The sequence below is a fragment of the Eriocheir sinensis genome, chromosome 22, assembly GCF_024679095.1.
Source record: "Eriocheir sinensis breed Jianghai 21 chromosome 22, ASM2467909v1, whole genome shotgun sequence".
Taxonomy (NCBI): Eukaryota; Metazoa; Arthropoda; class Malacostraca; order Decapoda; family Varunidae; genus Eriocheir; species Eriocheir sinensis.
In genome coordinates, this window is record NC_066530.1 from 10352668 (window position 1) to 10424532 (window position 71865).

A 71865-nucleotide genomic window follows, 5' to 3' on the forward strand; every position below is an offset into this window, starting at 1 on the left:
ACCATTAGTCTGTGGAGTCCGAGTCCTGACCTGCCCCTCCGCCGTCTCAGAACGATCAATGATGAAAGAAGAAGGAAAAGTTTTAGTCTCACGTCATGACTCACCTTCTGGCGTGAGGCTCCCCGCTCCTGTGCCGCCTCCGTCACCTCCACCACCGCTGCTGCTGCCTCCATCACCACCACCGTCACCCCCGCCAGTGCCGCCGTCAGTGCCGCCTCCCTCGCCCGTCCCTCCACCGGCGCCACATCCACTACCACTACTACTGCCGTCACCCCCACCACTACTACTGCCACTACCATCACCGCCACTACTGCTACCATCACCACCACTACTACTACCACTACTACTACCACTACCATCACCGCCACTACCACTACCATCACCACCACTACCATCACCACCACTACTACCGTCACCGCCACTACCACTACCGTCACCACCACTACCACTACCATCACCACCATTACCACTACCGTCACCGCCACTACCACTACCGTCACCGCCACTACCGCTACCACCACTACCACTACCATCACCGCCACTACTACCGTCACCGCCACCACTACCGTCACTACCACTGCTACTGCCACTACCATCACCACCACTACTACCGTCACCGCTACCACTACCGTCACTACCACTGTTACTGCCACTACCGTCACCACCACTGCTACTACCACTACCACTACCGTCACCACCACTGCTACTACCACTCCCACTACCGTCACCACCACTGCTACTACCACTACTACCGCCATCGCCACCACTACTACTGCCGTCACCGCCACTACCACTGCCGGTACCATTACCACCACCATCACTACCACTACCACTACCGTCACCACCACTACCACTGCCACTTCCATCACCACCACCACTACTACTACCATCACCACCACTACCATCACCACCACTACCATCACCACCACTACCAGTACCTTCACCACCACTACCACTACTGCCGTCACCACCACCACCACTACTGCTGCCATCACCGCCACTACCACTACCAGTACTACCATTACCACTACTACTACCACTACTGCCGTCACCACCACTGCCACCGTCACTCCCGTTGCTCCCCGCGCCGCCCGTCCCGTCACCACTGAAATGATAATGGAGGTTTATAAAAGGGTGAAGAGCTTTAATATCAGGATAAACGGGGCGTGGCTCGCGACAATGGGTTAAAAAGTTACATAAATTCTCATTCCATTAAGACATGAGCAAGAATTGGTTTACTAATGGGACAGGCTTGGGAGACAGATGGTGAGTGGTCAGCGTGCGGGTGTAGTGTCTTGGAAGCCCCGAGTTTGTGTCCCGCCCTCCGCTACAAGGTGACAGTTTTCAGTCAACGCCGAGTGGACCAAGACTACCCACATGCTGCCCTGAAGACCACCTGTCAACCCGGACTCGTGCGAAACTCTCTCAAGAGAATGAAGTGGAGCTCTGGGGGGCAGCATTTGCCAAGCAAGAATGGGGCCAACCAGCAGACGCCATTATGAAATCTTACCAGCGCCGGAGGCCGAACTTAAGAATTTTGAAAAGCGTGGACATGAACGAAACAGGCCTGGCAGTCATGAGGTGGGAGCCAATGCTATCAGTGCGGGGCATGAATGGGATCGGTTTGCATGAATTCCTAAACACTAACTCTTCGGTAGCTCTTGAGAACAGCAACCTTCGCGTACGACGAGAGCTTTCTGTACTAAGGCGAACGGCAAGTCCCTGTTTGTCCTCCGCGGAGATAGCGCTCACAACACACCTACAACGTGAGCCTGTGTAAAAGAGGAACACTTGCCTCTGCCCCACCGCCAGCGTGGCCTCGGCAGTGTTGCCACCCGAAGCAAGGCTCACAGAGGCGACGTCCGTGCCGTTGGAGAGCTGAATGATGAGGTTCTGGTAGGAGTGGACCTGCGGACGAAGCGGACCAAGGCAGAGCTAAGATGTGTCCTATGAAAGCTAAAATACCGACCGTCTCTACTCGGGAACGATTCAAGACACTCTGAACCCTAACATTATTTTGCCGTCCTGTACTTCAAAAAGGTAAAGGCGTTTGGTACTCCAGCAGGACTTTAAAAAGGTACATGTGTCTGGCACTCTTAGTAAGACACTGTAGTCGAGCAAGACTACTCTAGCAAGACTATTCCAGGAAGACTGTATCCTAAGAAAGTACAGACGTTTGGTGCTCTTAGTTAGACAATTCCAGTGAAGCTCTACTCTAATGAGACTACTCTAGCAAGACTGATTTATGTACTTCTAACAACAACAATACCACTCTAAGACACAGAATTTTCTAGGCGTCTTTGAACATGCCCGCTGAGCCTCTCCCTCCTCACCTCGTTCACCACGGACTGACTCTGGTTCTGCAGCTGGAAATGAGGCGCGCCGAACAGAGGATACAACAGCTCCATGTAGCTCGAGAGGGTGTCGCCGCCGCCACTGCTCCCCTCCACCGCCAAGGGAAGGAAGCTCGTGGCTGGGGTGACGAAGGACTGGTTGGCCAAGGCGTCACTCTGAGGCAGCACCAGGTACGCCAACTGTCCCTGGGGAGCGGAAAAAACACTCGAGGGTCAATATTCTTAAACGTCTCGGGCTCCCATTACGACCATTTCCCAAACCCACAGAGAAGATTAGCCAGGTTTTCATGGGTGATTTTCACGCTCAAGACGCAAAGGTAGTGTAAAACTATCACTAGGATCACAAAACTGACCAAGAAAATCCCAGCGACTTGAACGAGAGACTTTTCAAACAGGCGAACTGAAGTGCCGAGAGGTTCAAGAATGCCGGCTTAGATTCCCTTCTCTACACATGTGGTTAAGGAGGCGCTGAAGGGCAAAGAAGCACGTCGAAAGATTACTAAACAAGCTTGAGTTTTTGATGGTAGAAGAGACTGGTTAAGGACAAGACATGATAAACAAAAACACGTCGAGAGATTACTACAGAAGCTGAAGTTTTTGACGGTAGAAGAGACTGGTTAAGGACAGGACAAGATAAACAAAAACACGTCGAGAGATTACTAAAGAATCTTGCGTGTTTGATGGTAGAAGAGACTGGTTAAGGACAAGACAAGATAAACAAAAACACGTCGAGAGATTACTCAAAAAGCTTGAGTGTTTGATGGTAGAAGAGACTGGTCAAGGACAAGACAAGATAAACAAAAACACGTCGAGAGATTACTAAAGAAGCTTAAGTGTTTGATGGTAGAAGAGACTGGTCAAGGACAAGACATGATAAACAAAAACACGTCGAGAGATTACTAAAAAAGCTTGAGTGTTTGATGGTAGAAGAGACTGGTCAAGGACAAGACAAGATAAACAAAAACACGTCGAGAGATTACTAAAGAAGCTTAAGTGTTTGATGGTAGAAGAGACTGGTCAAGGACAAGACATGATAAACAAAAACACGTCGATAAATTACTCAAGAAGCTGAAGTTTTTGATGGTAGAGAAGTTCGTCTTGGTTCCCTCTTTTGTATATGTGGTTAAGGAGACTTTGACGCATAAGAAACTTGTTGAAAGGTAACGAACGGAGTTTTTATTTTTTTTATGGTAGAGGAGACCGGACAAGGGGAAAACAAGATAAACAAAACAGATCCTTGCCAACCGCTTCGTATTCAAGTAAACAGAGGAAAAGGCAGAAAAGCACATTCAAAGCCAGTTGGTGAGACGTTTTTTTACGGCCCAGGAGCCAGGGCGACCAAAGGCAGCAGAACAGTCATAAATTAATTTGAAAATTGTTTTAGTACAAAAAATCTCACGAATACGACGCTCATTTTAGATTTTATATAAAGTGTAACGCACGAAGAGGCGGCGAAGGGCGTGTGTGGCCGAGCTGCGTCCCGAGCAGCCAGCGTGCCGTGGGCGGGGTCGCGGGAGGGTGTCAGCCTCTGGGTGAGGATATAGTTGGCCGCGCACTCCTCACTCATCGAGCTTTGAGCGTAATCGAGTAGAGCGTGTTCAGCCTTGCTCTGTGTTGCCTCGTGGAGGGTAGGGACGGACGCCGCGCACCGCCAAGACAACAGTTCGGGGAAGCCTGCCTCTCCCCATCCAGGCGACGCAGGCCAGGCGAGGATGTGGATATGGATTAATTTTCGCGGCACACTCGGGTTTATGGTCACCGTTCAGTACTGTTGTGATGATCGATTTTATCATGATCATCATCAGCGGCAGCAACTATTATACGTCCGATGAAGTGCAAAGGACTTTTCCAACTTTTCTGAATGCTATACTTTATCCCTCCAGCCTCACACCCGCAGCTGGTCAGTGTCCGTGCGTGGGCTGCAGTGCCTCGGGAGTATCACTCAGCTCACCGCGAACCCGTCACAGGGCGCTGCGTCGCCTCAGGCTTGCCAGGCAGCCCAGACGAGGGATTCTTAGTCAAGGAAAGGTTATGATCATTCTCAGCGGAAAATAATGTTCTGTGGCCTTAATATTATTTTCTGCAACGGTTCACAGTCACCAGCGGGCCAGTCAGCGGCGCCCTGATGGACTCGCTGGATGCCGAGGCTTTGAGAGATCGAGTTAAAGTGAAAGGAATGTAGTAGTACTATTATCACCATCCCCATCATCATTAAATCATTATCATTATATTATTATTATTATTATTATTATTATTATTATTATTATTATTATTATTATTATTATTATTATTATTATTATTATTATTATTATTGTTATTATTATTATTATTATTGTAAGTAGTAGTAGTAGTAGTAGTAGTAGTAGCAATAACCGCAAATGTTCCGGTTTATTAATAAAAGAACATAACAGTTTGCAATGCAACATTTCCTATCAACACTAGCAGACTGGCTAGCGGAATGGTTTCCATCCAGCTGTCCGCCAGACAGCCGCCACTCTGCAACGTCTGCAGGACACACAGCGTGTTACTGGCGGGGCGATTCCCGGGCAGAGATGCGGAAAACTCTACGGACCCGGCCGGCCGCGTTTACCTTACTCCGCGACTTCCGGGACGGCCGGGCGACGCCCGGGGCTCCCCGTCAACACGCGCTGTAGCCCTTGCTCGTGTCTTACCTTTGCTGCTGAGTCTCTATTGATCAGCGGCTTCCATGGTGGACAAGGCGAGGTTCGGGGCGTCAGAACGTGTTGTGACCCATGCTCGTGTCTCACCATCGCTGCTGAGTCTCTCCCTCAAAGACCATAAAGATAACGCGTCCATCATGTGCCATGACTAAAGCGCGTGTTTACAACTGATCCTTTCTTTTGTTGGACCCACCAAGGATGTGTTCTCCATCACCACTGTGTCAGCAGGAGTAGCAATGTGCACACCACGCCACTCTTTAATAATAATAAGCTTTGTCTTTACCGACTTCTTGGTTACTAACACAGTGCGCGGATATTAAAGAAACCACGCGAGGAACAATGAATGAGAGAGCTGATACAAGCAAGCGTTTGTTTTGGGGAGTCACGAAAGCAGGAATGTGTAACGAGATACTCACGCCGCCCTGGCAGCCAGCGGCCAGGCGCGCTCGGATCCCAAGTACCAGGCGACAGGTTCATATAAATCAAAAGCATGCTGTCTACAACACAACGGAGGCACATAGCATAGATGTCTTTTTCTAGACTCGTAACAAGCTCCATGAAAGTCCCTATACCTTGCTCGTGAACCTATACTAATGGGCGGGTGTTTTCCCAGAGTCCCTAAACCCTCGGCCAGCACTATCTTAATACATCAGGGAAGCTACTGATGGAAGGAAGGAAGGTGTGTGTGTGTGTGTGTGTGTGTGTGTGTGTGTGTGTGTGTGAAACAGGCAGACAGACAGAGACAGAGAGAGAGAGAGAGAGAGAGAGAGAGAGAGAGAGAGAGAGAGAGAGAGAGAGAGAGAGAGAGAGAGAGAGAGAGAGAGAGAGAGAGAGAGAGAGAGAACACAGACAGACAGAAAGAGACAGCTACAGAGACAGAGTGAGAGGAAGCATACGAGAGGTCCATTCAGGCCTGCACACTCACCCCAAGGTTGGTGTAGTAGGACGGGTCGTTGAGGAGGGACTGGGCGGCGTCTTCCAGGGGTCCCAGGTCTTCCCTCGCCGCGGCCACGTCCTCGCTCTAGCTGAGAACAGAAAACTAAGAACACCTTGGGATCGTAAAGAGACAGAGGACAGTATTCTTACTCGCTTTTGGCTTATAAATAAATAAATAAAATAAATAAATAAATAAATAAAATAAATAAATAAATAAATAAAATAAAATAAATAATATAAAAGTGGCATGCAGTATGAAGAGGCTAAGTAATGAGGAAATAAACTGGCACGCTGTCTAAAGAGGCTGACTAAAGAGGAAAGATAAGTGGCACGCTGTCTAAAGAGGCTGACTAAAGAGGAAAGATAAGTGGCACGCTGTCTAAAGAGGCTGACTAAAGAGGAAAGATAAGTGGCACGCTGTCTAAAGAGGCTGACTAAAGAGGAAAGATAAGTGGCACGCTGTCTAAAGAGGCTGACTAAAGAGGAAAGATAAGTGGCACGCTGTCTAAAGAGGCTGACTAAAGAGGAAAGATAAGTGGCACGCTGTCTAAAGAGGCTGACTAAAGAGGAAAGATAAGTGGCACGCTGTCTAAAGAGGCTGACTAAAGAGGAAAGATAAGTGGCACGCTGTCTAACGAGGCTGACTAAAGAGGAAACATAAGTGTCACGCTGTTTAAAGAGGATGACTAAAGAGGAAACATAAGTGTCACGCTGTTTAAAGAGGATGACTAAAGAGGAAAGATAAGTGGCACGCTGTCTAAAGAGGCTGACTAAAGAGGAAAGATAAGTGTCACGCTGTCTAAAGAGGCTGACTAAAGAGGAAAGATAAGTGGCACGCTGTCTAAAGAGGCTGACTAAAGAGGAAAGATAAGTGGCACGCTGTCTAAAGAGGCTGACTAAAGAGGAAAGATAAGTGGCACGCTGTCTAAAGAGGCTGACTAAAGAGGAAAGATAAGTGGCACGCTGTCTAAAGAGGCTGTCTAAATAGGAAAGATAAGTGACACGCTGTCTAAAGAGGCTGACTAAAGAGGAAACATAAGTGGCACGCTGTCTAAAGAGGCTGACTAAAGAGGAAAGATAAGTGGCACACTGTCTAAAGAGGCTGACTAAAGAGGAAAGATAAGTGGCACACTGTCTAAAGAGGCTGACTAAAGAGGAAAGATAAGTGGCACGCTGTCTAAAGAGGCTGACTAAAGAGGAAAGATAAGTGGCACGCTGTCTAAAGAGGCTGACTAAAGAGGAAAGATAAGTGGCACGCTGTCTAAAGAGGAAAGATAAGTGTCACGCTGTCTAAAGAGGCTGACTAAAGAGGAAAGATAAGTGGCACGCTGTCTAAAGAGGCTGACTAAAGAGGAAAGATAAGTGTCACGCTGTCTAAAGAGGCTGACTAAAGAGGAAAGATAAGTGGCACGCTGTCTAAAGAGGCTGACTAAAGAGGAAAGATAAGTGGCACGCTGTCTAAAGAGGCTGACTAAAGAGGAAACATAAGTGTCACGCTGTTTAAAGAGGATGACTAAAGAGTACGTGGTGTATGCATGTAAAAGATTGCATGGTAGAGAGAATGCATGGCGGTAAACTTGCGTGTATAAAAGTGTATATAAGAGACTGTGTAACAGAGTGCATGGTATAAAAAAAAGAGTGCGTGGTGAAAGAGTGCGTAGTGATGAAGAGAGTGCGTTCAGATGAAACAGAGTGCGTGGTATGAAAAAGTGCGTGGGTAAAAGTGTATGTTAAGTGATTGCCTGATAAAAAGAGTGCATGGAATAAAAAAAAGAGTGCATAGTGATGAAGAGAGTGCGTTCAGATGAAATAGAGTGCGTGATAAGAAAAAGTGCGTGGGTAAAAGTGTATGTTAATGATTGCTTGATAAAAAAAAGTGCATGGTATAAAAAAAAAGAGTCCGTGGTGAAAGAGTGCGTATTGATGAAGAGAGTGCGTTCAGATGAAACAGAGTGCGTGATAAGAAAAAGTGCGGGGGTAAAAGTGTATGTTAATGATTGCTTGATAAAAAGAGTGCGTAGTGATGAAGAGAGTGCGTTCAGATGAAACAGAGTGCGTGGGTAAAAGTGTATGTTAATGATTGCTTGATAAAAAGGGTGCATGGTATAAAAAAAGAGTGCGTGGTAAAGAAAAAAGGTGAGTGTTAAAATGAGAGCGTGAAGAAAAGAGTGCGTGATATAAAAAGAGTATTTAGAAAAAAAACATCACTATATCCCGTTTCAGCGAGTCTTAATTTAATAAGTTCATGATGAAAAAAAAAAGGTTCGTATTGAAATGAGAGTGTGGAATAAAGAGTGCGTGATCTAAAAAGAGTGCGTGTTAGAAAAAGACAGCAACACCATACCCCGTTTCAGCGAGTCTTAATTTAATAAGTTCATGATAAAAAAAAAGTGCGTATTGAAGTGAGAGCGTGGAATAGAGTGCGTGATACAAAAAGAGTGCGTGTTAGAAAAAGACAGCATCACCATACCCCGATTCAGCAACTCTTAAGTTAATATTGAGAATTTTAATCATATTCTCCTTTTTCTTTTTAATTAAAGACTCGCTGGGACAGGGTACAGTACAGCTCCGGGCGTGGCAACAGATACTGACGGCGACGGGTTCCGCTAGTCTGTCCTGCTGGTGCTGTAGGTGGAAGGCGTGCGCTAGGGCCTGCTGGATCATGCTGAGGTACTCGTGTGGGCTGTGCGGCGCTGGCTGGCTGCCCTGGTGGTGGCGGCGGCGCTGGTGGTGCTGGTGGTGGTGGTGGTTGTCGGGCAAGGGAGCAAAGTCTGTCCGCCCATCGCTCTCCGCCGTCAGCTGTCCGTGAGCATCTGTGAGAACGTTGAGTGTGGGAAGAACGTTAGGAGAAAGAGGAAAGGCATACCTGATAGAGAGCAATTGATAATGGAAGTGATAATTATGTTTTTGGGGCTTTGCTATTTTCCAGAGCAGAATGTTTTGTGTTCTTTCGCTTTTTTACACTTTAGTTTCTTCGTTTTTTGGTTTTGTCGTCTCTACTGTCCAAAAAAATGCAGGGGAGAGTTTCAAGGTTGGCAAGTCATATCTTTTGGTGTAGTTAATTTTTACAGAGCGGTAGTTGGAGGACATTATTTCTTTGTTACTTTTGCTTGGGTGTCTCTTGGCTCCCTCGCCTCTACGATGAACATAAGGAAAAGAAAAGCTCAAGGTCCGCATGTTTGTGTCTGCCTGTCTGTCTGTCTATCTGTCTGTGTCTGTCATTCCATCTGCTGTGTCTGTCTGCCTGTGTGTTTGTCTGTTTATCTATATATCTTTGTCTGTCTGTCTGTCTGTGTCCGTTTATATATACATTTGTCTTTGTTTGTCTGTGTCTGTCTCTATTTATAGGTCTGTCTGTCAATCTTTTATCTACACTGCTGTCTTTGTTTCTGTCTGTCTGTCTGTCTGTCTGTCTGTCTATCTATTTGTTTGTCTGTCTGTCTGTTTATGTTTGTCTCTATCTATAGGTATGTCTCTGTCAATCTATTATCTATACTGTCTTTGTGTCTGTCTGTTTGTCTGTCTATCTATCTATCTGTTTGTCTGTCTGTCTGCCTGTTTGTCGGTCTGTGTATCCGTCTCACAACCTTACCTTTCGATGCAGCGACGGGCCCTCTTGTGCTATGCTGCGGAGGGACCTTCGTGCGGGAGGTCTGTAGGTGTCCCGGCATCGGTCTGCGTGTGTCGGGACCAACGATGAGGCGTAGGGGGGAGGAAGAAGACCAATGGTGATTGACAAATGACGGTAAAGACTCCCTTGGTTCGTTCCTGAGCCCTTGGATTCCCGGCGTTGGTAGGACTGAAGACACTGTGTTGGGAGTTCGAAGTGGCGGTGTAGTGCTCGAAGTTGGACGGAAGTGGGAGGAGGAAGACCCATGGCGATACACAGAGGGCATTGAAGACCCCCCTAGTATGTTCCTGAGGCCTTGTAGTACTGGCTTTGGTGGAACTGAAGACACTACGTTGGGAGTTCGATGTGGCGGTGTAGTGCTGGAAATGGGACGCAGGGGGGAGGTGGAAGGCTCGTGGCGATTCACAGAGGGCATTGCAGACTCCTTCGGTGGGTTTCTCAGGCCTTGCATTGCCGGTATAGGGGCCAAAAAAGACGTATTGATAGTTCGATGTAGCGGTGAGGTCTTCGAAGTTGGATGCAAAGGGGAGGCGGAAGGCTCGTGGCGATTCACAGAGGGCGCTGAAGACTCTCTCGGTGGGATTCTCAGGTTTTGCATAGCCGGTGATGGAGGCAAAGAAGACGTATTGATAGTTCCATGCATCGCCGAGTTGTACCAGGGAAGAAAAGGACCCAACCCGCTTAGTTTAGTTCTTATGTGGTCGCTTAGATTCTGTTGACGGGTTGCCTCTGTCTCCGCTATCTGTTGAAGCTTGTGGAGGAGTTGCTCGGTTAATCGTGATACTGGAAACTGGACTTGTGTATGTGGGACTTGAGGCTGAGACTGACTTACGTTGAGCCCGTTGGAGTTACCCTGCGATGCGCTGGTAAGTTCTCTTTGATTAACTGTTTCTGGTTCCATATTCTGTTGAGGTTTCTGGAGGAGTGGAAACTGGACTCGTATGTGAAGGGCTTGAGGCTGAGACTGACTTCCCCTGAGCCTGTTAGAGCTAGCCTGTGATGTGTTGATAAGTTCTCTTTGATTAACTGTTTCTTGTTCCATATTCTGTTGAGGTTTCTGGAGGAGTGGAAATTGAACTCGTGTGTGAAGGGCTTGAGGCTGAGACTGACTTCCCTTGAGCCTGTTAGAGCTAGCCTGTGATGCGTCGGTAAGTTCTCTTTGATTAACTGTTTCTTGTTCCATATTCTGTTGAGGTTTCTGGAGGAGTGGAAACTGAACTCGTGTGTGAAGGGCTTGAGGCTGAGACTGACTTCCCTTGAGCCTGTGAGAGCTAGCCTGTGATGCGTCGGTAAGTTCTCTTTGATTAACTGTTTCTTGTTCCATATTCTGTGGAGGTTTCTGGAGGAGTGGAAACTGAACTCTTGTGTGAAGGGCTTGAGGCTGAGACTGACTTCCCCTGAGCCTGTGAGAGCTAGCCTGTGATGCGTTGATAAGTTCTCTTTGATTAACTGTTTCTGGTTCCATATTCTGTTGAAGTTTCTGGAGGAGTTGCTCGGTGAAACGTGTTATTGGAAACTGGACTTGTGTGTGAAGGACTTGAGGCTGAGATTGACTTTCCTTGAGCCTGTGGAAGTTAGTATGTGATGCGTCTGTGACTGTCTGTGTATCCGTGTTCTGAGAGACCTTACCGAACAGCCTCTCGTCCCATCTTAAAGGAATCTGATCTTGTTTAGGAAGGACTTGACGCTGAGACTGACTTTCCTTGAGCCTGTGGAAGTTAGTCTGTAATGCATCTGTGACTGTCTGTGTGTCCGTGTTCTGAGGGACTTTACCGAACAGCCTCTCGTCCCATCTTAAAGGAAACTGGCCTTGGGTGTGAAGGACTGGAGACTGATTTCCCTTGGGCCTGTGAAAGTTAGCTTGTGATACGTTGCTAAGTTCTTCATCCTCATACACTGTCTTTGGCTCCGTTATCTGAGGGGCCTTGTTGACCAGCCTCTCGTCCCATCTTATAGGAAATTGAACTGGAGACTGAGACTGACTTCCCTTGAGCCTGTACGAGCTAGACTGTGATTCGTGGCTAAGTCCTTCACCCTGGTACACCGTCTTTGGTTCTGTCTTTTGAGGGTCGATGCGTGAGAGTTGGCCGTTCCATCCCGGTACTGAACTTTGGACTTGGCTGTGAGCGAGGGGTGACTGTAACTGACTTCCTCGATCCGTGTAAGAGATAATGTGTGATTTGCTGCCTAGCCATCCAACTTGAGAGTCCAGGAAAGTGGGTTGAAGTGTCGTGGATATCGTCGCTTCATCTTCCTCAAAGGGATAACCGTGTAGGGTGTTCGGGGGCTTACTCTCCATGAACCAGATAGAGTTAGCTGTTGAGGCGTCGCTAACCCCTTCATCTTGGGGGTTCATAGCTGCCGAGGTTGATATGAGCGTGGCTTTGTCTTCCGCAGAACCATGAACGTGCATCGTGTTCGGGGTCTTATTATCCTTGAGCCTGAACGAGTTAGCTGTTGAGGCGTAGCTAACCCCTTTATCTTGAGGGTATAAGGTTACAAGAGGTGATATGAGCGTGGTTTTGTCCTCCTCATATCCAAAAACGTGCATCGTGTTCTGGCCTTCCCTCACACTTGCCAAGGGGACAGACGGGGGCGCGGGTATGGCATCAGGAGCAGCCGTTGTCGTGGGGTTTGTTGACCGAGACGGCTGCTGCGTGTTGGCCTGAACCCTCGTGCGTGGTGTTTGGGGTGTTCCTGGGCCTGGCGTCACAATACCAGGGATATGATGAAGTAAGGACGGTCTTGTGGTTTGGGGTAGCGGCGGTGGCGACGTCTGCGTGTCTGTGTGTGTCTGTGTGTTTGTAGTCGGTCTGGTCGTGGCCTCCGTGCTGAGTTGCTTCTCGCCTTGGAAGTGTTGGGTGGTGGATCGCCGCGCGCCACCCCACGCCACTCCTGAGTTAGGCGGTATTAGAGAACTGTCAAAATTTCAACGTTGCCAGATTGTCGTACTCTGCCTCTTATGTTTGCCGATTTCCGACCCAAAAACTGCTTTCATCACCCAAATAACTGCCTTCATATATGGTTATCGTTTAAATGGTTATTTGTTGGTGCTTCTTGGCAACAGTAATGGTCCAGAAAACGGTAAATACGTGGCTCTGAGTACGATAATCTAGTAACTGTGCTGTCAGTGTTTCCTGTCTCAGCTTTCACTAGTACAAGATGAAACACCTTTTCTTTGTCTAACTCTAAAGGCCGTATTCCTAAACGTATCGGCACCTCAGGACGACCCTGTTTGAAAAGCCTCTCGTGGAAGTTGCTGGGATTTTAGTGAACCGTTTTGTGATCCTAGTGATGGTGATAGTTTTGTTATCTTAGTGATAATTTTATCCGACTTGTGCATCTTGAACGGGAAAAATCACCCATTACAACCCGGTAAATCTTTCCTGTGGCCTTGGGAACTAGTTGTTAGGGGAGCCTGATACGTTTAAGAATATGGTCGTGTTTCTTTGTCTAACCGTTCACTCACTAGAACAAGAAGATGTCATCCATTCCTTGTCTAAATCTAAGCATCCAAGTCTTTGTCTAGCCGTTTAAGTCTTCGTCTAAGCGTGCGCTAACTAGTAGAAAAAGAAGTCCAACATTGTTTATCTTAATCTGAGCGTCCAAGTCTTTGTCTATGCGAGCGTTAACTGTAAAAAAAAATAGCAAATAGTAGATAGCTGACTTATGAGAAAGAAAGCGACGTATTGGTGATGCGGCAGAGCTGTGAAGAGGCTCGACCCCTCAAACTGACTTCATATTTCTGTCTTGCTATAGTACAAGAAGAAGCCCGCCATTCCCCTGAACGCGAAGTCACTAACTCGCAGCATGCAGCGTTGGTAACAGTGCGCTCGCTGCCTGGACAACACCACAGTCTAAGAATACACGGTCGTTCCACGCGCAGAATAATGACGCCACACGGTTCCTATCTCTGGTGCTAGACATTTACTTCTGGAGTCGACGCTAGGAGAACAGTTATGAGTAGTTTTAAGTCCCATACATAGGGCAGAAAACGTCTCCGTATGACACCCTCAATTTATTATATATACGACCCCTGAAGTCCGGGCTTGGAGAAAAGTTAGGAGTAGTTTTATGGGAGCAGTGCGTAGGACAGAAAACGTCTTCTCCGTATCACACCTATAACTTCCTATAAATACGGCCCTTGGAGTCTGGGCCGCGTATTTCCCTTCTCTGTACGGATATGTGACACCCATTCTTGAACAGGTTAGGTTTAGGTTAGGTTAAGTTAGGTTAAGTTAAGCAGGAGTCCTCTTGGGTAGTTTTGAGTGTGAATCACAATGAAAGTATTTTCCAGAACGTCCCGTGGTTAGTTTCCAAACTACAGCCGAGCGGCTTCACTCAGGGACCACACACCCGTAGAGAGACTGGGAAAATAAGTCCAGGGTTCCCATAGAAAAAAAACCCTATAATTTAAGAGATACGATCAGTGCGTAGTTCAAGTCGTGGTCAGTGTCACAGACTTGATCTACTGTAACGAGCTCATTATTGTAGTTCAAGTCGTGGTCAGTGTCACAGACTTGATCTACTGTAACGAGCTCATTATTGTAGTTCAAGTCGTGGTCATTGTCATTGACTTGATCTACTGTAACGAGCTCATTATTGCAGTTCAAGTCGTGGTCAGTGTCATTGACTTGATCTACTGGAATGAGAATGTCTTCGTAGTTTAATTCGTGATCAGTGTCATTGACTAGCTCGTTATTGTAGTTTAAGGAACGTGTCCTGCATACTGGTCTGGCCCAGTAAGTCTGTCCAAACAAATACCAAAGACTTCGACAATTCCTTGTGTAGTGTTTTTTGTTCATACTTATGTTAAGAAAGTTGTAGAAGCCATTCGGGAAATCTTTTGTTGTGTATCTGATGTTACAACGAAAACATAACCATCATGGAGTGTTGAAGACAAGAGTTTGGCTCGAGCGACTACAAAGTCATTGTATTGGACTGTGAAATTGGGGCTTAGACTCTGGGTGACGCAAAATAGTAGCCTGGCAAAGACACGTGAAAGACTTACCAAGGATGGGCTGATTATGTGTTCTTAGACTCTGGGTGACACAAAACAGCTCCCTGACACAGAGTTATCACGGCGAGGACTTACCGAGGGTGGGGTGTGCCTGGCCGCGATATATCGCCATCTGCTGCCGGAGCCACAGCCGAGCCTCGTCAGAAGCAGCAGCGCCCCCGAAGCCTCGCCCTGTAGACAGATTACCCCCGGTTAGCAGCCCTGATAATACTTGATTGTGATACAGGGGAAGGCGAAGGGGAAGACAAAATTGTGATAAAAATGCCCTTAGCGCGCTACACACACATGCGCACGCACTCACAACACACACACACACACACACACACACACACACACACACACACACACACACACACACACACACACACACACACACACACACACACACACACACACACACATTTCCTCCTGCCTACGACTTGAACTCTTTCAAGAGGAGGGTATCAGGACACCTCTCCTCCCGAAATTGACCTCTCGTTTTGGACACTCCTTTGAACTCTGTTCGGGAGCAGTGAGTAGCGGGCTTTTTTTTATTTTTTTCATTTACGCCCTTGAACTGTCTCCTTAGCTGTAGAAAAAAAAAATGCTCCTAGATACGTGAATAGGGTGGCCAGGAGAGTGTTCAGTCACAGATGGGGAAGCGTCTTGATACTCCCCGTGGTCTGCCTTGCCTCCTTGACCGTCATAATAAACCTGATAAACACGGTGAGAGGTTAAAATGCTCCCGCCCTCTGACTATCATGCATATGTAAGGTAAGATAAATTTGGCGGCATTCACTACAGCTGCGCGTGGCCTCGGTGCTCGTCTCCGTCGCATTGACCCTTGAGTTAGTGGTGGGAAGAACTGTCCAAGTCCAGCATTTTTAATTGTATCGGCCCTTCAGTTCACCTGTCTGAAAAGCCTCTCGAAGAAGTTACTGGGATTCACATTGGCTGTTTTGTGATGCTGGTGATAGTTGTACACGGCCTCTACACCTTGAAAAGTCACCCATGTAAACTTGGTCAGTCTTCCCCGTGACCTTGGGAAATAGTCATAAAAGGAGTTGCTGGGATTCTCATGGGATGTTTTGCGATCCCAGTGATAGTTCTACACGGCCTCTACACCTTGAAAAGTCACCCATGAAAACCCGGTCAGTCTCCTCTGTAGCCTTGGGAAATAGTCATAAATGGAGCTCGGTACGTTTTATAATACCGTTTACCGTTTACCGTTTACCGTTGATGAGGTTTAAGGCCCCGCCCCACTGTCAGCGCAGCGCTCCGCAGGGCCGTCAGCAATAATGATGTTAGCCTCGATATTAATCCTCGATATACACTTATTCACAACGTCGTAGTGAGTGAGTGAGTCTTGATTGCTTACATGGATAACCTCCTGATGTCCTTATAATAAATAAATAATAATATGGACCAAAGAGTTCAGTCAATACCGCCAGACATTGTAACGAGAGGAGGAAGGCATGGGTGAGTCGTCGTAGTGAGTGAGTGAGTCTTAATTCCTTTCATGGATAACCTCCTGATGTCCTTTTAATAAATAAATAATAATATGGACCAAAGAGTTCAGTCAATACCGCCAGACATTGTAACGGGAGGAGGAAGGTGTGGGTGAGTCGTCGTAGTGAGTGAGTCTTAATTACTTTCATGGATAACCTCCTGATGTCCTTTTAATAAATAATAATATGGACCAAAGAGTTCAGTCAATACCGCCAGACATTGTAACGGCAGGAGGAAGGTGTGGGTGAGTCGTCGTAGTGAGTGAGTCTTTATTACTTTCATGGATAACCTTCTGATGTCCTTTTAATAAATAATAATATGGACCAAAGAGTTCAGTCAATACCGCCAGACATTGTAACGGCAGGAGGAAGGCGTGGGTGGTTACACGAGCGTTCTGCCGCCTGGTCGACGCTGTTCATCTCCGGGAGGCTGTGAACGCATCCGGGCGCGTTCAAACTACCGGCGGAAAAAATGCGTGGAGGTGGGGGATGACATTCCGCCACAACGACGCTGTTAGAAAATACAAATAAAAGGGAAAGAAGCGAAGAAAAGAGCACGCCAAGGTCACATATTTGATGCTAACTTTGGCCATATTGACAAACTACTATAGTCTGTTCACTTAAGTCCGACCCAAGCTGACAACATAAACCTAAGCGTGTATGCAAGCCGAGTGCTGATTGGCTACTGCTATGGCTTCCAAGCTTTCTTTAACCTGTTTGTGTTTATCTCACGCAACACTTTCTACTAATCTGCACTGTGCTTACGAACACGCTTAGGTTTATGTTGTCAGCTTGGGTCGGACTTAAGTGAACAGACTACAGTAGGGGAGGCGGAGGCTGGGTGGGGAGACCGTGCACCTAGACCAGCTTAACATCACCACCACCACGACTTTTCATCACCACCACTCATCACCACTTCACATCACCACACCCCCAGAAACTATCCTAAGCCCACTTAACATCACCACCACCACCACCACTTTTCATCACCACTTCACATCACCACACCCCCAGAAACTATCCTAAGCCCACTTAACATCACCACCACCACCACTTTTCATCACCACTTAATCACCACATTACCCCAGAAACTATCCTAAACCCACTTAACATCACCACCACCACCACCACTTTTCATCACCACTTAATCACCACATTACCCCAGAAACTATCCTAAACCCACTTAACATCACCACCACCACCACCACTTTTCATCACCACTTAATCACCACATTACCCCAGAAACTATCCTAAACCCACTTAACATCATCACCACCACCACCACCTTTCATCACCACTTCACATCACCACATTACCCCAGAAACTATCCTAAGCCCACTCACTTAACATCACCACCACCACCACCACCCCTTTTCATCAACACTTAATCACCACATTACCATAAAACTATCCCAAGCACACCCACTTAACATCATCACCACCACCACCACCACTTTTCATCACCACTTAATCACCACAGTACCACAGAAACTATCCTAAACCCACTTAACATCATCACTAGGTTCGAGTCCCACCGATACACGCTGTCAATTTTCAACCATCGCGGAGTGGCGGAAGATTACTCACATGCTGCCCAGACATTTAGGTTGGTATTATAAGACACACTCGCTTCTCACCGCCTATTTCTAAAGGTCAAAGAGGGGGTCAGTCGTGTTCTAATGAGTGCTTCTTCAGGTTCATGGTACAGAAGAAGACTCACACTACTACCAGGGTCATAAAACTACCCCTGGAAATGCCCACAACTCCTACGAAAACCTGGTCAAATATGTGTTCTTGGGTGGCGAAGTGTCTTGTAATTCGACCCTTAATCAACCCTAACTTCGGCGACTTCGTTCAATTGGAGCACTGGGGGCAGCATGGGCCAGGCAAGTTACACACCACGGCAGTCACTATAAATATAATTCGTCTGCGGTACTATCGACACACACAAGACACCTCTCCACACGTTATTGACCTTTCTTTTGGCTACTTTTTACTTATGTCTTTTATGGGAGCGGCGAATAGCTGGCTTTTCTTTTTTTTCTTTCCTTTTTTTTTTTTTTTCTCTCTCTCTTTGTCGCCCTCAACCGCCTCCTTTGATGTAAAAAATAAGCAAGTTACACACCACGGCAGCCACTATAAAAATAAATTCATCTGCGGTATTATCGGGCTGGGGTCGTCCAAGAGAGCCTTCCAGCGCTATAGGCAGCACTTAAAGAAAAAAAAGTTTCATCACATAAGTTGGGGGCAGACGATGTAGCTGCGCATGGCCTCGGTGTTCATCTCTGTATAGAGCGATGGAGTGGCCACAACGACACTTGGTAAAATAGAAAATAAAAGCAAGAAGAGTCGTCCATGGCTTGAAAACACTGAACCACGCCAAGGCCACACATCTGATGCTAACTTTATTTATTTATTTATTTTTTGCAGTAAAGGAGTTAGCTGAAGGGCAAGAGTAAATACATAAAAAACAATAAAAACAAAGAAACGGATAGATATAAAAATAGATAAATGAATAAGTAAATAAATAAATAAAATAAAATAATAATAGCTGGATAAAAAGATAGATAAATTACAATAAAAAAATCCTGCCATGCGCTGCTCCTGTAAAAGAATGGGAAGCTGACTGGCGGAAAGCGAGATCAATTTCGAACACGCGGCTTAGTGGGTCACATTCTGAAACACTTCGGCGCCCAAGCACACATATTTCACAAGGCTTTCCTAGGTGTTTTGGGCATATCCAGGGGTAGTTTTATGACCCTGGTGGTAGTTTGCTCCCTCTTCTGTACCGTGAATCTTAGGAAACACTCATTAGTACCTGACTGATTTCCACATATTTGACAAGGCTTTCCTAGGAGTTGTAGGCATATCCAGGGGTAGTTTTATGACCCTGGTGGTAGTTTGCCCCCTCTTCTGTACCGTGAATCTTAGGAAACACTCATTAGTACCCAACTGATCTCCACATATTTGACAAGGCTTTCCTAGGAGTTGTAGGCATATCCAGGGGTAGTTTTATGACCCTGGTGGTAGTTTGTCCCCTCTTCTGTACCGTGAACCTTAGGAAACACTCATTTGTACCCAACTGATCTCCACATATTTGACCAGGCTTTCCTAGGAGTTGTAGGCATATCCAGGGGTAGTTTTATAACCCTGGTGGTAGTTTGCCCCCTCTTCTGTACCGTGAACCTTAGGAAACACTCATTTGTACCTACCCGATTAATCTCCCTATATTTGACTAGGCCTTGGTATGAGTTTTGGGCATTTCCAGGGGTAGTTTTATGACCCTGGTGGTAGTTCGTCCCCTTTTCTGTACCGTGAACCTTAGGAAACACTCATTAGAACCCGATTGACCTCCTTTTCGGTGAGAGAGGGAAGCGTCTGAGAATATCGACCATAATGTCTGCACTCCTCCATCTGTATCTCATTCATCTTTCAGTAATAATAAATAAATGATGAATGAACGGCCCGCTCTCAGTAGCTGCCATGTGTAGGCCGTCTTTAGTGTTTGCAAATCATCCCAGTCGGTGCTTAAAGTGTCGATATTCTACCATCTCTACCTCATTCGTCTCATAGAATAATAATAAATAAATAATGAATGAATGGCCCACTGTCAGGCACTATCATCTGAGCTTTTGCAGTCTCCTCAAACCCTTATTTCCTCGCCTCAGGGACCGTGTCGGCGTGGGAAAGGGTCCTCTCCGTTGTTATGTTGCCCTGCGCCCCTTTTGTGATCTACCAAACACATCTACACAACCACGGACCGTTCACGCCAAGCCAGAAGTCAGAGGTGAGTAGAATTTAGAGGAGGGGGAGGAAGAGGTAGAACTAGAGAATGTTACCATGTTGCCCTGCGCCTGTTGTGTGATCTACCAAACACATCTACACAACCACGGATCGTTCACATCAAGCCAGAAGTCAGAGGTGAGTAGAAATTAACGGAGGGGGAGGAGGAGATAGAAATAGCGAATGTTACCATGTTGTCCCGCTCCGTTTTTGTGATCTACTCAGCACTGTTCACGTTAAGCCACGGATCTTTCACACACGCTAAGCCAGAAGTCAGAAGTGAGTAGAATTTAAAGGAGGGGGAGGAAGAGGTAGAACTAGAGAACGTTACCATGTTTCCCTGCGCCGTTTTATTGTGATCTACTCAGCACTGGTCAGGATCTTTCACACACGCCAAGCCAGAAGTCAGAGGTGAATAGAATTTAGAGGAGGAGGAGGTAGATAAAAGAAGGAAAAGATTTAAAGAAGGGGAAGGAAGAGACAGAACTATAGAGAATGGGGGTATGGAGGAGAGGGAGAGGGAGTGCATGGGTAATGAAGAAGGGAAAAAATAGGTAAAAGAAGTGGGAGGTGAATAGGAACCAAAGAATGGGGTAAGAGGGAGAACTATAGAGAATGGGGGTATGGAGGAAAGGGAGAGAGAGTGAGTTGGTAACGAAGAAGGGAAAAAAATAGGGATGAGAAGTGGGAGGTGAATAGGAACCAAAGAATGGGGTAAGAGGGAGAACTATAGAGAATGGAGGTATGGAGGAAAGGGAGGAAGAGTGAGTGGGTAACGAAGAGGGGGAAAAGGAGGGTGGAGAGAGAACTAGGAGGTGAACAGGAACCAAAAGAATGGGGTAAGAGGTAGAACCGTAGAGAATGGGGGTATGGAGGAAAGGGAGAGGGAGAGAGTGGGTAATGAAGAAGGGGAAAAGGAGGGAAGAAGAGAAGTGGGAGATGAATAGGAACCAAAGAATGGGGTAAGAGGTAGAACTATAGAGAATGGGGGTATGGAGGAAAGGGAGAGAGAGAGAGTGGGTAACGAAGAGGGGGAAAAGGAAGGTGGGAAGAGAACTGGGGGGTGAATGGGACCAAAAGAAACTGGGTAAGATGTGTAAACAGGGCCTCTAAAGTGCTTAATTCAAAAGAAAAATTCCCTTAGCTGCGCATGCTCGGTACGTTCGTCCACCCCCACTCATGAACCGGTGATGGCGTCTACCCCCCCACCAAAAAAAAAAATCTTCCAAAATTCCGGGCCGCATATTCCCGAAGTCTCTGTGGGTGTGTGGTCCCTGAGTGAAGACGCTCGACTGTACCTTCCAAACTAACCACCGGCCGTTCTGGAAAATACTCTCATAATAGTCTCATTGTGATTCCCACTCAAAATTACTAAGGGTCCTAACCAAACCTTACCAAACCTTGCCTAACCTAACCTAACCTAACCTAACCTAACCTAACCTAACCTAACCTAACCTAACCTATCCTGCACTGTTGAAGAGTAGGCGGCACATACCCTTACAAACTTGTGAATATGGTTCCGGGCCCGCTGCCAGCACCTTAAGGTAAAATTCATCAAAGAAGAACTTCAGTGGGTTATATAGAGAGTCTCATTAGTAAGGAAGCATATATGATTTTTTCTGATGACTGGACGAATGGTATTTGTTCCGTGTTTTGTTGGAATAGGTTACGTTTAGGGCATTTTCAGACACATGATAGGCGACAGCTTAAAGCATAAAATAACAAAGAATGACCTCACTCAGTCAGATAATATTAAGTCTCACTCGCAAGGAAGCGTATATGATTTTTGGGAGTAATGACGTATGGTAACTGTTTGTGGTTTTGTTAGGCTAGGTTAGGGTATCTTCAAACACATGATAGCCAGCAACGTTAGGTAAAAGTCAACAAGGAAAGACTTCAGTGTGTTATAGAAAGCATAACAACTTTTCTGAGTCAAGACGTATATATGGTGACTGTTCGGTGTATTGTTAGGTTAGGTTACGTTAGGTTAAGTTTAGGGTATCTTCAGACACATGATAGCCAACACCTTTTGGTATAAATCAGCAAAGAATGATCTCACTTTGTTGTATAGAAAGTCTCATTGGTAAGGAAGCAAATATGAATTTTCTGAGTCAAGACCAATAGTAACTGTTTGAGGTTTTATTCGGTTAGGTTAGGTTAAGTTTAGGTATCTTCAAACACATGATAGCCAGCATCTTTTGGTATAAATCAACAAAGAATGACCTCACTCGGTTGTATAGAGTCTCATTATTAAGGAAGCATATATGAATTTTCTGAGTCAAGACCTATAGTGACTGTTTGGGGTTTCATTCTTCAAACACTTAATAGACGGGAACTTATGGCACAAATCAACAAAGGAAGAGCTCACTGTTTCAGATGATAAGTCTGATTATTAAGGAAGCATTTATGAATTTACTGAGTGCATATATATATATAGATATATATCTATATATATATATCTATAGATATATATATATATATATATATATATATACATCAATAATAAAAAAGAATATATATATATATATATATATATATATATATATATATATATATATATATATATATATATATATATATATATATATATATATATATATATATATATATATATATATATATATATATATATATATATATATATATATATATATATATATATATATATATATATATATATATATATATATATATATATATATATATATATATATATATATATATATATATATATATATATATATATATATATATATATATATATATATATATATATATATATATATATATATATATATATATATATTTTGGCTTGGTTATAGTTAGGTAAGGTTAAGGGTCACTTGAAGCACACGACAGTCTACTCATGGCATAAATCAACAAAGAATAAGGCCACTTTGTTGTTATAGAAAGTCTCATTAGGAGGAAGCATATATGAATTTTCTGAGTCAAGACGTGAGCATAATGTACGTAAAAGATTATGAAATACATTACTAAAAAACATAACATATAAATAAAACAATAAGTATATAAATAAGTATATCTACTAGAGCGGCGACTGCAAATCTGGGTCACCATATAACGGAGTCGCGCCTCACCACAGCGCCATCTGGTCCCCTTAATGGTAATGGCATCGCTTACTTGAATGTTGTTACACGTATTTTCACGCGCCGGTGGGAGATTCGCGTCACTCTTGTCCTTCCCGCGAGGCCTGCGTGCGAAAGTTCTCACGGCGGGACGGTCGCGCGCCACCGCCAGTTCTAGGGTCATTATTTTAAACACTTTGGCGCCCAAGCACACACATTTATCAAAGCTTTCGTAGGATTTGGGGTCCTTTCCAGGGGTAGTTTTATGACCCTGGTGTTAGTTCGATCCTTTTTCCGTACCATAAACCTAAAAAAGCACTCATTAGAGCACGATTGATCTGCTTTTCGGCCGTTGGAAACAGTTGATGTGAGAGGCGGAAGCGTCTGAGAATATTAACCTTATGCTCCCACATTTGATAAGGCTGTGCTAGAGTTTGTGTTAGTGTTTCCATGGGTAGTTTATGAGTCTAGTGATAGTTTAGCAAGGCTTGTGCTGCACCATGAACATGAAAACACAACACTCATGACAACCCAGTTAATCTCCTTTGCGTCCTTTGGGTATAGTTGTTGTGAGAGTCGAGCGTCTGAGAATACGGGTGTAAGGGACATATACTCAAACATATATGGGCCTTCACACCACATTTGTTAAGACTTTCGTAGAGGTTGCTGTGTTAGTATTTTCATGGGTAGCCTTATTAACCTAGTGATAATCTAACAAGGCTTCTGTAATACGAATGTAAAAATAAACACTCAGTGCCTGCAACATAACTCCAGCTTGGCGGCGTGAACACGGAGCAACGATGAAACACGACGAAGTGAGGCTCCCCGCGGCCACGCGCACCGCCGGCACACAAATTCTCGGAAGGACAAGAAATAGTTACCCGCGCGGCCCACCACAACGTCCAGGAAATAACAGACTAATCTCATTGTTCGCGTGAGTCTTTGAGGGGCGCGGCGCGGGGCGCGGGACGAGAATGACCTGTAGCGGGCCATCAGCGGCGGAAGGCCAGATCACTGGGGGCCGCGGAGGCTGCCCGCCAGCCTGTCAGGTCTCGCTCGCTCTTCCTTAGGATGTGCGGGGAAGCAAGAAGCTCCGGCCCCCGCAGCTGTTATTTCGGGATGTCCGCTTCTTGGTACTCAGCTCCGGGCACTCCCCTGTAAACTTGGCATTTACCGCCGCCCGCCACGCTACAAGTACTGACACGTGTGTGTTAGCGATGTATCGGATATCCACCTCCGCCTCCACCTCGGCGGAGCCTCCTCAGTGAAAAAAATATCCGCATTACAATTCACCTCCGCGTGTTCAGACAACAAACACTCCGCATCATTATCCGCCTCCGCGTTCTCAGATAATATATATATATATATATATATATATATATATATATATATATATATATATATATATATATATATATATATATATATATATATATATATATATATATATATATATATATATATATATATATATATATATATATATATATATATATATATATATATATATATATATATATATATATATATATATATATATATATATATATATATATATATATATATATATATATATATGTCGTCGCTGGTTGTACTTCATTCACGGCTCCATGGTTCAGTGGTTAGCGTTCCTAGCCCGGGTTCGAATCCCGGCCTGGGTAGTCGGCTTGCAACTCACCCAGCTGTTCATCCTCCCTTTCGGCTGGTCGATAAATGGGTACCTGGGGAAACCTGGGGAAGACACACTGTGGCAACATGGATGTCACGCTTGGTGCCTCGGGTGATGGGATATCACCCGCCACCGGCTAAATGGTCGACGCGACGGAGATGAGCACCGAGGCCACGCGCAGCCATGGTGTGTGCCCCAACTTTACCTTACCTTGCCACGGTTTAGAAGTCATTCAACGGGAAAAAGAAAATCATATAGAAAAACAACACACACACACACACACACACACACACACACACACACACACACACACACACACACACAGTCAACTCACCCTGGTCATGTCCTTCGGGGGGTGGCGCTGCTGCCGTCATCTCGTGGCGAAGGAAGGGCGTGTCCGTGGCCCACATGAGAAGCAGAACCCACACCTTGAAGGCCGCCATGCTGGGGGCTGTATGGACCAGGCGGGGGCGGGGAGGGAAGGAGAGGGACCTGTGTATGCAGCAGAGCACCCTACATAGTCCTTTAGTTCACTTCAGTAAGGTCACCAAACGCACCTCGCCCAAGCCTACCAGTGTCTCAAGGTCTAGTTCGGTGTCCTCTGCGTGAGACAACCACCGGCCTCTCGCTCCCTGCCACTGCCGCCGGTCATGGTGGAGTAGGCGCGGCGCGGCGGCCTGGGGGCATGCACAGACACACCCGCCGAAGCATTAGTGGTCGGCCCGTCGCTGCCTACAAAGCACTCCCGACGGCCAGGGGCGGAGGCGTGGAGGCGTGGGGAGGTGGGGAGGTTCGGCCCGGCTGGGAAGTGTGTCGCGTGTCCTGCTGTGATCACCTCAACCACTTAATAAACACGATAACAGCCTCTTATTAACGGTCTATTCAACGTAAACACTTGTATAGTCAAACAGTCTGAAGATGCTGACCCGGCGTGCGAGAATGCCTGGCTGGGATGTGCGTCGCGTGACCTGCTAACGATAACCTGAACCGCTTCATAAGTACGATAAACAGTCTCTTATTAGCGGTCTCTATAGCGGTTTTTCTTAGCACTGTAGACACTCTGTTAAGCGATCCTCTGGCTGGTGGAATGGGGATACGCTGAATACATGTAAAGAAATATATATACCTGACAAACTCATAGTGAGAGAGAGAGAGAGAGAGAGAGAGAGAGAGAGAGAGAGAGAGAGAGAGAGAGAGAGAGAGAGAGAGAGAGAGAGAGATACAGCTAGACAGGCAGACAGACAGACACACAGACAGATAGAGAGATAGACAGACAGACAGACAGACACAGACAGACAGACAGACAGACAGACACAGACAGACACAGACAGACAGACACAGACAGACAGACACACAGACACACACACACACACACACACACACACACACACACACACACACACACACACACACACAGACAGACACAGACAGACTGACAGACACAGACAAATTATCACACAACTGTCAACGAATTTTAGCTCTCTTTTTTTTTTTTTTCTCGTTAAAGAAGTATATTAACGAAGAGTTTTGCTGCTTGTTCCTTGAAGCGGGTTGTCACTCGTTAAACTCGCGCACTCTCAGTCCCGTTCCTCACTCGTTTATTACTCATTAATCCCATTCATCACTTCCTCATCACTCGTTTATCATTCGTTTATCATTCATTAATCCCATTCATCACCCCTGTATCACTCGTTTATCACTCGTTTACTACTCGTATATTTCATTCATCACCCCTATATCACTCGTTTATCACTCGTTTACTACTCGTATATCCCATTCATTACCCCTGTATCACTCGTTTATCACTCGTTTACTACTCGTATATTTCATTCATCACCCCTGTATCACTCGTTTATCACTCGTTCATCACTCGTTCATCACTCGTTTATTACTCGTTTATTACTCGTTTATCACTCGTTTATCACTCGTTTTATCACTCGTTTATCACTCGTTTATCACTCGTTTATCACTCGTTCATCACTCGTTTATTACTCGTTTATCACTCGTTTATCACTCGTTCATCACTCGTTCATCACTCGTTTATCACTCGTTCGTCACTCGTTTATCACTCGTTTATTACTCGTTTATCACTCGTTTATTACTCGTTTATTACTCGTTTATCACTTGTTTATCACTCGTTTATCATTCGTTTATCTTTTTTTTCATCGCTCGCTAAACTGTACCTCTTTATTTTCTATCAGTTTTCAAAGTACAAAATCGTGGCTGAAGATTGTTAACAAGACTTCACAAAGCCCAATTTTCAAGGCTGGACTACTCACAACACCCACAAAGCCCAATTTTCAAGGCTAGACTACTCACAACTCCCACAAAGCCCAATTTTCCAGGCTGGACTACTCACAACACCCACAAAGACCAATTTTCCAGGTTGGACTACTCACAACACCCACAAAGACCAATTTTCAAGGTTGGACTACTCACAACACCCACAAAGACCAATTTTCCAGGTTGGACTACTCACAACACCCACAAAGCCCGATTATTAAGGCTTACCCAGTCACAACGTCTCATCAAGGCAGTTCTCCAAGCCTGTTCTGGGGTAGGTTACTCACAACACACACACACACACACACACACACACACACACACACACACACACACACACACACAAACACACACACACACACACACAAAGCCTTTTTCCGAGGTTAGAATACTTACAAAGCCTGATAACCTCGGATAGTTCACACCACCCAGCCTGTTCGCCAAGCCTATTTCAACACAAAGCTTCGTTTCTGATTTTGGCTTCTTACAAAGTGTCGTCCCAAAGCCTGGTATCAAGGTTGGGATAGTTATAAAGCCTGGTCCCCTCAGCCTGATTAATCGTAGCACACCACCCAGCCTGTTTTCAAAGCCGTATCCACAATAAGCCTGTTTTTGGGAGGTTTAGCTTTTCACAAAATTACCCCCCACCCCATAAAGCCTGATCCCTTTGGCTTCACTAATCACAGCACACATAGCCTGTTTTTTTTTGGTTTAGCTATTCACAAAACGACCCTCAATAAAGCCTGGTCCCTTTGGCTTCACTGATCACAACACACAAAGCCTGTTCTCCAAGCCTGTTTTCTGGGATAGGCTAATCATAACACACCAAGCCTGTATCCACAAAAGCCTGTTTCCTGGGCTGGACTACTCACAAAATTTCCCCCACAAAACCTGCTACGCTAATCAAAACACCCATCAAGCCTTTTCACCAAGCCTGTTTCCACACAAAGCCTGTTCCTGGGCTGGGATACTCACAAAACGCCCCCCGCAAAGCCTGTTCACCAATCCTGTTTCCATACAAAGCCTGTTCCTGGGCTGGAATACTCACAAAACGCCCCCCACAAAGCCTGTTCACCAATCCTGTTTCCATACAAAAGCCTGTTCCTGGGCTGGAATACTCCCAAAACGCCCCCCACAAAGCCTGTTCACCAAGCCTGTTTCCATACAAAGCCTGTTCCTTTCCTTGGTGACTCACAAAACGCCCCCCACAAAGCCTATTTCCTGGGTTTATCACTCACACAACGCCCCCACACGGCCTGGTGTCCTCGGTTGACTAATCGGCCAGCCTGTTCTCTCCGCTTGGTCTCCGCGCTGCCCCGGACAGCTGCCGCGTGGGGCCTGGCGGCGCCCACACACCCCACAGGACGGTCCTCTGAGTCTCGCGGTTATGCAAATGCGCTTTAAATAATTGTGACGGTCTGGGCCCTGTTTTCCAACGGACCATTAAACGACCGCAACTGTCTGGCCGCCGGTCCCCGAGCCTCCAGCCCGCACTTATCCCCTCGGCCGACAGCTCCTCGCCAGGCTGGTGATGGATGGCTGGGGACGTTACCTCTGGACCTTCTCTCCCCCTACCATGGGCGTCTCACCCTCGATCTAGCCTCCCCCCCCTCCTTTTTAGTCTCTCACGCGAAGCTGAATGATGAGCGAGGGAGGACGTCACCCTCTGGTTCTTCCCTCTCCCTCGTGGGTATCCACCCCTCGATTTCCCCCCCAGACATCTCGGCTTGTTCTTCCTCTATAGTCACTTATCAAGGTTTCCCAGGTGATGTAACCTAACTGGGCAGAGCCTCCGCCGTGTTAGTGCCAGGCCTGCCAGAGTGGCCGGTACCTGCGGAGTGCACGTGTGCCACCGACCACTGTAAGGCATCTCTTCCCTGCCCCGGGTGGAACAACCGACTGCCGAACCTGTGACGCTACGTCTTTCCACATCACTCTTCGGGGCACAGACGGCGCAAGTCAAATGGTTCAGCATCGCCCGACGCAATACAAAGATATAAACCGTAAACTAAGCTAAGATTATAAACCCTAAACTAAACTAAGTGGCCAGCGCTGTTCATGATTTCTCGCACGCCCCACCCCGCTGTTCTGGCTTTCCCAAGCAGGCGAGGGCACCGAGACAGCCGCCTACAGGAAATACTTGGAGTCTATCGAGCACTCATTATGTTGAATCACTGTATACGGGACGCTACCGCAGAGTTTTCAGTCGGGGTCGCCTACCGCGGCCTGTCCAGACACGGTGACTCACGGCGGTGGTGCGGGGCGGTGTGACGCACGGCAGGAACACACGCCGGGCTGCTTTGATCTTCGCCTCTTAGGGTTCCATGCTGCTCCGAGGTCCCTGTTAGCTTCGTCTGCCTCCGTAAGACACTCATCAGTTACCTTGTGTGCTTCCCCCCTCACACACACACACACACACACACACACACGGCCCGGTAGCTCAGTGGTAGAGCGTCTGGCTCACAACCAGAAGGACCGGGGTTCAGTTCCCCGGCCGGGTGAAGATAAGTTGGGTTTATCTTCTTTCACGTGTAGCCCCTGTTCACCTAGCAGTGAGTAGGTACGCGACGTAAGGCAAGGAGTTGTGACCTCGTTGTCGCGGTGTGTTGTGTGTAAGTGGTCTCAGTCATACCCAAAGATCGGTACTACGAGCTCTGTTCTTCCGTAAGGGAACGGCTGGCTGTCTCGAGAGAGACCCGCAGCAGACCAAGAGGTGAATTACACACAGGGATTAGTCAAGCTTCTTCGTGTGTAGGTGAAGCATGCTTGGTTGGTGCACTGGCGGCCTCGAGGTGTGGCTGGGTCAGTGTGTCGCGCGGCACGGAGCGAGGATTTGATAAATGTTTTGGTCACCGCCCTGGCGTGCACTGTTCGCCACGACACATTGAACGAACAGTGAAGGCCTGCGGTGCTTGAGATATATTTCCCTATACACTTGCCGCTACTTTATACTTGAGAAGTGCATGCAACGATGAGGAGAGCTGGGCCGTGCATGCGCTGTTGTTTAGTGATGTCCGCTACACGCCAGCCCTGAATGAGACGCTTCTTCTTCGCCTTCGTGTGTATACGGGGTCGCTGTTCTTGAGGACTCGCCTCGACCGGCATCTGTCGCCTGCCGTGTTAGTATTCAAGTTGGTATTCGTAGACGCTTTCACCTCTAATGTCACCAATTTCCAAAGGCCAAAAAGGAGATCAATCGGGCTGTAATGTGTGTTGTTTGAGGTTCAGGGTACAGAAGAAGGGGCAAACTACCACCAGGGTCATAAAATTGCCCCTGGAAATGCCCAAAACTCCTACGAAAGACTAGTCGGATATGCGTACTCGGGCGCCGAAATGTTTATGAATAAGGCCCTCGGACCCTTCTCCCTCATATCTGCTGCCAGTATGAGACAGTTTGGGAAATAGATTCTGCTGTGATAGTAAGGGTTTGTTTTCATGCATGAGGTCGCTGTTCTTAATGACCGTCTCCACCTGCCTCTATCGCCCACCGTGTTAATATTCAGACCCTTCTTGTAGCTTCTGCCAGTATGAGACACCCTGGGAAATAGATTACATTGTGTTATCGAGGGTATACTTTCATGAACGGGGTCGCTGTTCTTAAATGAGCCGCTTCCACCTGCCTCTATCGCCTGCCGTGTTAGTATTCAAATCCTTCTCTCTCATATCCGCTGCCAGTATGAGACAAATTGGGAAATAGGCTCTAGTGTGTTATTGAGAGTTGCTTTTCATGTAAGATCGTTGTAATGAGCCCAGCGCGTGAACACCGCCTCGGGTCTTGACAGACAAAACACGGGAGCATTCTTAAACACATCGGCCCTCAAGCTCACATATTTGACAAGGCTTTCGTAGGAGTTTTGAGCATTTCCAGGGGTAGCTTGGATGACCCCAGTAGTAGTCTGACCCTTCCTCTGTACCATGAATCTAAGAAAACACTCATTAGAACTCGACTGGTCTTCTTTTTGGCCTTTGGAAGTAGTTGATGTGAGAGGTGGAAGCGTCTGAGTATACCGACTATGGTCCTCTGCGTCACTGTTATGCGCTGGCCGTGTGGCGCCGTAGAGAAACCCGCTGCGCCCCGTTACTGTTGACCACGCAGATTTCTCACTGTCGCCGGGTTCCCAGAGGTGCCAGGCGTGACCACAGGAACAAAGTGTCAAGCGTGTGTACCTGTGTGCGCTGACAACACCCGATTTGTCATGTGTGTGTGTATGTGTGTGTGTGTGTGTGTGTGTGTGTGTGTGTGTGTGTGTGTGTGTGTGTGTGTGTGTGTGTCGCCGCGTCTCTCACGAAGGCGAGGCGTCAAGAGGCAAAGAATGGACGGGTTTACATGTCATGTGTGTGTGTGTGTGTGTGTGTGTGTGTGTGTGTGTGTGTCGCCACGGCTGCCTCACGGTGGCAGGGCGGCACGATGACAGGTTAAGGAATTGAGACAGCAAACTTCAACAAACATCGTCTCCCTGTATTTCTTTTTTTTCAGCAGAGGAAGCAGATTAAGCGAGAAAAAGCCAGCTAAGCGGGAAGTCGGAGTGGCCCAAAGAGGGTCAAATATGGTTTCCCTCCCCGCCCAACACTGGCTACTCTTCACACGCTTCACTTCATTCTTGTCACGAAGCGGCGTGCTGCGGGATGTTTGCTATGATCATATGGTGGTGTCCTTGGCCTTTCAATCTCGATGAACGTAAAAACAAAACCAGCGGTTGATTGGTGCGCCGGTCGACCCTGCCCGCAACATGTGAATTTATTGCACGCAGCCACTCCTTGCGGCGGGCCGGCCGGGGCGCAGACCGTGGCACTGGACAGATCCTACATACGGGTTACCACAGTGTACCTCCTCCAGGTTTCCCCAGTTGCCCATTTAGGGCCGCTTTCACAGTCCCTTTGTATGTTTTGATCGTTACCAATGGCGGCGATCGCCGCTTAGTATTTCCACGTGAAACTGGCCGATGGGGTAGTGACGGCTGCAGGCGGAGCGAGAGGTGTTGAGAGTGTGTGGTAAGGTGCGGGGCTAGGTTAACCCCACAGCCGCCACTACCCCATCGGCCAGTTTCACGTGGAAATACTATAGCGGCGATCGCCGCCATTGGTAACGATCAAAACAAACAAAAGTGGCTGTGAAAGCGGCCCTTACTGACAGCCCCAAAAAGTAGGATAAACAGCTGGGTGCGCTGCGCGCCGACTGCCTAGGCCGAGATTTGAACCTAGGCCTACGGAATCGTAGCTAGGCGTGCTTTTAATCCTTGTGCTAACCACTCTCCCAAGGACGTGTGTGTGTAATTCACCACGGCCTGATCACGAGTTGGACTCGCTTTTGCCAGCAGGTACCCTCCCGACACGAGCAAGTGCATGCTCATTATCGTCGATCTCTGGGTACTGCCAGGACCTCACACACCACACACCCCATCCCCCTTGCTCAAGGGGGGACAGTAACCACTCCTGGTAAACGGAAATAATCCGGCCTGAGCGAGGCTCGAACCGCCGCCTGTTTGGCCGTGAAGCATTGCAGCGCGGCGCTCTAGCCGTGTGTGTGTGTGTGTGTGTGTGTGTGTGTGTGTGTGCAGCCCCGCAGTGCCACAAGCAGGTGTCGAGGAGCTCTGGGGTCAGCCAGGCTGCGGTGGCGCGTTTCTTTTATTTCATGCATAGTTAATCGTTCTTAATGGTCTACTTTTTTTATTCATGAGCTGGTCCCTGCAGCCCCGGGCAGCGCTGCACCGGCCATGATCAGAGCGAGAGTCGCTGGATAACCAGTGAACGGCAGCCGTACCCTGTCAGGCGTCGGCTTTGGTGTGGCCCTGGACATAGTTTTCAGCACGCCCGTCCGCCCACCCTGTGTAAATACAATATATGCACATTAATTACTCAAAGTTCAGTGCGTGTCATCGAGAACGCTGCGTCAGGCGTGTGCTCTCGCCATTTTCCCTCATGAACACTCAGCGTCTCCCCGCGGCGCCTCGCCGGAGGAACCCTGGCGTGACGCGGCCCGCGGGGGACGGCACGAGCTGCCGCGACGCCCGCCCCGCCGCGGCCCAGGCCACGAGCACCACGCGGCCCCGGCCCGTGGTGGGGGTAGGGAGTTGACACACCGGTGGTGCGTGTGGAGGGGGGGTGACTCGGTGGTGGTATGTGTGACACACACACACACACACACACACACACACACACACACACACACACACACACACACACACGTTCTCCTCGTCTGCGTCGGAAATACAAATATATTTACGATTTTTTCCTAAGTGGCATTCAGTTGTTTTTATATATTTATTTTTCACTAGGACAGCCTTGAGTCTGGTCCGCGGCCAGCGGGTCAGCAGGACCGCCAGACAGCCCCGGCCACCGCCACACAATGGCTGGGCCGCTGATTGGTGTGTGTGTGTGTGTGTGTGTGTGCGCGTGTGTGTGTGTGTGTGTGTCCGGCCACGCGTGTGCCGTGCCACCCACACACGATTGGCAGAGTGTGGGCCGAGGCGCGCCGCTGAAAGGCGTGTGTCATCAGGGGAATGGTTGCCGCGGTGCCTCGCCCGATGAACTGTCGACTCAGGACGAGCCACCGCCAGGCACTTTGCATGTGTTGTGTGACGACCACGCACGACCCTGTCAGACGTGTTCACGCACGGACTTTGTTAGTTCTGACGTTAACTTTGCTGTTTACTGTTGCTAATGCTATATGTTCTGATTAATCTGTTGGCAGGACAATAAATGATGATCAAGAACGAAACATTCAAGAGAGTAGAGAAATACACACATCCAGGACAAACCCAGACCACGAAAAGTGTACCAGAATGAGAACAGAGATGGGACGGCGCACCGCTGGTAAACAGGGTAATGTCTTGAACAGCAGTAGCCTGGCACTCTCACTGGGGAGGAAGGCGTACAATCAGTGTGTCCTGCCACTCCTGACACACGGCGCCTCACGAACTATTTAGAGAGAAAACTTAAAAGCACACAAATAGGAATAGAGTAATAAAAGATGAATAAAACATGAAAAAATAGGACACGAGCATATTAAGGGTTAGAGAACAGTCAAAGCTAAATATATTGTAATGACTATTCAGAATAAGAAAAGAGCTTGGGCTGGTCATATCATGCTTAAAACGGAAATGAAGTCAGGGCAGACAGAGGACCAGGTGGGGAGGTGAAATTAGAACCTTTACCGGGGCAGGATGGAGTGCACTAACACCAGACAGAACCAGGTGGAGAGGTGGAATTAGAACCTTTGCTGAGGTAGGATGGAGCACACTAACACCAGACAGCGAACCAGGTAAGGAGGTGAAATTAGAACCTTTACCGGGGCGGAATGGAGTACACTAACACCAGACAGAGAACCAGGTGGAGGAGGATAAAAAGGTCATTATCCTGTAGTGAACTAAAAAGGACTAAAGATGATAATGAAGATGATGAGGATGATGATGATTGAAATTGATAAACTTAGCAGATAAGAATGAAATATACCTGCTTAAGAACAACCTGCATCTTCGTCTCACTTCTTTCTATCTATCTATCTATCTATCTATAAAGGGGGGATACACAATAGCTACGCATGCCCTCGGAGCTCATCCCCGACACTTTTTTTTTTATAGTAAAGGAAGCGGCTCGAAGGCAAAAAAAACAGTTATAATGAAAAAAATGAAAAATGAATTACTCCTTGCAACATTTTTTTGGGGGGGGAGGGAGCTGAAACATTTTTTGGGGGGGGGGGCTGAAACATTTTCCTCCCGTTAAATTTCAGTCTTTTTATTGATTCCAGTGATTAGCATCTTCCAATTGTATTTGTTCGTGTCAGCCTGTCTCAGTCTGTTTCATTAGCCCCAAAACGTATATCAAACAGCTACGAGTACCCAGTCTGTTTTATTATACTTAGAAACTTATGTAAAGCAATTAAAAGTACCCAGTCTGTTTTATTATACTTAGAAACTTATGTAAAGCAATTAAAAGTACCCAGTCTGTTTTATTATACTTAGAAACTTATGTAAAGCAATTAAAAGTACCCAGTCTGTTTTATTATACTTAGAAACTTATGTAAAGCAATTAAAAGTACCCAGTCTGTTTTATTATACTTAGAAACTTATGTAAAGCAATTAAAAGTACCCAGTCTGCTACATTAGTCCCCAAAACGCATTTCAGACAGCCACGAGTACCCAGTTTGTTTCATAAGTTCCCGGAAAGTATTATAAACAGCCACGGGTACCCAGTCTATTTTATTACACTCAAAAACGTATTTATAACAGCAAAAGTACCCAGTCTGCTTCATCAGTCCTCAAAGTATTTAAAACACCACGAGTACCCAGTCTCATTACTGTCATAAACGTATTTTAAACAGCAAAAGTACCAAGTCTTCTGTATCAGTGTCCAAAACGTCAGCCTGCTAGTGATGGAATGTGTCAGGCTCAGCGTCAGTGTCAGCCAGCGGTGCTCCCAATACTGTTACTTCCGACCGCCCGGCACACACCGCTCAAGGAAATCAAGTCAGCGAGTCATTGCCTCGCCACAACTATGCGGTCGCGGCCGCCGCCCGGGGCCAGCAGCACTCTCCCCCGGCCCAGCATCTCCACGTACGCCGCTTCCTTGTAGAGTCACCTGGGCCCATACTCTCAAACCTTTCGGGACTTACACACCCACATTAATAAGGACATTGTAGAGATTGTGGGTATTTCCATGAATAGTTTTGTGAGCCTACTGCAGTTTGACAAGGCTTCTGCACCATGAAACAAAGCCATCGCAGAGGTTTGGGGCACTTCCACGGGTAGTCTTTCGAGCCTACTGATAGTTTGACAAGGCCGCTGATCCATGAATGTGAATGACACTCGCATGAGAACCCGATTAATCTTCTTTGTGGCCTTGGGAAACACACACACACACACACACACACACACACACATTTGGTAAGGCTTTCGTAGAGGTTGTGTCGGTAAATCCATGGGTATATTTTTTTTGAGCCTAGCAATAGTGTGACAAGGCCTCTGCACCATGGTCATACAAAACAGTCATGCGAACCCGATTCACTCCTGTACGGCCCCTGGGAATAGTTGTCTTGAGAGCCAAAAGCGTGTGGGAATATGCGCCGTGCCCTCGTTGTCTTGAGTGCCAAAAGCGTGTGGGAATATGCGCCGTGCCCTCGTTGTCTTGAGTGCCAAAAGCGTGTGGGAATATGCGCCGTGCCCTCGTTGTCTTGAGTGCCAAAAGCGTGTGGGAATATGCGCCGTGCCCTCGTTGTCTTGAGAGCCGAAAACGTGTGAGAATATGCGCCGTGCCCTCGTTGTCTTGAGAGCCGAAAGCGTGTGAGAATATGCGCCGTGCCGTCGTTGTCTTGAGTGCCGAAAGCGTGTGAGAATATGCGCCGTGCCGTCGTTGTCTTGAGTGCCAAAAGCGTGTGGGAATATGCGCCGTGCCCTCGTTGTCTTGAGAGCCGAAAACGTGTGAGAATATGCGCCGTGCCCTCGTTGTCTTGAGAGCCGAAAACGTGTGGGAATATGCGCCGTGCCGTCGTTGTCTTGAGAGCCAAAAGCGTGTGGGAATATGCGCCGTGCCGTCGTTGTCTTGAGAGCCAAAAGCGTGTGGGAATATGCGCCGTGCCGTCGTTGTCTTGAGAGCCGAAAACGTGTGAGAATATGCGCCGTGCCCTCGTTGTCTTGAGAGCCAAAAGCGTGTGAGAATATGCGCCGTGCCGTCGTTGTCTTGAGAGCCAAAAACGTGTGAGAATATGCGCCGTGCCCTCGTTGTCTTGAGAGCCGAAAACGTGTGGGAATATGCGCCGTGCCGTCGTTGTCTTGAGAGCCAAAAGCGTGTGGGAATATGCGCCGTGCCGTCGTTGTCTTGAGTGCCAAAAGCGTGTGGGAATATGCGCCGTGCCCTCGTTGTCTTGAGAGCCGAAAACGTGTGAGAATATGCGCCGTGCCCTCGTTGTCTTGAGAGCCGAAAACGTGTGAGAATATGCGCCGTGCCCTCGTTGTCTTGAGAGCCGAAAACGTGTGGGAATATGCGCCGTGCCGTCGTTGTCTTGAGTGCCAAAAGCGTGTGGGAATATGCGCCGTGCCGTCGTTGTCTTGAGTGCCAAAAGCGTGTGGGAATATGCGCCGTGCCGTCGTTGTCTTGAGTGCCAAAAGCGTGTGAGAATATGCGCCGTGCCGTCGTTGTCTTGAGTGCCAAAAGCGTGTGAGAATATGCGCCGTGCCCTCGTTGTCTTGAGAGCCGAAAACGTGTGGGAATATGCGCCGTGCCGTCGTTGTCTTGAGTGCCAAAAGCGTGTGAGAATATGCGCCGTGCCCTCTTTGTCTAGAGAGACTAAAACGTTTGCGAAAATGCGCCGTGCCGTCGTTGTCTTGAGTGCCAAAGCGTGTGGAATATGCGCCGTGCCCTCGTTGTCTTGAGAGCCAAAGCGTGGGAATATGCGCCGTGCCGTCGTTGTCTTGAGTGCCAAAATCGTGTGTGAATATGCGCCGTGCCCTCGTTGTCTTGAGAGCCGAAAACGTGTGTGAATATGCGCCGTGCCGTCGTTGTCTTGAGAGCCGAAAACGTGTGAGAATATGCGCCGTGCCCTCGTTGTCTTGAGAGCCGAAAACGTGTGGGAATATGCGCCGTGCCCTCGTTGTCTTGAGAGCCGAAAACGTGTGGGAATATGCGCCGTGCCCTCGTTGTCTTGAGAGCCGAAAACGTGTGGGAATATGCGCCGTGCCCTCGTTGTCTTGAGAGCCGAAAACGTGTGAGAATATGCGCCGTGCCCTCGTTGTCTTGAGAGCCGAAAACGTGTGAGAATATGCGCCGTGCCCTCGTTGTCTTGAGAGCCGAAAACGTGTGGGAATATGCGCCGTGCCGTCGACTAAATCAGCGGGAAGTGGCCCCAACATTGCAGAGTCGCCTTTCCTTGCCTGAATGTTTGTCGACGGCAGCAACCCGACCACTCAGGCAAACTAACCAACCCGGTTCATCGTGATTACGCCCGGCCACTCCAACACCTGACCCCAACACTCGCGGAAAGAAAGTTTTGGTGGCGGTGATGGTGGTGGTGGTGGGGGTGATGGTGATGGTGGTGGTGGTGGGGGTGATGGTAATGGTGGTGGCATTTTAGCTATCCCATCCCCCCTCGAAGCTACAGAGAGAGAGAGAGAGAGAGAGAGAGAGAGAGAGAGAGAGAGAGAGAGAGAGAGAGAGAGAGAGAGAGAGAGAGAGAGAGAGAGAGAGAGAGAGAGAGAGAGAGAGAGAGAGAGATTTTTTTTGTGTGTGTGTGTGTCAGGGTGAGTGATGGCCGCATCCCTACAGTGTTACATAAACATATCAGGTGATGGGAGGTGTCTGGGCGGGCGGCGGCGTTACGTGAACCTCTAACATTGATGTCACCCCGCCCGGTTCATGGGTATGTGTGTGTGTGTGTGGGGAGTGGGGGGCATCGCGGCGACCCACAGGCACAATGACAGCCCAGGGACGTGACAAGTGAGATATTTGTTCAGGGCAGCCGTCGCACGTGTACATTCAAACAAATGTTTCATGACTTTGTACATACCTACCAAAGTGCTTTCATCTGGTGCTCGGTGGGCGTGAAGTGGCTGCCGGGCGTGAAGGGACTGTCCAGGAGTGTATTATCAAGCGTGTCGGGCTGCTGTGAGGACACTGGTCGGTATTCTCAGACGCTTCCGCCTCTCACAGCAACTATTTCCAAAGGTTGAAAAGGAGATGTGTGCGCCTGGGCTCCGAACTGTTTAATAATATGGCCGGTTTTCTTTTCTTTATGTGTGTGTGTGTGTGTGTGTGTGTGTGTGTGTGTGTGTGTGTGTGTGTGTTTACCTAGTTGTATTTTCCTAATTGTAGTTTTGCAGGGCCTGGGCATTATGCTCGTGTGGTCCCGTCTCCGTATCTGCATTTATCCAACTTATCTTTAAAGCTTTGCAGATTCCTCGCTGATACTATATCCTCGCTCAGACTGTTCCAAACCTCTACATTTCTTTGCGGGAAGCTATACTTCTTTGTGTCTCTCAAGCATCTCCCCTTTCTCAATTTTTTACTGTGTCCTCTTGTATTTCTGCTTATGTTTCCTTCTGTTAGTAGCAGTTCTTCATTATCTACTTCATCTATTTTATTTAATAATTTATAAATTTGGATTAGGTCTCCCCTTTCTCTTCTTTGTTCCAGTGTTGTTAAGTTCATTTCCTTCAATCTTTCCTCGTATATTAATCCCTCCAACTCTGGGACCATTTTTGATGCCATCCTCTGTATTCTTTCTAGTTTCTTTATATGCTTCTTCTTATGGGGGGACCACACTACCTCTGCATATTCTAATTTTGGTCTAATCATGGTAGTGATTAGCCTTCTCATCATGTCCTTGTCCATGTAGTTAAATGCTACTCCAATATTTCTCACCAAGTTATATGTGTCTCTAAAGATCCGATTTATATGACTGGTTGATTATCATCCCTCATCACTACTCCCAGATCTCTCTCTTCATGCACTTTTTTTAATGTTTCACCATTTCCCATTTTGTATATCCAGATTGGTCTTGTTTCACTTTTACCCATTTCCATAACATGACATTTTTTCACATTAAATTCCATCTCCCAATCCATACTCCATTTCCAAATTTTGTATAGGTCTTCTTGCAATATTTCACAATCTTCTTTGTTTCTTATATGTTTTTGTAATTTAGCGTCGTCAGCAAATAGGTTTATGTAGCTATTAACTCCTTCAGCCATGTCATTTACATATACCAGGAAGATTATCGGTGCTAATACTGAACCCTGTGGTACTCCGCTTTCGACATTTCTCCATTCTGATTTTATGTCCTTCACCACAGTTCTCATCTCCCTTCCCATTAGGTAGCTTGCCATCCATATTTTCATATTTCCTTTCAATCCTCCTTTATTTTCCAGTTTCCATAATAGTCTTGTATGTGGAACTTTGTCGAAGACCATTTTTAAATCTAGATAAATACAATCAACCCATCCATCCCTTTCCTGTGTTCTGTCTGTCACTCTTGAGTAAAAACTGAGTAAGTTTGTAACACATGATCGGCCCTTTTGAAATCCATATTGTTTGCTGGTAATTAACTTATGCTCTTCTAGAAATTTAGTCCACTGCTTCTTTATTATTTTCTCACATATTTTGCACAAAACACTTGTCAGGGATATGGGTCTGTAGTTTGAAGGTTCATCTTTCCTTCCACTGTTATATATGGGGACCACTTCAGCCCTTCTCCACTCATTGGGCACCGTACCTGTTGCTACTGAGCATCTTATGATGTCGTATATTGGAACAATTAATTCATCTCTACATTTTTTTGAAATATACCCAGTGACTCCATCCGGTCCTACTGCTTTTCCCTCTTCTAGTTCTCCCAGTAATTTTTAGATCTCTTCTTTGTTTACCATAATCTCTTCCATATGAACTTCTATTTTATTCTCTTGCGGCTCAATAAAGATTGTTTCTTTGGTAAAGACTTGCTGGAATTTTCTATTTAATAACTCTGCCATACCTTTAGGGTCATTGACTTCCACATTCCCGTCTCTCAGTCTTTCTATTGTTTCTTTCGGTTTAGTCTTCCCATTTATAAATCTGTAAAACAACTTAGGCTGTTCTTTGCATTTTTCCACAATATCCTTCTCATATCCCTTTTCTTCTTCTTTCCTTATTTTCACATATTCATTTCTCGCCATTCTGAAGTCTTCTTTGTTTCTTTGATTCTTCCTTCTTTTTAGTCTTTTCCATGCTTTGTCCCTTTTTTCTTTTGCGTTTGCACATTTGGCATTAAACCAGTCCTTCCTACCCTTAACTTTGGGTCTGTATACGGGTACATATTTTTTGACACCGGTGTTATAGGCTTCCATAAAGATATCATACTTTTCTTGTACTTTATTTTTTCTCAGTAACTCATCCCATTCCACTTTCTCGTAAAACTTCCGAAGATTTTCCATGTCTGTCTTAATATAGTTTAGCCTGTTTGATTTGTAAGATTCATCCTCTTTAGTAACCTCCACTTCTGTATCAATCTCTATGGTTACATGATCACTCTTGCCCAGTGGACATCCATACCTTAGTTCATCCTTGATGTATATTCCTTTTGTTAGTACTAGGTCCAGTCTTGCCGGTTCATCGTCACTTCTATATCTTGTATGTTCATTCACTCTTTGTATCATAAGATTCTCCATCATCAATCTTAGGAATCTATCTCCCCATGCGTTATCTCCACTATTACTCTCGAATATCTCCCAGTCAATCTCTTTACAATTGAAGTCACCAACTAGCATAACTTTTTTGTTTTCCTTAAGCATTTTGCTTAAACTCCGTATAGTGTCATTGATCATAGTGTCGTGCTCTTCCTTACACCATGAGTTTGTTCTAGGTGGTACATATGCGGTTATAATTGTCAACCTTTCCTTGTTTTTGGTTTCCACATTTACTTTCGCAATTTCAGCTTTACCTTCACCGTATTCTACCACTTTCACTGCTAACTCCTTTTTTGTCATTATCATCACTCCACCTCCCCCTTTGCCCATTCTATCTTTCCTCCATATATCATAGTTTTTATTTATCTCTAATTTAATAGCTTCGTTCAGTTTGGTTTCCTTTAAGCATACGATCATTGGTTCTTTCTCCTTTATGAAATCTTGCAGTTCAAATTTACTAGTTATTAATCCATCTACATTTGTATACATCATTCTTAAACATTTACTCTTATCTATGTTTTCTAACTTTCGTTCTTCTTTATCCTCTCTCTTGTGTACCACTTTCTGACTCGGTCCCCTACTATTCTCCAAAAAAATATCTCCTTTTCTTCCACAGATCTTTCATTATTCTTCTCCTTCGCCTCTGCTAGTAGTTCGTTCCATTTCCTTCTTTCTTCTTCATTTCTATTTTTCTTTATGTATATATCCTTGCAATCTTCCGTTTCCCTTAATTTAGTTGTTCTGTACAAAATATCCTCAGCCGCCTTCTGTGATCTTAACTTTATTTTTATTGGCCTGGTTTTTCCTTCTGTGTATGGACCCATCCTGTGGATTTCCTCCACCTCTTCCTCAATACTTTGTCGCTCGTCATCATTTAAATTTTTTAGTAGGTCCTTAATTGATTTCAATTCCTCTTTATCTCTTTTAGGCTTATATGTGATCGTCTTTTCCTTCAAACCAAATACTATCACACTCTTCTTCTTGTCTGCAACTTCCCTGACTAGTTCTTCATTTTTCTTTATTACCTTAACCACTTCCTTTTCTACATCTTCCTTATCTTCTTTCATTTGTTGCTCAATTACCTCTCTAAGATTCACGTTTGCTTTCTCACTCTCCACTTTCCAGGTCTTCATTTCACCCAATACCTCCTCCCTGACTCTTTTCTCCTCCTGGGTGACTAATTTCTTTAAACTTTCATTTTCCTTTATAACCTCCCCCAGTCCATCTTTCATCGACTTTTCATATTCTGCCACTTTTCCCTTCAACTCTTCATTCTCTTTGATCAGTTGCTTCTCCCGTTCCTCCAAGCCACGAACCCTAGCTTTAAGGTCTCTATGGAATTCCCTATTTTGGGACTCCTCCATCTCTCTGCTCTTTATCATATCAATCCACTTATCCAGTTTTCTTTCCAGCATCAACATTCGTTTATAAATAGTTGTCTCTCGGCTGGCGAAGCCAGAGAATGCCCTATTTTGTTCAATTTCTTCATCACTGCTACCGTACCTTCCTTCTGCACCTCGTGTGTGTGTGTGTGTGTGTGTGTGTGCGCTGCCTGTAAGGCGGAAGGCTATCCTGAGGGGCCTCATGGACGGCCCCAGCCCGTTAGTGGCGCAGGCTGATTTTATTTATAGTGTCTGCCGTGTTGTATGACTCTTGCCTGGCCCATGCTGCCCCCCGGTGCTCCTCCTGACCGAGGTCGCTAAATTTAAGGTTGATTGAAGATCCGGACGGTGGGTAATCTTCCGCCACGCGGCGATAACTTGAAAAATCAGCGAGTATCGCTGGGGACTTAAACCTAGTCCACGTTAGGTCCTCGGACTCACCACGCCCGCACGCTGACCACTCGGCCACGCCTCCCCGGACAGGCGCTACATCGGGTTGTCATGAATGTTTTTTCTTGTTCGTGGCGCGGAAGCCTTACAAAACTACCGCCAGGGTAAAAAAAAAAAAAAAAAAAAAAAAAAAAACACGATTTGAAACCCCTTCAACAACTACGAGCCTTTTGAAATACATGTGCCAAGGCTTCGAAGGATTTAATAACAAGGATCAAAATCACTATAAATAGTGCGGACAACCTCGTAGTGAACCTATAGGCTTTCCGTTGCCTGTATTTCCATGTTTCCGTGTTTTTCCCGTTCATGGCGCAGGTCGCCTACTCCTCAGGGTCCGTACTCTCAGACATTTCGGGGCTCACACACCCACACTAGACAAGGCTTTCCTAGAGGTTGTGTTAGGCTGGCCGCACACGATCAACTTTTAATTGCCAGTTGTCACAACAAAATATTGTCACAATAAAAAATTGTCGCAACGAAAAGTTGTCGGTAAGGTACACCCGCACACGGGCAGCAATTTCTATTTGGTGTCATCATGGATACCGTGGAAGTAGCAGTTACTTGTGCGCTCTTGCTCAGAAGGAAGCGCAAAAAGAGCCCAAGAAAGTGCTGGATACACCCCGCAGGCAGTCAAAGATTACTGCGTGGAGCATTACACACATTATTTGATGATTTAAAAGGCCACCCTGAGAAATGTTTTAATTATTTCAGGATGACACAGGAAAGTTTTGGTCATCTAATGACAATAATTGGGCCACTTATTGCACACCAGGACACCAACATGAGGAAGTGTGTGCCATTAGAAGGAAGTCTTTTATAGCCATGGCGTAGTAAGGTCCTCTCCCCTCTGCAGCACGCGGCTGGGGGGCGGCACCGAAGTGTTGCTCGTGTGCGGCTCCCATTAAAGTAACGGTTTCTATCACGGCCACATTTGCCGACAATAATAATTGTGTTGTCGGAGAAACTGACCAGGCGCCAATTACCTCACAACTTTTTGTTGTCGCCTCAAGAAAAACTGCCCGTGTGCGGCACCCATGCAGATGTGTGTGTTCTATTTTTGACATTTTTTTCGTTGTGACAACTAGTAATTAACCGAGTATCAGCGACGGGCCAAATTTTTGTCGACATAAATACCCAAAATAGAGGATGCACCAATTGATTACAAATGCGTTGACATCTATTATATAATGATTTGCGTGAGTGATGATTTTTTCTCATTAATTCGCTTAGGGGAGCCTTTAAGAAACATGATCCCCGCAGCTCCCGCTGGTTAAAAATTGCTCGTGTGCAGGCGGCCTAATTAGTGTTTCCATGGGTAGTGTCATGAGCAGATAGACATATATAGGATATATATATATATATATATATATATATATATATAGATATATATATATATATATATATATATATATATATAGGCGGTGGTGAGTCGACAGAGTAACAGCACCGCGTTCAGGAGGACGCGAGTTCAATCCGCCTGGCCACCAAGCTGGGATTTTTCAGCCGCCGAGTGGCTTAAAACTACCCACATGCTGTTCAGAAGACCACCCATCAACCCGGACTCTAGATTCTAGGATTAAAGATGAGGTCCGGGAGGGCAGCATGAGCCAATGCAAGATGGCGCCACTATAAACACTCGCCTGCGCCAGAACGGGCTGGGCCAACCATCAGGCCCCACCGGGAAGAAGCCTTGGGCCAACCATCAGGCCCCACCGGAAAGAAGCCTACCGGCGCAATAGGCCGCGACGTAAAAAAATATATATATATATATATATATATATATATATATATATATATATATATATATATATATATATATATATATATATATATATACACCCACATTTGATAAGGCTTTCGTAGAGGTTGCGTTAGTGTTCCAATGGGTAATATCATGAGCAGACAGATATTACCAGACGTCAGCCCACTCGAGGGGAAAGGTGAAGTGAAGTGAAAGGAAAAGTGAAGAGAAAAGGCATCAAGAGCTCATATTTAAACCATAGAGAGAGACTGAGAGACGTAATGGAGAATGCAGAGAGACCAATAGAAAAGAGCGAAGTGTAAACAAGAAATGAAGATAGAAAAAGAGATAAGGCTTCAGCAACTCACAAATAGACTGCAAATAGACGAATAGACAAATAGAAGGAAGAGAAATAGAAGCGAGAATGGATATATAAGAAGAGAAAGATTGACATAGCGAGGAGACAGAGAAGAATACAAGAACGATACAGGAACAAAGGAAGGAAAGAATAGAAAGAAAAAGAAGAAGAGAAGAAAAAACAGACCCAAACCAACCTCAGGAAACACACTAAAGGTCAACACAGGCCCAGAGACACGGAAAGAAAGAAAGAAAGAAGAAGAAGAAGAAGAAGAAGAAGAAGAAGAAGAAGAAGAAGAAGAAGAAGAAGAAGAATAGAGAAAGACATACCAAAAACCAACCTCAGGAAACACACTAGAGGTCAACACAGGCCCACAGACACAGCGAGGATAATACACGAACAATACACGAACAATACAAGAACAAAACGAAAGAAGAAGAAGAAGAAGAAGAAGAGAAGAGAAAGCCAGAACAAAAACCAGCCTCAGGAAACACACTAGAGGTCAACACAGGCCCATAGACGCGGCGTGGAGGCAGAGAACAACACAAGGACAGGTCGAAAACAAGATAATAACTTGTACTTTTAATCCAGTAAGAACCGAGACACTAGACTTGGGAATGCAATAGGAAGACCTCGCACCCAATTACACACTTACACACCCTTACACCCCTATACACCCCTTACATATCCCCTACTCACCCCTACACATCTTCTATTCTCCCTCCTCTGTCTCCTATAACCAAGAATACACACCCTTCTCAGCCCATCTCATTCCCTGCAGCTCATTATCACTTCTCCCTTCTTTTGCATATCTCCCCTTTTTTGTCACTCACCCTTACACATCCCCCACACATCTCTATCTTTCTTCCTCTGTCCCCCATAGCCAAGAATGCACACCCTTCTCAGCCCATCTCATTCTCTGCACCTCCTTATCACATCCCCTTCTTTTGCATATCTCCCCTTTTTGTCACACGCTCATACACATACCCCACACATCTCTATTCTCCCTCCTCTGTCTCCTACAGCCAAAAATGCACACCCTTCTCAGCCCATCTCATTCCCTGCAGCTCCGTTTCACATCTCCCTTCTTTTGCATATCTCCCCTTTTTTGTCACACACCCTGACACATCCCCCACACATCTCTATCCTTCTTCCTCTGTCCCTTATAACCAAGAATACACACCCTTCTCAGCCCATCTCATTCCCTACAGCTCCTAATCACATCCCCTTCTTTTGCATATCTCCCCTTTTTTGGCACACACCCTTACACATCCCCCACACATCCCCTACACCTTCTATCTTTCTTCCTCTGACCCCTATAGCCAAGAATACACACCCTTCTCAGCCCATCTCATTCCCTACAGCTCCTAATCACATCCCCTTCTTTTGCATATCTCCCCTTTCTGTCTCACACCCTTACACATCCCCTACACATCTCTATTCTCCCTCCTCTGTTCTCTGTAGACAAGAATACACACCCTTCTCAGCCCATCTCATTCCCTACAGCTCCTAATCACATCCCCTTTTGCATATCTCCCCTTTCTGTCTCACTCCCTTACACATCGCCCACACATCTCTATCTTTCTTCCTCTGTCTCCTATAGCCAAGAATACACACCCTTCTCAGCCCATCTCATTCCCTACAGCTCCTAATCACATCCCCTTTTGCATATCTCCCCTTTCTGTCTCACTCCCTTACACATCGCCCACACATCTCTATCTTTCTTCCTCTGTCTCCCTTCTCAGCCCATCTCATTCCCTGCACTCTCTCTCTCTCTCGCTCTATCTCTCTCTCTCTCTCCCCCCACCCTGTCTCCTCCTCCTCCTCCCCTCCCTCCTCTCCCTGCTGTGTTCCTATTTGACCAGTGTGATTATTTTATTGTCTGTATTTCCTCCTATAAGTCACCCAATCTGTCTTTTTATCTACCTCTGTCTGTATTTGTCTCCCAGTCTGGTTTCACTGTATCTATCTATCTGTCTATTACCTATCTTCTTGTAATGACGGAGTTTTTACGTCAAAAATTTTAAATACATCATTAACTAATATTATTTTAGGACTAGTGCTTGCTGTACGCCGTAGCTGAATTGACTGTTCCTATACTCTGAAACTCACCCGGGCTCTGAGCACATCCATCCAGTCTGCAGTTTACGTTTTCGTTCAGATTTTATAGCTATCGCCCAAAGCCTCGTACTTTGCGTTTACAAAATTCTTAACAAATCGTGGCGGGGTGCGTGAACTCGGTCTTTACCTTGGACTCGGTCACGGCCTGGTCGGCGGTGGGCGGCCTGAATAGTTTGGGAACCATTGCTCTAGTGAGGCGAAGGGTGCGAGGAGACTTGGCCGAGGTTTATAAATGGGTGAAGGGCTGTAATAAAGGTGATGTTAATGAGGTTTTGGTGGTAAGAGAGCAGGGCAGGACACGTAGCAATGTGTTTAAGTTTATATATGGGTGAAGGGCTGTAGTAAGGATGCTGATAAGGTTCTGGTGGTCAGATGCAAGAATTAACCAGCATCTTCACTCTTTCTTCCCTCACGCTGGTAAACTCCGGAGCAATCTTCCTTCATCAGTATGTCGTCCTGGGTATGACTTGAAATCTTTCTAGAGGAGAGTATCAGGACACCTCTCCTCCCGAAATTGACCTCTCTTTTGGCCACTCCTCTGAACCCTTTTTTCATACCTCCATGGGAGCAGTGATTTGCGGAATTTTTCATTGTTGTTTTCTTTCTTTCTTTTTTTTTTTTTTTTTTGCCCTTGAGCTGTTTCCTTTGCTGTAAAAAAAAATAGCCGGCCAAGACACGTAGCAATGGTTTAAGTTTACAAATGTGTGAAGGGGTGGTGTTAGTAAGGCGTTGGTGGTAAGAGAGCCGGCAGGACACACTACGTAACAGTGGTATTGGCTTACCTCATATTATTATAAAAAAAACGATACAAAAGTCGCGATTCCCTCGGCAGCCAGAGAACTGTTAAAAGGTGTCGGTGTATAAATAAGTCAACGCTTCCTGACCTGGTTTCGTTTTAACACCCGACTGCTGGCAGCCTCGTGTTGACAGGAAGCCAGTCTTACTATGCAGCACCTACTCATAAGCGGGCTTTTTTCTTGTTTCTTGTTAATTGTCTATGCCCTTGAGTTGCATTTTTTGCTGTAGAAAATAAGTCATACCTGTCACTGTCCTGTATTAGACATTATCAGGGAACCTACGGCGGCTGAGGCTGAGCGGTCAGCGTGTGGGCGCGGTGTCCTGCATGGAGAACCCGGTGTGGCGTGAGTCTCGTCCCCCTGATTTGGTTTGTCCCACCTTGGTTTGTCCCATCCTGATCTGCGCATCGCGGAACCCAATCTTTACTATCACAGAGTAACTAAGTGAAGCATCTAAGTGTAAAGAAGTACCAAGGAGGACCTAAAAACCGATTCAAAGCGGAACAGGTCAAAAGAATAATAGGAAGAAGAGTGTTTATATCCTAGTTATATACATACACACGTCATCATTTACTTCTATAAAGATATAAATAAACTTGGGTGGGACAGATTCCGACAAGCAATTGACAAAAGACACGGCACCGTGTCGAAATTCATCCATCCTGTGTATGTAAACAGCCCGGACACACCAAATCAGGGAGATGAGACTTACCGCCGCACCGGGTTCAAATCCCGCCCGCCGCTACCAGCTGACAATGTTCAGTCACCCACATGCTGTCCCAAGCAAAACGGCGCCTCTATAAACACTTGCCTGCACCACTAGTGGACTGTGGCTGACCATCAGGCCCCATCAAGAAAGCCTACTAGTGCTACAGGCTGAATACACACAAAAAAAAATAGTACTTGTTGGAGGATCCGTCAGCACTGCAGGGTTTTCCGGAGTACTGAGTTCTGTGCATGCGATGACAGGCTTATTGCAACACTCGAGCTTCATGTTAGGTCAAGAAGATTCTCAACAATACATCACGAGAGGCGCGACACTATCTCAGTCGCTACAACACACCACCACAAGCGGCACAGAGCAAGGCGTCCGGTACGAGTCAGCACATAGGCAAGGCAGTACTGGAGCTTGTGTGTCCTCCGCAGGGCCTCGGCGGGTGGCTGTGCCGGGCTGGGAACTCCATAGCCACCGTGAAACTGACCGCATGGTAATCACCCACCCACCCACCCACCCACCGCTATGGTCTGACGCTCACCAACTCACCATACATCACCATCATCATCATCAGGTATTGTAAGGCTAGTATAGGGTAAAGGTCTTTTGTGATGTTTTCCTAAAGGTCTTTCTCAATGTTTGCCACCCTACGTAAGATTCTAATTTCACCTCTCTACCTGGTTCTCTGTCTGGTGTTAGTGTGCTCCATCCTGCCCCGACAAAGGTTCTAATTTCATCTCTCCACCTGGTTGTCTGTCTGGTGTTAGTGTGCTCCATCCTGCCCCGACAAAGGTTCTAATTTCATCTCTCCACCTGGTTGTCTGTCTGGTGTTAGTGTGCTCCATCCCACCCCGGCAAAGGTTCTAATCTCACCTCTCCACCTGGTTCTCTGTCTGGTGTTAGTGTGCTCCATCCTGCCCCGGCAAAGGTTCTAATCTCACCTCTCCACCTGGTTCTCAGTCTGGTGTTAGTGTACTCCATCCTGCCCCGGCAAAGGTTCTAATTCCATCTCTCCACCTGGTTCTCAGTCTGGTGTTAGTGTGCTCCATCCCGCCCCGGCAAAGGTTCTAATTTCACCTCTCCACTTGGTTATTGTCTGGTGCTAGTGTGCTCCATCCTGCCCCGGCAAAGGTTCTAACATCACCTCTCCACCTGGTTCTCCGTCTGGTGTTAGTGTGCTCCATCCCGCCCCGGCAAAGGTTCTAATTTCACCTCTCCACCTGGTTCTCTGTCTGGTGTTAGTGTGCTCCATCCCGCCCCGGCAAAGGTTCTAATTTCACCTCTCCACTTGGTTATTGTCTGGTGCTAGTGTGCTCCATCCTGCCCCGGCAAAGGTTCTAACATCACCTCTCCACCTGGTTCTCTGTCTGGTGTTAGTGTGCTCCATCCCGCCCCGGCAAAGGTTCTAATTTCACCTCTCCACCTGGTTCTCTGTCTGGTGTTAGGGTACTCCATCCTGCTCCAGTAAAGGTTCTAATTCCACCTCTCCTCCTGGTTCTCTGTCTTGTGTTAGTGTGCTCCATCCTGCCCCGGTAAAGGTTCTAATTTCACCTCTCCACCTGGTTCTCAGTCTGGTGTTAGTGTGCTCCATCCTGCCCCAATGAAGGTTCTAATGTCATCTCCCCACCTGGTTCTAAGTCTGGTGTTAGTGTGCTCCATCTTGCCCCGGTAAAGGTTCTAATTTCACCTCTCCACTTGGTTCTCAGTCTGGTGTTAGTGTGCTCCATCCTGCCCCGGTAAACGTTCTAATGTCATGTCTCTTTGGGACGATGAATGGTGTGACGTATTGCCAAGTTCATGAATAAGATTGAAAGTATACATCTATGCTACTAATGGCGGGTGCTGAAACCCTTCAAAGACCCTTCCCATGTCCTCACTAACCATTTCCCTTTTGTCTCCTCAACACCAGAGAGCAGTTCAGCATGCTCTCTAAAGACAGTTCCTCTCCCTTTCTACACCACACTACATTCACACAACACACACACCTTTTCCCAAAATTCAAAATTCAAAATGGCGAAAAATAACACTGCCTCGGAGTCCCCGCCTGAGGGGGGGGACCATAAATTCCCCCAGGGAGGACTCCCCTTCAGGGTGCCGACTTGAGAGGTGTCCTGATAAATCCTCGAACCTCCTCCTTATCAATTTCTGCAACATTCGCGGTCTTCGTTCTAATTTTCATTCTGTGGAACACCATCTCTCCTCCTCTAAACCCCACCTTCTCTTCCTCACCGAAACACAGGTTTCTGAGGCTACTGACAGCAACCTCTACTCTGTTCCCTCCTACTATCCCTATCCTAAATTTCAATCCAAAGCTGGGTGTTGCGTCTACGTGCGCAACGACATCACTTGATCTCGTGCCCACGACCTTGACTCTTCTGAATTTTCCACCATCTGGCTAAGACTTCATTGTCATTCTATTACTAAATACATCTGTGCTGTTTATCTCTCACCTAACTCTACTAACTATGTAAAACTCTTTGACTATTTGAACTCTAAAGTGGAGCACATCTTGACTCACTCTCCCTTTGCTGAAATCTCCATCTTGGGAGATTTCAATGTTCACCACCAGCTTTGGCTTTCATCCTCTTTCACTGACCAGCCTGGTGAACAAGCCTTTCAACTTTGCTCTCCTCAACGACCTAGAGCAGTTGGTTCAGCACCCTACTCGTATTCCCGACCGTCTTGGAGACAGGCCCAACATTCTAGACCTCTTCCTTACCTCTAATCCTAATGCTTACTCTGTCAAACCGTTCTCTCCGTTGGGCTCCTCCGATCATAACCTTATTTCTGTATCCTGTCCTATCGCTCCTGTACACCCTCTGGACCCACCGAAGAGGCGATGCTTCTGGCATTTTGCTTCATCTCGGTGGGACGACCTGAGGATGTACTTTTCCGATTTCCCGTGGAATGATTACTGCTTCCAGGAGAGAGACCCCTCTGTGTGTGCTCAGCGCATCACAGAGGTGATTGTCTCTGGAATGGAGGCATACATTCCACGTTCTTTCTCTACTCCTCATGCTAAAAAGCCTTGGTTTAATCAAGCTTGTTCTCGTGCTATTAAAGATAGAGAGGCAGCTCACAAAAGGTTCCAGAGCCTTCGAACTCCCGCTAACTTTGACCTTTACATTTCAGCCCGGAATCGTGCCAAATCTATTCTCAGACTTACCAAAACTTCTTTCATTAATAGAAAATGTCAACACCTTGCTTCTTCTAATTCTTCCCGTGACTTCTGGCATCTAGCCAAAAATATCTCCTCCAATTTCACTTCTTCCTCTTTCCCTCCTCTCCTTAACCCTGACGGCAGCACTGCCGTCTCATCTGTCTCTAAGGCTGAACTCTTCGCTCAAACTTTCTGTAAGAACTCCACCCTGGACGATTCTGGGCATATTCCTCCTACTCATCCCCCCTCTGACTCCTTTATGCCTGTTATTAAGATTCTTCTTAATGATGTTTTCTATGCCCTCTCTGACCTCAACTCTCAGAAGGCTTATGGACCTGATGGAGCGCCTCCTTTTGTCCTTAAAAACTGTGCTTCCGTGCTGACACCCTGCCTGGTCAAACTCTTTCGTCTCTGCCTATCAACATCAACCTTTCCTTCCTGTTGGAAGTATGCCTTTGTACAGCCTGTGCCTAAGAAGGGTGACCGTTCCAATCCCTCAAACTACCGCCCTATAGCTTTACTTTCCTGTCTATCTAAAGCTTTTGAATCAATCCTTAATCGGAAGATTCAAAAGCACCTTTCCACTTCTAACCTTCTATCTGATAGCCAGTATGGGCTCCGCAAGGGGCATTCTACTGGCGATCTTCTTGCTCTCTTAACTGACTCTTGGTCATCCTCTCTTAGCCGTTTCGGTGAAAATTTCTCTGTTGCGCTAGACATATCGAAAGCCTTCGATAGAGTCTGGCACAAGTTTTTGCTTTCTAAACTGCCCTCTTTCGGATTCTATCCCTCTCTCTGTTCCTTTATCTCCAGTTTCCTTTCCGGCCGTTCTATCTCTGCGGTGGTAGACGGTCACTGTTCTTCTCCTAAACCTATCAACAGTGGTGTTCCACAGGGCTCTGTCCTATCACCCACTCTCTTCCTGTTATTCATCAATGATCTTCTTTCCATAACAAACTCTCCTGTCCACTCATACGCCGACGACTCCACTCTGCATTATTCAACTTCTTTCAATAGAAGGCCATCCCAGCAGGAAGTACACGACTCAAGACTGGAGGCTGCAGAACGCTTAACCTCAGACCTTGCTATCATTTCCGATTGGCGCAAAAGGAACCTTGTGTCCTTCAATGCCTCAAAAACTCAATTTCTCCACCTATCAACTCGACACAATCTTCCAAACACCTATCCCCTATTCTTCGACAACACTCAGCTGTCACCATCTTCAACACTAAACATCCTCGGTCTATCCTTAACTCAAAATCTCAACTGGAAACTTCACACTCGCCTGCACCAGAACGGGCTGGACCGACCATCAGGACCCACCGGAAAGAAGTCTTGGACCGACCAACAGGATCCACCTGGAAGAAGCCTACCGGCGCAATAGGCCGCAATGTAAAAAAAAAAAAAACACCAAAACTCCCTAAATCAGCTTCCTCGAGGTTGGGCGTTCTGTATCGTCTCCGCCAGTTCTTCTCCCCCGCGCAGTTGCTATCCATATACAGGGGCCTTGTCCGCCCTCGTATGAAGTATGCATCTCACGTGTGGGGGGGCTCCACTCACACAGCTCTTCTGGACAGAGTGGAGTCTAAAGCTCTTCGTCTTATCAGCTCTCCTCCTCCTACTGATAGTCTTCTACCTCTTAAATTCCGCCGCAATGTTGCCTCTCTTTCTATCTTCTATCGATATTTCCACGCTGGCTGCTCTTCTGAACTTGCTAACTGCATGCCTCCCCCTCTCCCGCGGCCCCGCTGCACACGACTTTCTACTCATGCTCATCCCTATACTGTACAAACCCCTTATGCAAGAGTTAACCAGCATCTTCACTCTTTCATCCCTCACGCTGGTAAACTCTGAAACAATCTTCCTTCATCTGTATTTCTTCCTGCCTACGACTTGAACTCTTTCAAGAAGAGGGTATCAGGACACCTCTCCTCCCGAAAATGACGTTTCTTTCGGCCACCTCTTTTGATTTTTGGGGGGGAGCAGCGAGTAGCGGGCATTTTTTATTACTGCTTCCTTTTTTTGTCCCCTTGAGCTGTCTCCTTTGTTGTAAAAAAAAAAAAGTCAGCACTTTTGAAACTGATTTTTTTTCTTTTAATTCGCCTATGCAAAGATATCTTAAGACCAGTGATTTGGAACTGAGAGAAATGGGGCGTAGCGAATTTCAATTAGCCTTAGAAAGTTATCTAAAACCAGGGATTTAGAACCGAAGGGGGGGGGGGAGGCAGGGGAGACTTTTAAGGCCTATGTTAGTTATTCTTTCTTTTCTTTCTTTTTCCTTCTTTCTTTTTTTCTTTCTTTCCTACTTACGTTCTTTCTTTCTTTTTCTTTCGTTTTCTTTGCCTGCTTGCTTTCTTACTTACGTTCTTACTTTCCTTCTTTTTGTCTTTCTTTCTTTCTTTCTTTCTTTCTTTCTTTCTTTCTTTCTTTCTTTCTTTCTTTCTTTGTCTTTCTTTCTTACTTACGTTCTTTCTCTCTTTCTTTTTCTTTCTTTCTTTCTTTCTTTCTTTCCTTTTTTTCTTTCTTTCCTACTTACGTTCTTTCTCTCTTTCTTTTTCTTTCTTTCTTCTTTGCCTGCTTGCTAACTTACGTTCTTTCTTTTTGTTTTTCTTTCTTTCTTTCTTTCCTTTTTTTCTTTCTTTCTTACTTACGTTCTTTCTCTCTTTCTTTTTCTTTCTTCTTTGCCTGCTTGCTTTCTTACTTACGTTCTTTCTCTCTTTCTTTCTTTCTTTCTTTCTTTCTTTCTTTCTTTCTTTGTCTTTCTTTCCTACTTACGTTCTTTCTTTCTTTTCCTTTCTTTTTCTTTCTTCTTTGCCTGCTTGCTTTCTTACTTACGTTCTTTCTCTCTTTCTTTCTTTTTGTCTTTTTTTCTTTCTTTCTTTTTTTCTTTCTTTCCTACTTACGTTCTTTCTTTTCCTTTCTTTTTCTTTCTTCTTTGCCTGCTTGCTTACTTACGTTCTTTCTTTCTTTTTTTCTTTCTTTCTTTCTTTTTTTCTTTCTTTCCTACTTACGTTCTTTCTTTTCATTTTCTTTTTCTTTCTTCTTTGCCTGCTTGCTTACCTTCTTTCTTTTTTTTGTCTGTCTTTCTTTCTTTCTTTCCTCTTTCTTTCTCTCGTCCTTTCGTTTTTTCTTTACATTTTTCCTTCTTTCTTTCTTTCTATCTATCTTTCTGTTTTTCTTTCTTTCACTTTCTTTCTTTCTTTGTCTTTCTTGCTTACGTTCTCACTTTCTTTTTTCTTTCTTTCCTTCTTTTTCGCTTTTTCTTTCTTTCCCTTCTTCCTCCCGCCCTTCCTTCTTTCCTTCCTTCCTTCCATCCTTCCTTCTTTACTCTCCCTCTTTCTTCCTTTCTCTTCCCTTTCTTTCTTTCTTCCTTAATTCATTTGTTGATTTACTTATTTTGCAGCACGAGAGTTAATCCAAGGACGAAAACAACACAAAAAATAGCCTAATAATTGTAATAGTTACCCCCAAAAAGAGGACAGGAGTTTAACATTGATTTTTGCTCTAAGTTACCGTCTATAAAGCATTACAGTATTACATTTTTAAACTAAACGATCTTGATTAAAAATAACTATTGATTTATGGCTGGAAAAGGCGTCTTAGTACCCCCCCCCCCCCCTCCTAGTAATAAGCCCAGGCAGCCTAGTAATGAGCCAACAGGCTTTCTGCTGCCTGCTAGTCCATGTTTCCTCCTGGAAGCGTTCAAGTCGTAGGCAGGAGGAAAGACAGACGAAGGACTTAGGGCTGGTCAAGAGTTTATTTACTTTAGTGTGGGAATTTACATTGATTGGATATCTATAACACATACCTACGACATTGTTCAATCAAGTGTGTGTGTGTGTGTGTGTGTGTGTGTGTGTTATCATATAAGTCGTGCAAGAGACCAGCGAGTTGAGTATATGTTAATAGATAAATAGGTAGATTTTTTTTTATTTATTCCTTCAGTCATTCATTCATATAATTATGGGGCATTGAACGTGCGGTACAGGGCCAGTATTCTCAGGCGCTTTCGGCTCTCACAACCACTATTTCCAAAGGCCATAAAGGTTCTTTGTACAGCACTTTGCGAGAATTTATAGGCTTCACGTATTTTTTTATGTAATTTAATGGAATCTGTGACCAATAAACTATCTATCTAACTATCTATCTATCTATCTGTGTGTGTGTGTGTGTGTGTGTGTGTGTGTGTGTGTGTGTGTGTGTGTGTGTGTGTAGTTCAGTTTTGTGTCATGAAAAGTTTGTAGAATGATGATAATAATTTTTCCAGATATATTCATGAACATTTGCTGGAGGTGGAAGGAAACCAACCAACCTTCAGTACTTCACCGGGTGCAAGCGCTGGCTTTTTTTTTTTTTTTCTTTTTTTTTTCTTTACATCTCGGCCTGTAGCGCCTGTAGGCTTTCTTCAGGGGCCTGGTGGTCGGTCCAAGCCCGTCATGGCGCAGACAATTTGTTTATAGTGGCGCCAGTTACCTGTGTTGCCTGCCTCAAATATCACAACCAACTCAACAAACCTTCACTACTTCACCGGTGCAAGCGCTGGCATGTGTTTACCTGTGTTGCTTGCCTCAAATATCACAACCAACTCAACAAACCTTCACTACTTTACCGGTGCAAGCGCTGGCGTGTGTTTACCTGTGTTGCCTGCCTCAAATATCACGACCAACTCAACAAACCTTCACTACTTTACCGGTGCAAGCGCTGGCATGTTTACCTGTGTTGCTTGCCTCAAATATCACGACCAACTCAACAAACCTTCACTACTTCACCGGTGCAAGCGCTGGCATGTTTACCTGTGTTGCCTGCCTCAAATATCACAACCAACTCAACAAACCTTCACTACTTCACCGGTGCAAGCGCTGGCATGTTTACCTGTGTTGCTTGCCTCAAATATCACGACCAACTCAACAAACCTTCACTACTTCACCGGTGCAAGCGCTGGCATGTTTACCTGTGTTGCTTGCCTCAAATATCACGACCAACTCAACAAACCTTCACTACTTTACCGGTGCAAGCGCTGGCATGTTTACCTGTGTTACCTGCCTCAAATATCACGACCAACTCAACATATTAGTATTTCCATGGGTAGTGTTATGAGCCTAGTGATAGTTTTAACAAGGCTTCTGCACCATGGACGTGAAAAACACTCATGAGGCTGGCCTCCAAGTCTTTACACTAATCCTTAAGGTCCACCTCGAGCCCATACCTCCTCCTCCTACCTCCTCTCTTAACCTCCTCCTCCTTATCTTCCTGCTCCTCTTCCTCCCTAACCTCCTCCCTAGCTTCCATCTCCTATCTCTACCCTCCTTCTCCCCCTCCTCTTCCTCCACCAACCTCCTCCTCCTCCTCCTCCTCCTCCTTCTCCTCCTCCTCCTCCTCCTCCTCCTCCTCCTCCTCCTCCTCCTCCTCAACCACCCCAACCTCCTCTCCCTCCCATCTCCCCTTCCAACCATACCTCCTCCTCCTCCTCCTCCTCCTCCTTCCCCTTCCTTCTTTCTCTTCCTCTCCAACCCTTCCTCCTCGACCCCCCCCCCCTCTCTCTCTCTCTCTCTCTCTCTCTCTCTCTCTCTCTCTCTCTCTCTCTCTCTCTCTCTCTCTCTCTCTCTCTCTCTCTCTCTCTCTCTCTCTCTCTCTCTCTCTCTCTCTCTCTCTCTCTCTCTCATTGAAAAAGCAAAATGAGTGAAGAAACAGAAGAGAGAATCAAAAGGAAGAGATGAAAAGAAGAAGAACAAGAACAAGAAGAACAAGAAGAAGAAGAAGAAAACAAGAGGAAGAAGAACAAGAACAAGAACAAGAAGAACAAGAAAAAGAAAAGGAAGAGAAAACGGAAGAAATAGAAGAAATAAAAGAAGAAATAGACAGAAGAAGAAGAAGAAGAAGGGTGCACCGTCAGTAGCTATAATGTACCAGTGGGCCGCGGTGCTGGGAACTGTGGATATGCCGGGGGCGCTGCGGTGTGGTGAGGTCTGCCGCGGGTCACTGCGCTTCTCGGAACTTGTGGTCGCCAGCAAGTCTCTGCCCGCACGTCCTGTCTATATAACTGTGCGTCAACACCTATAGCGCGCCCTGGCTGTGTGTCCGCGGTGGCTCTCCTTGATACTGCTATGGCCGGGCACTGAGCACGTTGACGTTATGATATAGTACACACACGCAGAGACAGATAAGCCCGTATTGTTAAGTGTCAGCACCTCATGATGAATGTTTGAAAAGACTCTCGTACAAGTTGCTGGGATTTTCATGGCCTGTTTTGTGTTCCTAGGTATAGCTTCACACGACTTATGCGCCTTGAACGGAGAAATCGACCATGAAAACCAGGCTAATCTTTTCTGTGGCCTTGGGAAATACTCGTAGTGGGAACTCGAGACGTTTAAGAATAAAGACCATGGACAGACCGACAGATAGATAGGAAGATAACGCCTCTCACTGATCGGTTATAGCCAGGAATTCATGGCACGTTGACGTAATATATCGTCACCTTCGTAAACAAACCGCCTAAGTCATTATTTTCTACCTTACAAGAAATCAGAAAAGAACTGTCATTATCTCATTTGGTTTAAGATTTAGCCAGAAATGAAAAGACCAATTCTAGAACACTGAAACCCTGAATGACGAAGGCAACTATACAAAAATGGGCGTCACATGTTGAAAAATTGATGTAGACAAAAACATGGATATCTCTGAAAAATGACTTAGGCGATTATTTTATGAGGCTGACGATATTCCCCTTCATTATAGTTAGTTTTATCATAATTGCAAGCAAAAGTCAACACCTAGCAGATAATTAATTAGGTGTTGTGTTCATGCTACATTATAATACAGTTTAAAGTTTCATTGTAGTTTACAGCGAAAGGCAACACCCATGCATGCGTTATATAACTCGTCAGGTATTTTTGTGCTACGTTATAATGCAGCTTAAATGTTAATGTTTCACTGTAGTTCAAAGCAATTGTTAACGCCCTCTTGTTAATGCATTAGGTGTTGTTGTTGGTTATTCTTTCCCTTGCTCTACTGAGTTTTTTTTTTTTTTTCATATCCGTGTTTGCCCATCGACGGGACTCTGTTTGGGTCATTATTGTTTTTTCTCTCGATGCCCTTTCGTGGAGTTCAATGATGATAATAATGATAATAATAATAATAATAATAATAATAATAATAATAATGATGATAATGATAATGATAATGATAATAATAATAATAATAATAATAATAATAATAATAATAATAATAATAATAATAATAATAATAATAATAATAATAATAATAATAATAATAATAATAATAATAATAATAATAATAATAATAATAATAATAATAATAATAATAATAGATAGATAGATAGATAGATAGGTACATACATACATGCATACATACATACAAACATAGTACATTACAGCAATTTTATCTTTATATATTGAACTCTCTCTCTCTCTCTCTCTCTCTCTCTCTCTCTCTCTCCGCAGGATCATCGTAGGATATCCTTGGAAGGACTGGATCAGACCGCTTCAAAGTCTGTTACCTGCATCGTCCGTGATCGCCAACTCCGACTATACGGGCATGTGGCACACTACCCGGAGGTCGACCCTGCCCACCGATAAAGGTAAAGTTGGGGTATGCGCTATAGCTGCGCCTGACCTCGGTGCTCATCTTTGTCGCATTGTCCCTTGAGCCTGTGGTGGGAAGAACCCATCACCCCGGGACACAGAGCACGGGTGACATGCCGGTTACCACAGTGTACCTTCCCCAGGCTTCCTCAGGTACCCATTTATCCACCAGCCGAAAGGAAGAATAAGCAGCTGGGTGAGCTGCACGCTGACTAACCAGGCTGAGATTCGAACCGCCATTGATTGTTTGATTGATTGGTTGATTGTTTGACTGATTGATTGATTGATTGATTGATTGATTGATTCTACTGCCGTATATCCTAACTTGCGGTGGCTCGGTACCACTATCATGCTTGTCAACAGCTTATAACAATTACTATTATACTTGTCAACACTTTGTAATCACTACTATTATGCATATCAACAGCGTATAACCACTACTATCATGCTTGTCAACAGCTTTAAGTCTGTCTGGTAATCCTCTCAAAGTATTTTTTTTCAGGTGACGAATCATCCTCTAGCAAAGCTCCCTGCTCTTCCTCCTTCGCTTCTTTGTTATTTTCATTTCACATTTAATATTACATTACTTAGGGACGGCCTCTTATAAACATTGTCCCCCATTTACAGTAACTAGTATGTTTTTCATTGTATTTAATTTCCTATTCCCGACTCCACGCATAGTTATTGTCAAGATGATTTGTTGCCTTTTACAGGATTTTTTTTCATGACCTCGGTGGCATCATCTGAAAACAGCCTTGCCTAACGGTTTGTTCCTTATTGACGTTTATATAAGTCAGGAGCATTGTTGGCGCCAGCATCGAGCCTTGTGCAACTCAACTCGTTATCTCCGTCCTGACTGTTCCGTGCAGCACATGACGTCCTGTCCCTTATTAGCGTCCAGCGTTGAGGAAATAGAGCAATTTAAGCAGTTATTTTCATGGACGAGACTCAACACTGGACTTTCCCCTTTCCTTTACTGCATAACATGACGTTCTGTCCATTATCACTCTCCAGCGTTGAGGAAATAGAGCAAATTAAGCAGTTATTTTCATGGAGGAGACTCAACACTGGACTTTCCCCTTTACTGCTCGGCGGCACCTTCGGACTTCGTTGAGCTGAGTGGAAAAATTTGGGCGGCTTTTCCGATACCCTACGCCCCTGTCCACCCAGCAGTGAATGGGGGTTGTGTCCCGTCTCCTGGGATCTGTTCCCTTCTCCTATAATTCCTTCCCCTTCTGTCTCTCTCCGGCATATGACCACAGATGTTGCGCCGACTAAACGAAACTTTCCATTTTTTTTTCGGACTTCGTTTCCATCACTTCCGTTGTAGACAATAGACTTATATGGGTGGCGCTGCCCCTGGACCTTTTGTAGCAGGACCTTCCTTACACTGGACCTTTCTTCGCACTGAACTTTCTCTCACTGAACCTTTTTCTCGCACGACCTTTTTATCTTGCACTGGACCTTCTGTCATGCTGGAGTTTTCTCACACTGGACCTTTCCTCATACTGGGATTTTTCACACTGGAGCTCTTTTCACTCAGGACCTTTTCTCACACTTAACTTTTCTCGCTGGATCTATTTCTCACACTGATTTTTTTTTTTCCTTTTTTATTTGGCAGGACCTTTTTCTCACACTGGGACTTTTCTCACAATGGGACTTTTCTCACACTGGAACTTTTCTCACACTGGAACTTTTCTCACACTGGGACTTTTCTCACAACGGGACTTTTCTTACACTGGAACTTTTCTCACACTGGAACTTTTCTCACACTGGAACTTTTCTCACACTGGAACTTTTCTCACACTGGGACTTTTCTCACACTGGGACTTTTCTCACGCTGGAACTTTTCTCACACTGGAACTTTTCTCACACTGGGACATTTTTCACACTGACTTTTTCACGACACTCTTTTCTTCTCACGCTGGAACTTTCACACTGGGACTTTTTTTCACTGGGACATTTTTCACACTGGAACTTTTCTCACACTGGAACTTTTCTCACACTGGAACTTTTCTCACACTGGACCTTTTTCGATAGTGGACCTTTATCCCCAACTGGACCTTTTCTCATACTGGACTTTTCTCACACCGGAGCCATTCTCACACTTAACTTTTCTCGCCGTCCCTTTTCTCACACTGAACTTTTTTTTAACCCTGGACTATTCTCACACTGAACCTTTTCTCACGTTGAACTTTCTCACATTGAACTTCCTCACACTGGACTTTCTCACACTGAACCTTTTCTCACGTTGAACTTTCTCTCATTGAACTTCCTCACACTGGACTTTCTCACATTGAATTTCCTCACACTGGACCTTCTCACATTGAACTTCCTCACACTGGACTTTCTCACCTTCCTCACACTGACTTTCACATTGATTTTTCCACACACTGACCTTTCATTGAACTTCCTCACACTGGGGACTTCTTTCTCATTTCCACTGGACCTTCTCACATTGAACTTCCTCACACTGGACTTCCTCACGCTGGGCCTTTTCTCGCTGCTTCCCGGGCGCCAAGTATTTGCTGCATGGCGTCTGGCGAGCGAGTAACAACGGTTTGGCCAACATCAAGCATCTTATATTACCTGCTGCGGCCGCTGTAACATTAATATAGCCTGCCAACCATAAACATCCAGAGGGGCCCGTATTAGTCGGATTTTCATGGGTAGTTTTCGTGGTTTTCACATTCATGGTGCAGAAGCCTCGTCAAACTATCTATGGACTCATAAAACTACCCATAAAAATACCCGCAACAACCTCTACGAAAGCCATCAAATTGTGGGTATGTAGGTAAGATATTAGTATTCTCAGACGCTTTCATCTCTCATATTGACTATATCCATATGCCGAAAAGATCAATCGGGTTCTAATGAGTTATAATTTTAGGTTCAAGGTACAGAAAAATGGTCAAACTACCAGAAGGGCCATACAAAACTACCCCTGGAAATGCCGAAAACTCATACGAAAGTCTTGTCAAAATAATGTGAGTATGTAGACCCCTCGAAGTGTTTGAGGGAGCCCCTGATATCTCCACAAGCCTCAGTTCGCTTGTTTGAAAAGCCTCTCATAGAAGTTGCAGGGATTTTCATGGACTGTTTTGTGATCCTATGTGATAGTTTTACACGACTTCTGCATCGTGAACTGGAAACTCACCCATGAAACCCGGTTAATCTTCTCTGTGGCCTTGGGACAGGGCCATATCTTAAACATTTTGGCGCCCAACCATACATTTTTGACACGGTTTTTGTAGGGTTTTGGGTCATTTCTAGGGGTAGTTTAATGACCCTGGTGGTAGTTTGACCCTTCTTCTCTACCATGAATCTAAAAGTACCATTATTTAGGACCCGACTGATCTTTTTTGGCCTTTGAAAATAGTTGATGTGAGAGGTCAAAGTTTCTAACAATATATAGAGTCGTATTCTCAAATATTTCGTCTCCCAAGGGAGCTACATGTATTTGGCAAGGCTTTCGTAGGAGTTGTAGGTATTTCCAGGGGTAGATTTATGACCCTTCTGGTAATCTGACCCTTCTTCTGTACTATGAACCTAAAACATGACCGTATTCATAAGCAAATCGGCGCCCAAGCACACATATCTGAAAGTTTTTGTATGGTTTTGGGTCACTTACAGGGATAGTTTAATGACCCTGGTGGTAGTTTGACCCTTCTTCTGTACCATGAATATAAAAATACCATTCTTTAGAACCCGACTGATCTTTTTGGCCTTTGAAAATAGTTGATGTGAGAGGTCAAAGCTTCTAACAAAATCAACCATGGACTCCATAAGACCGAACGAGCTATATTTCACCTTATTTAATTAACTGTGTACGCCATACTAAACTTGCCAGCACACTTATCAGAACACAAGGAAACTGCACCTAATACCGCGGCAGCGACACCTTGTTTATTTATAGCAGCAAGTCATCGAGGAGACAATGGAACAGGATCACTTAGCGGTGCGGTGAGGGCCGCGCTGACGTGACCTTTGTTATAAGTAGCCCTGACATCACTGCATGCGCTCACATCATCTATTTCCAAAGGCCAAAACGGAGATAAGTGGGGTTCTAATGAGTGTTTTTTTAGGTTCACGGTACAGATGAAGGGTCAAACTACCACCTCGGTCATTAAACTACCCCTGGAAATGCCCACAACGCCCACGAAAGCTTTGTCAAATATGTGTACAGTACGTTGGGCGCTGAAAGGTTGAAGAATATATGGGCCGAAAAGGAGATCTGTCGGGTTCTATTGAGTGTTTTTTTAGGTTCACGGTACAGATGAAGGATCAAATTCCACCAGGGTCATTAAACTACCCCTGGAAATGCCCACAACACCCACGAAAGCTTTGTCAAATAGGCGTACGTTGGGCGTCAAAGATTAAAGATTGAGCCCTTTATGACATCACGGCCCTAATAAAGATCCCCACAGACAAGAGTACCAGTGGAAACATCCTTCATTTTCTTCATATAATTGAGTATTTATGATAAAGGTTAGCGATGAGATGTAAAGAATAAAGAAATAGGCATAGGAAGCCTGTCTTATCGGCCTCCTGCTAATGGCTGTGACTTCGGCCTCCTCATCTCTCGTTAGACGCAACAAACATCTAACAGGGACAAAGATATAAGTGTGTTCCTATAAAATGTTTTAGTCGAGTGTCCATCTTAAGGTTCAGCTCCGATATGTGAAGAAATACTCGTAGAAAGCCTGTCTTATCGGGTTCCCGCGCGTGGCTGTGGCTTCTGCTTCATCTTGTCTTGTCATCCACTACAAACCTTTAACGGGGGCACAAATGAAAGCGTATTCGTATAAAATGTTTTAATTGAATATTTATCTTAGAGTCTGGCTTTGATTTGTAAAGAAACACGTGTATAAAGCCTATCTTATCGGCCTCCCGCGCGTGGCCGTGACTTGAGCTTCACCTCGTCTTATAACTCACTGGAAGCACATCAGAAGGGCTGAAATAAAGGAGAATCCATGTAGAGTGGCTTAGTGTAACGGTTCTGTTAAGGTTTACTTGTTAAATATGAAGAATTTAGAAAGGCTAGTCTTATCGCCCTCCCGGATATGGCTCTGACTTCGACTTTGTTACTCTTAATTAACACCCACAAGCATCTCACAAGGGCAGAAACAAAGGCATATCTTCCCAAAATATTATAAACGAGTATCTTTTTTTAAGGTTCGAATGTAAGGTATAGGCTAATTAAGGTGGTAAGGTGTGGTCTTAAGCCTCGGTGAAGGATGTGGACGAAGTGTTGTTGGTGAGCGTCAGTCTCAGTAATGGCGGAGGGGGAGCTGCCACGATAAGAATCACACCTCTATTTTAAGCCCTTGCCCTTGGAGCGCGGCCGTGCAAGGCGTGCCCATGGTAAGGCTGCCTGAAGGGCGGGACCCGGCAGGTGAGGCGCGCCCCGGGGACCTTTGTGGGGCCCCGGGGGAAGGGTTGGCTGCGTGCTGCTGCTGGCCCCGGGGGAGGCGAGGGAGCTCTTAGTCATCATCATCATTAGGCTCTTGACTCATTAAAATCATTAGGCTCTAAGTCATCATCATCATTAGGCTCTTAGTCATTATCACCATTAGGCTCTTAGTCATCATCACCATTAGGCTCTTGAGTCATCGTCACTATTACCAAACGTCCGGGTCGTCATCGCCGCCCTCATTAAGCTCTGCGATAATATTGACGATAGGCCAGCCAGCCACCTCTTGCCACTATGGATTGTTTCTTGATCCCTGGATGCGGGGCAGTAACGCTGACGTACGGTACTCAATACCTTTCACAAAATTTTTCCTGGTGTGTTGTTGGGAAAAAATAACTGAGCAATGAAAGTGGAGTGAAAAGAAAAGTGTAATAGTGGAAACTAACAAAAGGACAGAGAAAAGCAAAGTCAGGGGAAGAAAAGAACAGAAAAACATCAGTTCAGGGTGAAGTGTATAAGTGTGCACTGTGGAGTAACTACGTATGTGTTGTGAAGTATAGAAGTGTTGAGGAGGGCCTAAGAAGTGATACACAGTGGAACAGGTCAAAAGAAGAAGAATGAGTGACCCAGAATATAGAAGGGGAGTCGAGGGGGCAAAGTACCCCGGGTAGGGGGAGTGTGGGGGGCGAGGCCTCCCCATTAGGTAGGTTTAGTTAGGCTCAGTTAGGTTAGTTTAAGTTTATTGGGCATGCGGTGTGGGCCGGGGGAAATGCACAGCGTGGGACATGACAGGGCAGCAGTGGGGGTGGTCCACTACGCATTGAAAAGTCAATTATTTAGTGATTTCCGGACACAAATACCATCTCTGTGATAAAAAGCATCGGATAATATTTACAAAACCCTAACCACCTCTGGCAAAGTTAATACTTACATCATGGATTTCTTTTTGGTCCCTGATTGCAGTGCAGTGACAAGTGACTTCCGGAAAGGAGAAAGAATCCAATTCAGGGACTATTTATTATTGAAAATAGGGGATAATAATTCACAAAAGCATCGCCTCTTCTGGCGGCAGCCATAGCGCTGTGTTGCGAGAAATACTTCCTCGCAGAAATAAGTTGCGTATACATGAGGGGGGTCGAGGGGCGAAGCTCCCCCGTTAGCTATTAGGTCGTAAAGTTCAGTTGGGATAGTTTAAATATGCTCTCCCACCCTAAACCCTCTGCAAGCTATTTTGTGGCTGCGTCGGCGGTACCGTCACCATGGCCACCGCCAGAGGAAGCGACGCTGTCGTGAATTATTATCCCCTATTTTCAACAATTAATGGTCCCAGAATTGGATTCTTTCTCCTTTCCAGAAGTCACTTGTGACTGCACTACAATCAGGGACCAAAAAGAAATCCATGATGAAAGTATTAACTTTGCCAGAGGTGGCTAGGGTTTTGTAAATATTATCCAATGCTTTTTATCACAGAGATGGTATTTGTGTCTGGAAATCACTAAATGATTGACTTTTCAATGCCTGAGGTGCACATAAATATTCCCCAAAGCATCATATTTTGTCCAGAAATAAGCAGTGTCTTGAAAATAGTAGGCTACCCTCTTCTCAATATCCCCAAGCTTTCCGTGGGAGGGTTTAAGCTGCCGTGCTGCTGGCCCCGGGGTAGGCAAGGCAGCTCTTAGTCATCGTCATCATCACCAGGCTCCCAGTATGGTGTCATGAGATATCCAGGGATTGTGAAACATTCCATCCTGAATACATACAGGAATTTCGACACAGTATATACCATGTCTTTCATCGACTTCTTGTCAGGCTCTGTCCCACCCAAGTTTATTTACCTTATTATAAAAGTAAATGACGACGTATGTACTATGTATATAACTAGGATATCAACAATCACTCTTCTTCTTCTTGTGACCTGTTCTGCTTTGCATTGCTTTTTAGGTCCTCCTTGGTACTTTTTTTACACTTAGATGCTTCACTTAGTCACTATGATAGTAAGTTTTGGGTTCTGCAATGCAAAAATAAGGATGAGTTGTCTCATGATACTGGATGGCAGATGACACCACACCAGGTCATCATTGTCATCATCATAAAGCTCCTGGGTCATCATCATCTTCATTAAGCTCTCCAGTGTAATGCCCAAGCTCTCCTGGATACCTTGACCAATCAAAAGCTTCTCCATGCAAGGCCTGAGCCACAGCATGCCTTGTTTCAATATTAGGTAAAAGTTGTCTTTGATATCTTGCTGATGTCTCATCCACTTAACCAACTTGTTGACATGTAGGTCTTCCACTAATATTCAGACTGCTCTGAAAAAACATAGGAAGAAGTGATGATGAGATCAAAACAAGTGACTACAGCCCTGAAGGCGGTGCTAACCCGGCCAGCCACGGGCGGCAGGGTAACTCATAGTGTCCCATGGCACCCAACACCCATGGCTCACCATAGTTAACACTAAACTGACTGTGTCTCCACATGTCGCATTGGGCTACTCCACCTATTGTCGCTGCACTGGTTTACACACAATCTTCATGGCTATTTTCACACTTGTTTTGATGTTTACACTGTCCTACAGATTTCTCAAAGGCTTGAAGGGCAGTACAAGACATATACATCATAACACAAGAGTACCTCATAAGATAGGAAGTGAAATATAGGTGTGTTAATGTAACCAATCTTGATCATCCAATAACCCAGACAAATAACTTGCAATTATTGATAAAATGAACCAAAATAATGGCTCCCTCTTACTTGTGTGCTGCCCTCCAAATCGCACAGGGCAGCAGCGCCTCCAAAAATCTCAAACAAACTTAGCTTGACCTAATCCACACTAACCTAACCTGGACAATAGCCTAAACACACTGAAAGACTCACCCTTGAATAATATCGTGGTTTAACCAAACACCCACGGCAGACCTGCAGCATTGCCATCACAGCAGCTTGTGAGTAAACACTGCCAAGCACAACACGTCATCACTGTGTTACAGACGTTTCTTCATTATAAATGTGCACCGGGTATAATGCACTCCAGACGTCACAGGGACAGTGAGTAAGCAACGTAAAGGTCAGAATAATTGAGTTGTGCTCTTGTTGGTGTTAGGGTACTTCATTTGGCAGGATCACTGGGTCACAGAGTTAGGTTGGTAATTTGGTTGGAGGGTGGAACAGGGGGTTTATGCATGGTCTGTTAATATAATTTCCCGTATATTAATATTACATCCCCATAAGGACTTGAGGTAATGGGTGTGGCTGCCTTCCATGAACACACAAAAGCTAGTGCTGTTACTGTAGGAGAAGGTGCGGCTGACTGACTGACGGTAAAAGTTCTCATATCATTTCTTTTCCTGATGTGAAGAATGGCATGACGATTTGCCAAGCTCATGATTTAGATTGAAATAATCCATGTTTGCTACTATAGTCAGTGTCACGTAACCTGGCGCGGAAATTTTCTTAGGGAGGGACTTGTGGACTTGACATCATTGCTTGGGTGGCCTCTGTGGTGCCCACGGGAATGTTGGTGCAATGTGTGTATTTACCTATTTGTTTTTCTCTATTTGTTGTTTCCATGGCCTGAGCTAAGCTGGGATAGTCCTGTCTCCTTGTCTATATTTGTCGCAGCTCACCTTCATTTGCTGGACACTCCCTGCCTCCACAGTCTCCTCCTTTAGACCATGCCACTCATCTGCACTTCTGTATGGGAAACTGTACTTCTTTTTATCCTTCAGACATGTTCCCTTTTTCAGCTTCTTCCTGTGTCCCCTCAGCCCCCTCCTCCCCTCTGCCACAACCAGGTCACTTCTATCCACCTTGTCCAGTCCACTAAAATTTATACAAAGCTATTAAGTCTCCTCTTCGTCTCCTCTCCTCAGGCGCCGTCAATTCCATTTCTTCCAATCTGTTCTCATGTGGCAGACTCAACAACTTGGATATCATTTTGGTCGCTATCTCGGTATCCTTTCCAGCTTCCTTATATTTTTTTCCTGTGTGTGTGTGTGTGTGTGTGTGTGTGTGTGTTAGTGACATCTGGCTTGCTGTTTCAGGTGTGCAGCTTAGTGATGGCGTTGTCAGAAGGACTCCTCAAGCTGAGATGGAACAACCATGAAGCCACTTTTTGCCACATACTGCACAGGCTTCGAAGTAAGGTGAGTCCAGAGCAGGAGGGATTTGCACTTTTTTTTTTTTTTTTTTTTTTTTTTTTTCCTGTGTATTTTCTATCTTTTTTTTCCTGCATTTTTTAATTGTATCTCTTATCTATTTTTAATTCTTATATAATTTTTGTATTCTTTCTTTCCTTCTTTCATTATTTATTTGTTTGTTCTTGTAAGTAAGTGACTTTGATTCAGAGTAATATTGTGTTTGATAATTTTTTTATTCCTTTATTTTTTGGTTCTCGTAAATAAGTGAATGTATAGTGTAGATGAATGTTGTGTTTGTTGTTTCTTTTTGTTCATGTGGTAAATCAGTGAGCACTTAGTTTATGGAAATACTGTGTTTCTGTTATTTTTTGCTCTTTTATGTCATCTCATCACTTTCACCTTCCTGTTCTCTTTCTCGGCATCTCAGGCTTATAGTGTCTGCACCCCTTCCTCTCTACTTGTGTCATCTCTTAAAATAATACAGTAGAACCTTGTGTATCTGGCACGAATGGAGGGAAGCTCGTGCCAGATAAACAGTTTTCCTGTATATTTGGGCCCCAGATATTTGCCGTTGTTTTGAGAGTGCCGTTGTTTTGAATGCCTGATAAATGAGGTTCTACTAGTTACCAGTCATATGTGCTGAGAAGGAGAAGATAAAGGGAGAGAAGAGAGAGGAAGTGTTGTGAGGAAGGGGAAGAGAAGACATGAGAGGAGAGGAAGGGATAGAGAAGAAAGAAGAGTGTTGGAAGAAGAGAGTTAGGAGGTTGTAGTAACAATATTCATAATTTATGTTGTTCTTCCTGCAGCAACGGTACTCTGATGCCACGCTGGCCTGCGAGGGTCGCCTGTTCATGGTCCACAGGCTGGTGCTGGCCACGTGCAGCGACTTCTTCGATGAGATCTTTCAGCAGACCCCAAGCGACACCACACGGGCCATTATAGTTCTAAACGAGGCTCGGGCCCATGATGTGGAGTGCCTATTAGACTACATGTACTGTGGGCAGGTTAGTGAAGCATGTTCCATCAGCATCTTCATCATCTTTTGTTTAGTGTCAGGCTTTCCCATGAGGTAAGGCAGTTAATGACAGGGGTGTGGAGTCGGTGTTAAAATTTTCCAACTCTGACTCCGGGAAATTTTAAAGTTGCGACTCCGACTCAGGCCCCCATGCCCCTCCCCCTCTATTGCAAATCTTTTTTTATTTTTTTTATACTGCCTGTAGTGCTGGTTGACTCTCTTGAGGTCCTTTTTCTTACATGTATTTACATCCAAATTACGTGTACTCACAACATATTGATAATGTAAAAGAAAAAAACTTCACAACTACATTACATGATAACTGATTATGTTAAGGAGTCAGAGTCGGGGGTATTTTTATCGACTCCGACTCCGGCCAAAAGTAGCCGACTCCACCGACTCAGACTCAGACTCCACGCCCCTGGTTAACGATATGCTTCCAATTATTTATGTCCATTTTCTCAGCCTCTCCAATACCTGATTTGTCTTATGATGATAATGATAATAATAATAATAATTACCTCACATACTGCAGTAGTTTTTAACAGTTTTTAAGTCAAAGTTTAGGAGGTCAGTCATTACATGGATGCTGCTATTCTATTGGGTTGAGTTTATCCCTTAGTCAAAATACAACCTCCGGGAGTATTGCCTCCTGTATGGCATGGAGTCCCGCAAGAGTACATACTGAAGGTCTTAAAAAATATCATTGCAGTTATTCCTCACTGCATTATTTATATACTCTGCTTTTTATATGGTATTAATAATAGTTTAAAATTCACAGTCATGTTGCCAGCCTGTTGGGCAGCCATTGTGACGTGCTAGCAACATGAATCTGACTTTCTCAATCCTGGGTTGCTACAGTTTGGGTGTCTGTCTGTTGTCAGTTCTATGCATGATATGGCCGGCCCAATTCCATTTACCATTCTTCATCATCCTTAGATTAAGTTGTTCCTCTCACTCTTTGCTTCAGGTTAATGTGCGTCAGGCCAACCTTGCCTCGCTCCTGAAGACTGCTGAGTCGCTAAAGATAAAAGGCTTGGCTGTCCCTGAGGCAAATTTTGGGAACCAGAGTGAGTATTTTTCATGAGTTTGTATGAAGTAGCTCTTGCTTTATGCCAGTTTAAGTGACATGTTTTAGGAAGAATGAAATGTAAAATCATAAAATCTATTTCTTATTTTCACTCGATTTGCTTACTGTAACATGATCCAAACCTCTTGACGATCATGCAGTCTCATGGGAAAAATGTTCAAACTATGCCAGATGCTCTCTACATGGCTTCTTCAGAAATGTGTCCCCTTAGCATAGTGGTTAGCATGCCTAGATATGGATCAGCAGGCCAGGGCTTAATCGTGGCCGGAGCAGTCAGTGTCGCCCACTCAGCTGTTCATCCTCCCCTCAGGCTGGTTGATAAAAGGGTACCTGTAGATTGTGGTGACCTGTATGTGACAGAGTAGCAGGTCATTACCCACCACAAGAGAATGGAGTCCTATGATTTATACCTGATCCATGTCTTTCAGGCTCGAAGCGCAATCAGGACCACACATCATCCGAAAGCCTGTCCCCCAAGAAGAAGAGGAAAAAGAAGAGTACAACGCCCTCAGGAATCTCATCGCTCCCGCCCCCCAAAACACCCGACACCCGCACTGTTCCCTCGCCGCCAAGACTCTCGCCCTGGAACCATGAATCTCCGCCGGTCAGCGCCAACCAGTTCTCCTCACCCTCCTCGCACTCCACCCCCGTCAACTCCTCCCTGCCGCCGCCTCACACCCCCTCCACCAGCCAGTCCTCGCCCTTGTCCACATCAACTAAGGTGACCACGCTTTCATCTGACTCTGAGAGGACCAATCCAAGGGCCGGCTGGCTGCAGATTGTGTCGTCCATGCGGCAGGAGTCGG

General features: G+C 45.6%; 3 protein-coding genes across 6 annotated transcripts in view; 1 reads left to right on the top strand and 2 right to left on the bottom strand.

The window, feature by feature from the left end:
* Window positions 1-1227: 1227 nt before the first annotated feature.
* On the bottom strand, window positions 1228-8914 carry LOC127002021 (uncharacterized). The gene is made up of 4 exons (XM_050867341.1): window positions 8564-8914; window positions 5961-6056; window positions 2334-2540; window positions 1228-1908 (listed from the first exon to the last, which is right to left on the bottom strand). Exons 1-4 carry the CDS (start codon window positions 8633-8635, stop codon window positions 1507-1509), a joined length of 777 nt encoding a protein of 258 aa, XP_050723298.1. The 5' UTR covers window positions 8636-8914; the 3' UTR covers window positions 1228-1506.
* Window positions 8915-9275: 361 nt separating this feature from the next.
* On the bottom strand, window positions 9276-47316 carry LOC127002293 (uncharacterized). The gene is made up of 5 exons (XM_050868106.1): window positions 47226-47316; window positions 25266-25448; window positions 24982-25098; window positions 14698-14793; window positions 9276-12497 (listed from the first exon to the last, which is right to left on the bottom strand). Exons 1-5 carry the CDS (start codon window positions 47314-47316, stop codon window positions 9499-9501), a joined length of 3486 nt encoding a protein of 1161 aa, XP_050724063.1. The 3' UTR covers window positions 9276-9498.
* A 12065-nt stretch (window positions 47317-59381) lies between these two features.
* Window positions 59382-71865, top strand: part of LOC127002023 (broad-complex core protein isoforms 1/2/3/4/5-like) — a 27591-nt gene continuing 15107 nt past the window's right edge. For 2 of the 4 annotated variants that reach the window (XM_050867343.1, XM_050867345.1), the window contains exons 1-5: window positions 64632-64769; window positions 68859-68960; window positions 69761-69958; window positions 70940-71039; window positions 71488-71865. The exon at window positions 71488-71865 is cut by the window's right edge and continues 128 nt beyond it. In XM_050867343.1, the coding sequence (XP_050723300.1) occupies window positions 64767-64769; window positions 68859-68960; window positions 69761-69958; window positions 70940-71039; window positions 71488-71865 (781 nt within the window). In that variant the 5' untranslated portion in view covers window positions 64632-64766. Of the gene's footprint in view, window positions 59402-64631; window positions 64801-68858; window positions 68961-69760; window positions 69959-70939; window positions 71040-71487 lie in introns of those variants that run through there. The other 2 variants (XM_050867347.1, XM_050867346.1) reach the window with 2 other exon arrangements.

Coding starts and splice junctions, on each gene's coding strand:
- LOC127002021 (XM_050867341.1), bottom strand. CDS start 8,635: ATGATCCAGCAGGCCCTAGCGCACGCCTTCCACCTACAGCACCAGCAG. Junction 2,541..5,960: donor CCTACTACACCAACCTTGGG/GTGAGTGTGCAG, acceptor TCCGCTCCCCAG/GGACAGTTGGCGTACCTGGT. Junction 1,909..2,333: donor GTCAGTCCGTGGTGAACGAG/GTGAGGAGGGAG, acceptor CTTCGTCCGCAG/GTCCACTCCTACCAGAACCT.
- LOC127002293 (XM_050868106.1), bottom strand. CDS start 47,316: ATGGTTCCCAAACTATTCAGGCCGCCCACCGCCGACCAGGCCGTGACC. Junction 25,449..47,225: donor CACGCACCCCGCCACGATTT/GTTAAGAATTTT, acceptor CACACTTCCCAG/CCGGGCCGAACCTCCCCACC. Junction 12,498..14,697: donor CCAGGCACACCCCACCCTCG/GTAAGTCCTCGC, acceptor CGCCTAACTCAG/GAGTGGCGTGGGGTGGCGCG.